Genomic DNA, 72,089 nt, shown 5'->3' with positions numbered 1-72,089 from the left:
GTTAAAAAAAAAAAAAAAAAAAAAAAAAAAAAAAAAAAAAAAAAAAAAAAATTTTTTTTTTTTTTTTTTTTTTTTTTTTTTTTTTTTTTTTTTTTTTTTTTTTTTTTTTTTTTTTTTTTTGACGTTGTAGTTTAAAGCCAGGCGTTTAGTCTTATGATCTCAGACTCGTCAGAATTTCTTGAAGCCCTCCAACTTGCAACTTTAGAATTTCTGGGGCCTCGCAACTTTAGAATTTCTTGGAGCTCGCAACTTTAGAATTTCTTGGAGCTCGCAACTTTAGAATTTCTTGGGACTTGCAACTTTAGAATTTGTTGAAGGTCTCAACCTTGGACAATATTGACTCAAGTTCAAACGTCAATAGCATCGTTAAAAAAAAAAAAAAAAAAAAAAAAAAAAAAAAAAAAAAAAAAAAAAAAAAAAAAAAAAAAAAAAAAAATTTTTTTTTTTTTTTTTTTTTTTTTTTTTTTTTTTTTTTTTTTTTTGATGTTGTAGTTTAAAGCCATGCGTTTAGTCTTATGATCTCAGACTCGTCAGAATTTCTTGAAGCCCTCCAACTTGCAACTTTAGAATTTCTGGGGCCTCGCAACTTTAGAATTTCTTGGGACTTGCAACTTTGGAATTTCTTGGGACTCGCAACTTTGGAATTTCTTGGGACTCGCAACTTTGGAATTTCTTGGGACTCGCAACTTTAGAATTTGTTGGAGGTCTCGACTTTAAAATTTCTTAAAACTCAACTTTAGAATGTGAAAAGCTGTTGGCTCTGTGATGCAAAACCTTATCACGGGTATAATGCGTAATATAAAGTTTATCCCTCGAAATGTTTTTGCAAACCATTTTCGGTAGCCACTATTCTACGCATCGCCCGTATTTCCACGGGATACAGTTGTACTGCCTATTTGTCATTACTCTAGTCATCAGTTTGAGTGCCTACATCATACATGACGTCCAAAATGAATGCACGCAGTCGTTTCATAAAAGAGTCCATACCCTCCGAGTTAAATATGCCACCTCTCAATGTGCCCGTCATGCATAAACCTATACTGGACAATTTTGATGCCCATGTGAATAATTTCATCTATTTTTTAAAGAATCGTGTCCGGTGTATACTCATTTACGATGGACCCGATGACGTGTATCAACACATTTTGAATCGAACCCTGTATGCGTGTTCTGTCAAGCATGTGCCGACGGGAAAAGTGTTGAAAAATGTCTTTCCAGTGATGCTGGGAACTCGATTGGATCTAGCGATTCGGCATGGCCAGCGCCGCGTATTTGAGGCCAGTGTGGACCCCCCTGCCACCACCCCTCCTTTCCAAGAGATGGACCTGGGACGAGGATTTTTCATCATCAGTGGATTTCTCAAGCATTTACCATACAGTTTTACCAACGATCCCTCTCGAACGCATCAAGTGTACAAAAAATCAATGCGAGTCTTTACCTATGATGCCCTGGATCGAGGCAAGGAATTGAGTTTCTACACGCATGATTCACCTACGGGTCGAAAACGTGGCTCCGTGGTGATTAAAAGCAACAAAGGTACGGAAGACACAGAAAACGTCGAGTCTTTTTTCGATTTTTGTCCCTATCCAACAGATCCAGCCACCTACATGTCGTATTTGTACAGCCACGAAGTGTTTGACATTGATTCGCTCACCAATAAAATTGTATTTAGCCCTGGGCATTTGTTTGTCAAATTGTTTATCAAATGCTTATACGGTCCATTGCAACCAGACAAAATCTGTTGGTCTCTCGTCAAAGCCAAGGCGGCCAAAGTCACCAAATGCATTGAAACGGGCAAATTGATGCGAGTCATTTCGCAAAAGACCAAGTTTCACAAGGAAGGAGGGACACCGGGCAAGAGCGGCCCGCAGGAATCCTATCGGGAAATTGGTGCCGACGGAGAAGTGTTTGTCGAAAAATCGGCAGAATGCTATCGTGAAGTCAACTCTCAGACGTATCCCCTGAATCCATTTTTTTCAAACATTATCGTTCGTCAAATTTCGAGTAAAGTCAAAGCCAATTCCATGCCGTCTTTTCACAACAGTTATGCTGGATTTTTATGCATTTTGGGTTGTTATGAGACGAAAAACGTGGGACGCACCACCATGATGGTGAGGGATACGGTCGTGTCGACCTGCGTGGATTTGGATCCAGTGTTTCACGTCACGAGCGCACCCTTTTGGAAAGAGTTGAATGTGGAGCCCTTAAAACACTCGCAGTATTGTGTGGTGGTGAACGAGGCGTGCATCCCCGTGACGCAAGCCTGTTTTACCAACCTCAATCTGCTGCACGTGAAACGTACGTTTGGACTGGTGGAATGCTACAAGACGGATTTCTTTATCCACATCCATTACAAAGCAGGAATCATTTTTAAGAAAATTCCGAGCAGCGACATTTGGGTCACGCCTCGCGACATCATGTACTGGATGTCACAATTGTTTGGATACACGACCCTGGAGGAGGTGGTGCGTCGCTTCCAATATCCCTTCATCACCAGTTATTTTGTGGACATAAATCCCTTTTTCATGTATACTGCTTTTCCCAAAGTCATTTTAGCATTCAATTCTTTGAAAAACGCCGTTTTGGCCACAGATTCGAAATGCGCTCATTATTTCATGGATACGTTGACCGTGTACGCCAAACAATTGACGCCGTACCACCAAAACGTGATGGAACCCCTGGAGGATGGGGTGTCGCCTCATTTCGTGTGTCGAGTCCCTCACATGATGGTATCCTACATGAGTTTTCTGGGATGCACGCAAGAAGATTGCATCGTACGTCGAGAGGATGTGAATGCTTTTGATTGTTGTCGATTTTTTACGATTCGTGTGAAATTGGAAACGGATGCAAGGGTCATCTTTCGACCGGTCCAGGGCGATGCCGTCGATTCGACGCTGTTGGGCTCACTGGTGCACGAGGGTCCCCTCCACTTGGAATCTTTTTCCATTCACGTCAAACTGGTGCGAGTGAATGACCGAGTCATCAACGTGCATTTTCATAAAAAACCCTTTCGAGTCATCAAGCATCACTTGACGAGCAACACGTTAAGCGTGTGTGTGGAACAAGAGCATCAAAGTAGTACGGGCGATAAATTGTGCAGTTTCCATGGCCAAAAAGGAGTCATGCGCGTTCAAAAACAATTTCCTTTGCTGGACGAGCGAATCACACCCGATTTACTGGTGAACGTCTATGGTTTCTTTCGAATGACACCCGGTCAAATCAAAGAGGGCATCGTGAGGGGGCAAGGCAGAGACGCTAGGGTGGTGCGAAACAGCGATGGGAAAATGTTACCTCATGCAAAACTGTTTTATGGAAAAACGTTTTATTTTCCGATTGCTTACTGGAGTTCAGAACATTTGTATGCGCCAGTCAAATGCACCCAAGACAAAATTTCAAATCAGTCAGTGAAAGGTCGTTCACGCCTGGGAGGGATGCGCTTAGGCACGATGGAACTCAACAATGGGTTGAGAGCCAACGGAATAGCATCCTGTTTTGAAGAAAAGTTTTTTGAACACGGGGATCGATCAAAAGTAGAAGGTTCGGTATCTATTCCAAAAGTGGTGGAATTGGTGCAGGAAGACGCTCGAATTTTCAAAAGCAATATAGATTACACGACGCGCCCGAGCGTCTTCATTCACAAAAAATGAAATGGTTGACTCGTGAATATTGTTTTTCAAAAAAATGTTAATCTCGATGATGAGCTCGATGAGTCTTGATGATCTCAGACTCGTCAGAAATTCTGGAAGCCCTCCAGCTCGCAACTTTAGAATTTCTTGGAACTCGCAACTTTAGAATTTCTTGGAACTCGCAACTTTAGAATTTGTGGGTCTCAACTTTAGAATTTGTGGGTCTCAACTTTAGAATTTCTTGAAGCTCTCAACCTTAGACTGTATCAGGTCAAGGTCTCGTCTCTAGCATCGTACGTACAACGTCAAAAAAAAAAAAAAAAAAAAAAAAAAAAAAAAAAAAAAAAAAAAAAAAAAAAAAAAAAAAAAAAAATTTTTTTTTTTTTTTTTTTTTTTTTTTTTTTTTTTTTTTTTTTTTTTTTTTTTTTTTTTTACATTGTATGTTAAAGCCACGCGACGAGTCTTGAGGATCTCAGCCCATCAGAATTTTTTGGAGCTGTAGGAACTCTAGAATTTTTTGAACTCGCAACTCTAGAGTTTTTTGGAGCTGTTGCAACTCTAGAATTTTTTGGAGCTGTCGCAACTCTAGAATTTCTTGAAGGTCTTAACATTAGACAATATTGGTTCAAGCTCAAACGTCTGTAACGTTGAGTCTCGATGAACTTTGCTCATCAGAATTTCTTGGAACCAACATTTTTTTTCGCATATCATTCAAAAAAATGATGATAGAGGATGAATGTTCAATTTGTTGTACTTCTCCATGCGAGTACTCGCTTCACAGGCCATGTCTAGATCTATGGTTGAAATTCCATCAGACTTGTCCCGTGCGCCGCAAAAAAATATCGAGAGATTTGTTGGAAACAATTGACTACAGGAGAATAACATTTAATATGTCTACGCAAAAACAAATTGAATTTTACAAGGAACAACTGAGCAATGCAAAAACTGAATTCAAAGAATGCGTTTCAAAAATCGAATGCTGCATTGAGAATGTGAAACATTTGCTTCACGAAGACGAGTCCCTATTTCCATCGATGAATGCATTGCGTAAACGGTTCATCTATGACCCATCCGGTTACCTTTTAAATTACAACCTTTTAAATATTGTAGCGCCACTTGTAACTCTCGAACATCAATCCGAGATTAATAAAATCAACATGCAGAAACATCCAGATGAATATGATGAAATTGGTTTTTACCAAGATTGTATACCTCCTAAACGAAAAATATTCAAAGGCATTGTTTCAAATATCCAACTTGATATTGAAAAAATTGTAACATTGAGTGAGGAAGACAACGTCATCAATCGTATGATAAGAGACGATTTTAAACAATTTACAGAATCATATGCTTTGACAGACGAGAGTCTGCGCCGAATTGAAGGAGCCATGGCAGACCTCAAGTATAGGAAGGATCAACGGATTAAAGAAAACAAAAGACTGAGAAATTTAGATGATTTCAGTTCATCAGACTTTTCTGAAGCTCTTGTAAACCTATTTGGAGAACCTATGAACACATAGATGAAAAAAAAAAAAAAAAAAAAAAAAAAAAAAAAAAAAAAAAAAAAAAAAAATTTTTTTTTTTTTTTTTTTTTTTTTTTTTTTTTTTTTTTTTTTTTTTTTTTTTTTTTTTTTTTTTTTTTTTTGAGGTTTGTGTTTAAAAGAGCCGACGAGATTTGCTATTCAAGCAGTGTGCTTGTCTTGTTGAAAACTATTGTCCAACCTCATCATCTGATTTTCAAAACATGGATGCTTCCACTCAACGATTGTTCCGATACAGACTGAAAGAACCGTTCGTTGGAATGGAACCAAAGACTTACAAAAATTTTGCTGTGCAATTTTTTCCAATTTGCAATTTTTATATTGAACCAGGGGATGACGTAAAAGTATCAACTCATGTCGAGATCAAAATACCACCAGGTACATATGGATGGTTGTATTCATTGATTCAGAATGTGAGAGTAGATGATGATGTGATCTCTCCCGGTTCTTGTGGACACCTCAACTTTCGTCTTATCAATAATGGATCCGATCGAGTATATATTAATGAAAAGGAACCCGTGGTTTGGTTGATCTTACAAAAATACATCCCACCAGTGTTGCAGAAAGTTGGAAAGTTGATACGGACGAGATCCTGTACAAAATTGAAATCGAAACTCAGACGACCAAAAAATAGCAGACAACGAAATTAATAAACAGAATTTCTAGAAGTCCTCCAACTCGCAACTTTAAAATTTCTCGGAGCTCGCAACTTTAGAATTTCTTGAAGCCCACCAACTCGCAACTTTAGAATTTCTCGGAACTCACAACTTTAGAATTTCTTGGGACTCACAGCTTTAGAATTTCTTGGAACTCACAACGTTAGATAATAATTACTCAAGTTCAAACGTCAACAGCTTCGTTTTCGTCAATAGTTTCGTAAAAAAAAAAAAAAAAAAAAAAAAAAAAAAAAAAAAAAAAAAAAAAAAAAAAAAAAAAAAAATTTTTTTTTTTTTTTTTTTTTTTTTTTTTTTAAAGCTAGACGTTTAGTCTTATGATCTCAGACTCATCAGAATTTCTTGAGGCCCCCCAATTTGCAAGTTTAGAATTTCTGGGGCCTCGCAACTTTAGAATTTCTCGGAGCTCGCAACTTTAGAATTTCTCGGAGCTCTCAACTTTAGAATTTCATGGAGCTCACAACTCTAGAATTTCATGGAGCTCGCAACTCTAGAATTTCATGGAGCTCGCAACTCTAGAATTTCATGGAGCTCGCAACTCTAGAATTTCATGGAGCTCGCAACTCTAGAATTTCATGAAGCTCACAACTCTAGAATTTCATGGAGCTCCCAACTTTAGAATTTCTCGGAACTCACAACTTTAGAATTTCTTGGAACTCACAGCTTTAGAATTTCTTGGAACTCACAACGTTAGATAATACTTACTCAAGTTCAAACGTCAATAGCCGCGTTAAAAAAAAAAAAAAAAAAAAAAAAAAAAAAAAAAAAAAAAAAAAAAAAAAAAAAAAAAAATTTTTTTTTTTTTTTTTTTTTTTTTTTTTTTTTTTTTTTTTTTTTTTTAACGAAGCTATTGACGTTTGAACTTGAGTAAGTATCTTGAGAATTTCATGGAGCTCGCAACTCTAGAATTTCATGGAGCTCGCAACTCTAGAATTTCATGGAGCTCGCAACTCTAGAATTTCATGGAGCTCCCAACTTTAGAATTTCATGGAGCTCCCAACTTTAGAATTTCATGGAGCTCCCAACTTTAGAATTTCATGGAGCTCCCAACTTTAGAATTTCATGGAGCTCACAACGTTAGATAATACTTACTCAAGTTCAAACGTCAATAGCTTCGTTAAAAAAAAAAAAAAAAAAAAAAAAAAAAAAAAAAAAAAAAAAAAAAAAAATTTTTTTTTTTTTTTTTTTTTTTTTTTTTTTTTTTTTTTTTTTTTTTTTTTTTTTTTTTTTTTTAAAGCTAGATGTTTAGGCTTATGATCTCAGACTCGTCAGAATTTCTTGAAGCCCTCCAACTTGCAAGTTTAGAATTTCTCGGAGCTCCCAACTTTAGAATTTCATGGAGCTCGCAACTTTAGAATTTCATGGAGCTCCCAACTTTAGAATTTCATGGAGCTCCCAACTTTAGAATTTCATGGAGCTCCCAACTTTAGAATTTCATGGAGCTCCCAACTTTAGAATTTCATGGAGCTCCCAACTTTAGAATTTCATGGAGCTCCCAACTTTAGAATTTCATGGAGCTCCCAACTTTAGAATTTCTTGGAGCTCACAACGTTAGATAATACTTACTCAAGTTCAAACGTAAATAGCTTCGTTAAAAAAAAAAAAAAAAAAAAAAAAAAAAAAAAAAAAAAAAAAAAAAAAAAAAAAAAAAAAATTTTTTTTTTTTTTTTTTTTTTTTTTTTTTTTTTTTTTTTTTTTTTTTTTTTTTTTTTTGACGTTGTATTTTAAAGTCGGGCGTCGAGTCTTGATAATTTCAGACTCGTCAAAATTTCTTGAAGCCCTCAACTTTCTTGAAGCCCTCAACTCGTCGCAACTTTAAAATTTGTTGAACGTCTCATCTTTAAAATTTCTTGAAGGTCTCAACCTGAGACACTATTGGTTCAAGCTCAAACATTGGTTACGTTGTTGAGTATTTAAAAGTCAAGTTGAACGCTGCTTAGATTCTTTTCATAATGTACTATCGACGATTTGTAAAAGAAATTGCAGAGGGAGCCCACGCACTTCTATCTATTACTACCGAACAATATATACGAATTCTCGACTTTTACGACAGTGATACTTTTATTCTTAAAGGCCAGGCTGCTGTCAACATTTTACGTTTTCACATTCCAGAGGTGGAGCAAATCAAATATGACGAAGACAATGATTTGTACTCTATGAAGGTGTTGGAATGGCCACATCATAAAAAAATGTGTTTGTTTTGTAAAAATCAGAATCCTTGTAAATGGAAATATTTAGATGATAAATACAACGAGCTCTTTGACTATCACATTGACACCTTTTCAATATTTAGTCCAACCACCGTGCTTGGTGGCGACAAGAGCCACTCGCTTGGGCATGGAAGCGATTAAACGATCAAAGTATTCGTCAGGCAACTCGTGAAACGCTTGCAGAATGTCGTCCCAGAGCTCATCCCGATTTCTGACACCCGTCTTCTTCTTCTCGATGCGCCTGACCAATTCACCCCACACATTTTCCACCGGATTCATGTCGGGTCCCTTGGGAGGCCAATCGTCCATCACTATAATGTTGCGATCCCTCAACCATTGTATAGTCATCCTACTGGTGTGAATGGACGACAAATCTTGCATAAAAATGAAATCATTTTCGCACACGTCATCCTCGATGGAGGGTAGAATCTGCGTCGTGTAATACTGGGCGTTCAACGTCCTTTGCTCCACCCTGAGCAAGCGTCTGAGATGTTTCCCAAAGGCCATCCACACACAAATGGTAAACCGCGGGGTACCCACCATCGCTGGATTGGAAGAATGTACCAGATATTTATCATCGTAACGATCACTTCCGTGCTTGGGTCTGTACACTCGCAAGGCTCCGCGGCTCGTGGATCTAAAAATCTTTTCGTCCGAGAAAACAACCCTCTCCCACAGATCCATAGTCCAATTGATGTGACGCAAAGCATAGACGAATCGCATTTGACGATGGTGAGGGGTCAAAAAGGGTTTTCGGGCTGGAATGCGACATTTTAATCCCTTCTCTTTTAAGCGATTGCGAACCGTATCTGCGCTACACGAGGGCACGATCGCTTTCTGCAAGTCTACGGCCGACAAAAACGGCTCTCTGGTAGAAGTGTCGTACAACGTTTGATCTTGTTGTGGATTTGTGACGCGTGGACGACCTGGCTTGGTGTCGGCTTTTTGACCTCTGCGTTGTATCCAGTAATGCACGGTAGAGGGGGACAATCCCAATTGACGAGCAATTTCTCTCTCTGAAAGATGGTCGTGTTCGTATAAATGCATAATCACATGACGGTACTCCATGCTTGTTTTCCAAACAAAGAGACAAGGAATGATGGAGCAGCAACGCATGTATTGCCCCAAATGCAAAAAATGCACACCGACCGAAACGATTGCCAGAGTCATTGCAAAAAATGCTCGAGCCATGCTGCGAGGAAAGTGTAGCCTTTGCCAAACCACAAAATCGACATTTGAAAAAACAAGACATGACATTTCTTGAAGAAATTCAATCGTATTTATGTCACGAGAAAGTACAGGTGGATCCGACGCCACAGCCGTCCCTCGTGTGCAGCATCTGCCACAACAGAGTTATTCCAGACGTGTACAAATGGATCAATGACCTCTCCCAAAACTCGTTGCTGGAAGGGTGCCGAATGGCTCAACTCTATGCGGAATGGACAGGTGACGTAAATATACCTGTATCCATTTACATTTCAAAGCTGGAGGGTATCCATGACAAGCGAATTGAAGGTCAATCCCTTCGACGCTTGAAAACGTCGGTCGACATTTTAAAAGCGTTGAATGCTCCTTTTACAAACATGACCACTCCGATGGAAGGACCCACGCCAGAAATGCAAAATTTCATTTCAGATTACATGAGTGTGTTGGCAGCGAACCAACAAGATTTGAAAACAACTGAGCAAACAGCTTTGAACCATTTACTGCAAAACATGCACACCGTGTTAAATTCAAAAGAATTTGAAAATAACCATTTCAAATTTTATTTTGAAAAATTGGTTCCCTACGTTAAAGAATGTTGCGCGGATTGGACACCTTTGCCTCCATTTGACGCTGACACAAACTTGGCGAATCAACTCTGGAAACAACTGCAGTATTCGCAGCAGATTCGCAAGACTTTTGGAAAATACAGTATTCCTTTCGACATATTTCACGTCTTGGCTGGTTGTTATGCATGTTGCACAGACATTGGTGTAGTGGCCAATTGGGCTCTCGATTTAATCGTAAGAATATGCAATGGAAAATACTTTTGGAAGGAGTTTCAAGAGTGTCCATTTGTAAGCCAATATCGCGCCATCATAACAAAATATTTTTCATTCAGGCGAAACACCCATCGTAATATGGAATTTTACTATTTGGTCAAGAGTATCCAGAGGGGCGACGGTATAGAGTGCCTCTCTGAAAATTTTCTAAAATATGGTCAATTGGAGGCATTTTTCAAAGAAAAACTTCAAGCAATACCCGATATGAAAGAAATGGCAAGCAGTCAACTTTTTCCAGCCACCTTGTTTGAATCACCAGCGGATCAAATGGCGTTTACTATTGCCTTGGCACATATCGTGAGCAATTTCGATAAAAATACCTGCCAACCAAGGAAAGGTACGTTTGCGAAAGCTAGAAAATTGTCAACTGTTGTCAAGACTCTGATGAAATCAGCTTCGGATTTTGATTCACAATATCCTCTTCCATGGACCATGGAAACGTTAAAATTGTTTATGATGTCTGATTCGAAAATTGAGCAAAGTTTACAAATGCTAGCAGAGATTGTGTTTACTCCAGACGAGGATGAAACGGAGACGTAAAAAAAAAAAAAAAAAAAAAAAAAAAAAAAAAAAAAAAAAAAAAAAAAAAAAAAAAATTTTTTTTTTTTTTTTTTTTTTTTTTTTTTTTTTTTTTTTTTTTTTTTTTTTTCCAAGTTGTATGTTTAAGCTCAAACTCATAGGACATCATCTAGACTATTGACTTGTTTGCCACACTCCAGACTCCTTTTAGAGTATACACACAAAACAAAATTTTTTAACGTTGTTATTTAAATACGCGATCCTCGCTTGATCTACTTGAATAAAGTGAATAGACATGACTCATAAATATTGTTCCGAGGAAGTCTTCTCCGTAAACACCGACTACCTCCGTGAGCAGTTTAACGACTGCCTAATAAGGACTTTTGACCCATGTATATGTGAGCTGGCATCCTTACAAACACTCAAGTACAAGCTGCTCATCAACTTGATGAATGAATGGGGGGTAACTCGTCAGGAGCTAAGTAACTTGTTTGAGACCCATACACCCGTTCATCACAGCATAGCGAAGGGCATTCTTGATCATGTACACTCACGCCAAAGAGATGAGTGGTCATATGTGTTTGCTCAAGACCTTGTGAGAAACGACAAACTCATAAAGGTATTGCAAAGTCTCTGCAAAAACAATTATTCAAATTTTGTAAGTGGATTGCTGGCGATAGATGGTTATGGATTACACAAGGTTTCAAGGAAATCCAAACCTGTTTTTGACATTAAAAAATACCTACACAACTTGAAATATAGTTTTGATGGTTCAAAAAGTATGTATGACCGAGAACCCGATGATGATTTGATACATCAGCACGCAACAGCCATACGAAAAGTTAGTGAAGAGCTAGTCAAGAAAATGAAAGCGATACCTGAAATTGGCAAATTTGTACATCAAGTAATGTACAAGCTCATCAAAGATACTGTTGAAATAGATATTCCAGATACTCGTATCGAGCCATATTTACCAGAAAAGGTTCTAAATAGTTGCGTAAAAGTGTACAAGGCATTAATGTCAAAGGAGCAGCTGGAAGAGTATTTGAAAAAGTATTTGAAGCTTAGCAAACCCGAGCCCAACAGTGAGGATGAAAGCAAAGCCGATGATGAAAGCGAGATTGAGGAAGAATATGAAAATCACGAAGTCGTAGAAATGGAAAATTGAAAAAAAAAAAAAAAAAAAAAAAAAAAAAAAAAAAAAAAAAAAAAAAATTTTTTTTTTTTTTTTTTTTTTTTTTTTTATGACTTGTATTTAAATTGAACCTGTTCACAAATTGTCATAGCTTATTCAATCAAGATGTCTGCAAGCAAGTTGTCTGTGAAATTCAGTCCAAACACAACCAGCTATTATCATTATGAAAAGATTGAACCAGAATGTACTCTAGATCATCTGCAAGAAGCTAGGGATCGAAAGCGGGGAGAGGCTCAATCTAAAATGACTCTCTCTCAAATGGATAAGGCTATGAATTTGTTTCAATCGTGTCGTGACAAAGACATAACAATCATTTTTGGAAATTTGGGAAGACATCCATTGATGTTGAATTACTTTTTGGATTTGGCGTTTACAGCTTCAGACACGATTGGTGTACTCACTCCTTGGGACAAAGTGTGCAATTATAACGTCCAAGAACCCGTTCCCGATTTAGATTTCTTGTTTGTAGTGGAACCCTATTTTGGAAAATTTGTTCAAAAGCCTCCAAATGTGAAACATGTGATTATTTTAACGAGTCATCTGATAATGTGGTTTCCAGAAAATTTTTCTCGAGTAGAGCAATTGCATGTGGGGTCTCTATACAGCAATATTTGCATCAAAAACTCCAAGACACTCACGAATCGTGCTTTGGTCACTCCATTACCATATATGGATGGAAGAGTAAATCAAGTACCCGTCAAGAAGGATATTCACTTGGATGTAACAAAATCAAAATGTGCTCACGATGCCTTTCTGAGACTGCTCACGGGACAAGAACTTTTTCGTAATCAAAGTGTTACGGTAGCTATTATACCAAAACACGAGAGATTGATACAACATTACATTAAAAATACCTTGCGACTTGCGGAAAAGTATAAAATCGCCATTAAAGACGATTATTTTAAAATATTTCAAGACTCACAACTCGTGTTGTACATTGAAAAACCACAATAATGGTATGTCTTGTATGTGGAGATGCTTTATGGCCAAGAAGTGAGGTGTGGTTATTGGATTGTGAACACGAATTTCATAAACGTTGTCTGGTACACTACAGATTTTGTCCGTTGTGCAACACTCGATTCAGCAGCCTCGATTCAAGTTGCTTAAGGTATTTTCCCAGACCAATAATACGTCGACCCCGCTGTGACTCTGGTTATGAGTCTAGTTAGGATAAAGACCACCGCGCTGGATTTGACAAAGACGATGATAGGAATTAAAATCTTTTGAAAATGAAGATGCATTGGATTTACTTATCAATTCCTGTACGCCATCCAGCTTTAAAAAAATACCAGATATCCAATCGAGAGAATACATATGGTCCCGACTCACCAACTGCTGTATAGCTTCATGGGGGATGCCATGTCCCAAGCACCAAGCTATAGAATTTGCAAAGTAATAAAGTGTATTGTCATTGTCTCTCACTACAATCAACTCATATATACGTTCATTTTGTGATGACGGGACGTACGCGTGTACCCAACTATGTTTAGTCATGTTCTTGATTAAAAAAAAAAAAAAAAAAAAAAAAAAAAAAAAAAAAAAAAAAAAAAAAAAAAATTTTTTTTTTTTTTTTTTTTTTTTTTTTTTTTTTTTTTTTTTTTTTTTTTTTTTTTTTTTTTTTTTTTTTTAACGTTACTTATTTAAGCTAGGCTTCGAATCTCGATCATCAGAATTTCTGAGGCTCTCACAACTTGTGAATATTGTCTATACTGCTGCCTACTGTATATTATTTATAGACTATGATCAACCATAAGCCTATTGACCTGTGTGCCGAATTTGCTTGGATACAGTATGGCCATGGCAAAAGATTACCTCTTGAAATATCCATTGCAAAGACATTTGATCCCGATCAAGTATATATTCTCCAAATGATTTTGCCAAATAATTTTATGGTTTCGATGACAGATTTAATACGTAACAAGGGATATTCAAGATGCAAGGAGCGATTTCATCATCAATGCACAAATGTAGCAGATGAAGTCAAACCGATAATTTATAAAATGCATGTTTGGAATTGGAGATTAGTTTTGAATCATGTCTTAATAGATGTATTGTTTGCAAACAAACAGAACGTGGGAGTCAGGTCAGAGAGGCAAAAAATGTTTTTCAAGAAAGTGTGTGGTTTACCAAACGTAACACGCATTAAAAGTAAACCAGAACGGATTTTCACTTGCCGTCATAAACACAATAAGCTATATGACTTTCCATGCACGTCAACAGAAGCTCGTACAATGGCAGTTCAACAATTTTGGGATCAAGAAATAATGAAGCTGAAGAATTATTTCAAACAAAATAGATTTGTGTTTGCACGTCCCATGACTATTGTTCCAGAAAACCATGTATGGATGCAACAGAGACAACAAAATCATTATTAAAAAAAAAAAAAAAAAAAAAAAAAAAAAAAAAAAAAAAAAAAAAAAAAAAAATTTTTTTTTTTTTTTTTTTTTTTTTTTTTTTTTTTTTTTTTTTAATTCTGTATTTAAGCTGTTGAGCTTTAATTTTCCCAAATCTTGTAGACATGGCCTATGTTCATGTACCATACCATTCGCTGCAGGAATTGATGGAAAAATTTCAATGTTTGAATTTGATACGAGACGCTGCACTTCCTGGTGCCGTAAATCGAAAACCAAATTTTGTAATGGTGGACCCTAAATATTATTATGGCACCTATGGAGGACTCATTTATGACAGTGTATTGGAAAAGATATCATTTAAAAATCAAATGTTGTTATCAAACTATGCTTTCAAGGATTCCATAGGATATGGTTTATCCATTATATGGTGGAATATTTTAAATCCCGAAGTATTAGGAAGTGTCGATGCTCTAGTGGCTCCCGACGGACGAAAAGCAGTTACACCACACATTTATGATCAGATGCAGATTAACAAGATACGAACAGCCAAACCTCCAAAGAGCAGTTATTATGGGAATAGAGCCTGGCGCATAAATGATACATCTTCATTAAATTCCGATTCTGAATAATTTGCATTTTCATTGGTTCGATAGCGATCGAGTTTGCTCTCCGTTACTTTGTTGTGTATGTTGTACCACAGTTTACGTTGTTCAGTCTTCTCGTCCATCAATTGCGGTTTCAATTCTTGGACGATATGCTTCAAATGCGCCATACATATTCCACACCGCAACATTCGATACATGGATTCTGCAATCTGCTCACGCCACATGTTTTTGGCCAATAGGACGTCTTCTGAATCATTGGGTCTACCGTCCATAGCTTCTGCCATCCAGTGCAACAATCGCCAAAATGACGATCCAAACTGACCAATGGTGAGAAAATTGAGTTTTGGAAAGAGTTGTTCAGCAGGCGTTATGGGTGCTGGGATGTGACACTGATTATTTAAAAACTCTCGCAGGGCCGATGCTTTGCCCTCCAGTAAATCCATAATCAACGTTTCAAATTTGTTGAGCAGTAAATCTGAATTCCATTTAACATTGTACAACAAGGTTAAAACTATAAAAATGTTTTCTTTTAAAATATTTTTCCAAGCCATGATGGCCATTTGGGACTCGGGCTTGGTAAACGTACGAATGTACATTTCTTCTTTCACAATCATTACCAAGCGCAATAAATACGTCGAGACGACCTGATGCAATCGTTCTTGGGGAGTGGCTTTACGAAATTTAAAAGTAAATTCCGAAACGTCCCAAGGAACCACAAAAGATTCCTCTTCCGTAACCAGTCGCATCGTCCGATGTAAAAATGGATCAGTTTCCTGCAAGGCGACTTGGTTCAGTTTGGTTTTATTAATGTGACCCCGGTAAGCATTTTTTAAACACAGAAACGTGTCATGCTTCATACTGATAATCTTCTTTCTTATCACGATTCAAATCATTGAAGCCAGGTAACGAGAAGATATAAAGAAAGATTAGTATGTGTTCTGTTATCATTTGCGAGAATTGCAGTACAGGAATAGCTACTTGGGTCTGTGACACTCCCAATACTTGCTACGTGACGATACATCGTCAAGGAACATGTCGCAGGTGCACAAGACGATGGGGTTAAGGATTACAGATTAAACACAACATAAAAAAACTTAGACACCCAACACGATATACTTTGAATGATTGAACAATTGAACAAGATGGTCCATCAAAAAAAAAAAAAAAAAAAAAAAAAAAAAAAAAAAAAAAAAAAAAAAAAAAAAAAAAAAAAAAAAAAAAATTTTTTTTTTTTTTTTTTTTTTTTTTTTTTTTTTTTTTTTTTTTTTTTTTTTTTTTTTTTTTAAAGCTTCTTTATATTCTGTGATGACTCGCTGGTACCATCATTACAACCTGCTGAACAACTGTGAATATTCTCTTGCTCTTGAATCCATGGAGGGAACCAATTTTTTCAATTTGGATAATGATGCATTTCCAATGTTTGAAACATTTGATATGAATACGCCTCTGATTGTTGATGCATATAAATGTAAATGCAATAAAGTTGTCAGATTCTTTGGATATTTCGCCGATGGGTCTTACGAAAAAAGTTTGGCTCGATACACATTGTCTGCTGTCGCTTTACCTATCCTCTCACCATTAGCGTTTGCGTGTGAAGTATCTGAAATTCTGTTCAACAGAGCTTTCAATACATCTTCAAAGATATATTCTTGGTCAACTGCAAAGTGTTTCCTACCGATGATTTGCCTGTTGCTTGGAGTTCATCGTCCAATTTGTCTTTTGAAAAACTTTTTGCCGACGTGCTTTTGGTGTGGTAAATTGAAAATGAATATCAGTGAAATCATTTCAGATCAAGTGGAAGTTGTCCAGAAAAGTGACGACCAACCTCTCGATAAGGACACGATAGAATGTGACGATCGAAATATGGAGCACGTCGAAATTTTCAAGGAAAGTAACGACCAATCTATTGATCAAGATCCTCTAAAAAATGATGATTGGAATGAGGATCGAGAGGAAACCTCGCGGGATAGCGATAACCAATTTGTTGATCAAGATCCCTTAGAAGCTTGTGATCGACATGTGGATCAAATTGAAATCTCACAGGATAGCAGCAATCAACAAATTGATCGAGAACCCGTAGAAACTGATGATCGACACAAGGATCAAGTTGAAAGCTCGCAGGAAAGCAGCAATCAACAAATTGATCAAGATCCAGTAGAAACTGATGATAGACACACGGATCAAGTTGAAACCTCGCAGGAAAGCGATGAAAAGCAAATTGATCCAAATGAACTCTTCCTGAACCAGATTAAATTGTCTTTGAATCGAAAATTATTTGTAGATGTTTTAATGCGTGAAATTAAAAATTTGCAAGCAGACATTTGGTTGGGAAAGACACCTGCACAAATTACAGAACGTTGGAAAGTAACCTTGGAAAAAATCAAACCAAACTTTGAATCAAAAGAATTTAATTTTAAGAAAACGTACAAGTTTTAACATGTTGCAAATTTTTACAACAATCATAAAAAAAAAAAAAAAAAAAAAAAAAAAAAAAAAAAAAAAAAAAAAAAAAAAAAAATTTTTTTTTTTTTTTTTTTTTTTTTTTTTTTTTTTTTTTTTTTTTTTACTGATGGATGTTTATAAGGTTTGTCAAGACCACACAGATTTACTAGTTCAACGACAGCAGAGGATTGTCAGCTGCAAAAGAACCAAAGTAATTTAACAATGATGGCCCTAAAGCACACGCCTTGTGAATCGGATGAGAAGCCTCCTGCTGCTTCGTGGAAGTTGTTGGCATGTTCTTATATACCAGACTCTGACAAGTCATGGACATCTCGGATTGTAGACCGATTCCTTTACAGGTTTGAATTTTCCGATGAGAAATTGTACCAAGACCTAAAAGATATAGCTGATGAGTACATCAAGACAGAATACACAGCATTTGAGTTGATGCCATTGATAACCGACATACCATTGAACACCGACATGTGTGAATGGAGCGATTCAGAAATCAATTTCCAAATACTTATGATAGCGATATCAATGCTTAAGCGAGACCAACCAATACAAATTACTCATATATTTGTATTTCTGCGCATTGTTCGTTTGACATTAGTAAATCGATACTGTTGCGATGTAGGGCCCTTTGATTGCGCTCGAAAGTTTTCAGACAGGTGTGAGCGATTCATTTCATACATGTATGATGATTGTATTGAAAAGCGAGGTGGATGGAAGCGTATCCTCGACAACATACAAAACATGTTATTAAGAAATAAATTGGATTCTTTAAACGTGAAAGACGCCAGTGAATCACCCGACGAGACAAACACTACACAGACTACAAGTTAAACTTTCAAAAAAAAAAAAAAAAAAAAAAAAAAAAAAAAAAAAAAAAAAAAAAAAAAATTTTTTTTTTTTTTTTTTTTTTTTTTTTTTTTTTTTTTTTTTTTTTTTTTTTTTTTTTTTTTATGATACGTTATAATCTCTGCGACCAACTCAATTCATACCAATGCCGTTTATGACTGCAGGTATTTGTGTGCATTCACCACAGCTGGTCTGGAACAAGTATTTGTTATCTCATTACCTGGCAAGTTTTTTTAAGCTGCACCATCCAAACATTTATCAATTTAAAATTTTTCCTGTGAGACATTGGGAATATCAAGGTTCTTTTATAAAGTGCAACGTGTTCATTTTGTACAATTATGGATTTGTACGTGCAAGAATTTCCCAGCACCTTTTTAAAAAACTCAAACGACGAAGGACTCGTTACATTGAAAACAGACAGCGTGCCCCCGCACTGCGCTCGCATTGAAAAAGGTTTGCGCTGCGCCTGCTCTTCAAAGGATGGAATCGTTGTCAGTGAGCAAAGCATCACAATCAACAATGACGCCCATTTATTGTGCGCATTTCCTTGTTACGCCTTACCAAACCGTTGCACTCTTGAAGAGCAAAAGACGATTGTGGCATGGTTGACTCGAGAGAAATTTTACAATTTTGGTCATCATTGCAAACGAATCGGGGATCAGAAAAGAAAATTTGAAAGATTTTTAATGCCCAATACCGTATTTTTGAAAAAATTAAACATTTCTTGTGAAAAGTGTTCAACATTTACATTAAGAGGTGAACCCGTGTTTTTCTTGAGTAAAAACGTTTTATCGGCTCAAAACAAGGGTCCCACGTTGGAAAGCGTTTTATGTCTAGATGCATCGACCCAGTAAATATGAATTACAGCATGCTGTTTTGTACGCAACGGAACACACTCGCGTGTACATGATGAAAAAATACCGAAAACGATATCCTCATTTGTTTCAACACGCTGAAATACATACTCGTCCCGCAACGCGTCAAGATTATTATATACCCGACTCATTGGCTCAGAAATGCATTGTGGTGGAAAATACTGCATTTACCGAAAAGGGTTGTTCGATATTGAGTTGTTTTCCATACAAATCCAATGGAATACCCTGTGAAAAAACGGATCCCGTCCAATGGATACCCATCGGAAGCAATCATCTCACCTTGGCGTGCCAGCCTAGTTGTTGGCGATCCCCCTCGACCGTCGATTCCGAATGGATCGACGGCCAATGTATGGTGGTCAATCCTTTGAAAAAACTGCTCGCCACATTTCCCGAAAAGGCATTTGGATTAGAATCCAAACATACTTTACACGAAGGGTTGGATTGGAAAAAGGGAAACATGTACTTGAATAAAGATTATTGTGCCGCCTATGGTTTGGAATTTGATGGAAACGACTGCTATTCGCCGACTGGACAAACCATTTTGGAATTTCTCTTGGGTAAAACAGTGTATCGAACCATTAAATCATCAGCCTTTACACCTCCCAAAAAGACATTACCCACCATTCCAAAAGACGTTGAATTTCCAAATGTGCCGGACGTGACAGATATTACAGAGGCATCGGCTGACGGATCAGAGATTGCCAAAGACATTGCCAAAGAAGTGGCATTTGATTTTGGATTAGACATTACCGTCTATGCCGTGGAAAAGATTTTGCGCAAAAAAGCGCCAAAACTCATTGCAAAAGCGGCTAGTAGCATTCCCATCAAGTCTGCCCTCACGCAAGTGGTATTGAACCAAACGGTATCTCTGTCTGTCCGAACATTGGCCACGTTAGGAAAAGTGTTGGGTGGTATAAGCAATGCTTTCGCCATATTCAGCATTTTTTCTCTCGTATTGGATGTCATCGACCCTTATAATTATGATTCGGTATTGACGGCAGACATGCTAACCAAGATCAACAAGCGGTTGGATTTTTTGTATTTCAAGAAGGAAAATGAAGCGATGCGCCTCATTACGCCTGAAGTGGTGTGGGATACAATATTGGCAGAGGAAGATGAATCGGATCGTTATGAATTTATGTCTGAAAAAATTTTAGAATATTTGACGGCTCTGCGTAAAAACACTATAAAATCTGCGCCGAAAAGAAAATTGTACAATTTTCAAACTCTAAAGGAAAAACAATATTTAAACTGGAGCTTACATGGTGCTTTTGCATTCATGTTGATTGTTTTTACATTGCTATGGATTGAATGGATACACGTATGGGCAGTGTGTTTATTTTTTGCATTGTTTTACTTTACATGAAAAGCTTTCAACATTATTTAAAAAAAAAAAAAAAAAAAAAAAAAAAAAAAAAAAAAAAATTTTTTTTTTTTTTTTTTTTTTTTTTTTTTTTTTTTTTTTTTTTTTTTTTTTTGTGAGGCTTTAATTAAGACAGCGACGCTCGACAACTCTGCTCACAAGAAAATTCATTGGAAAACACGCAACTTGCAAATGGTATCAACTGTATGGTAGCCAGCCACGTACAGTGGGTCGCTTCTTTATCGTAATGAGCGTTTTACGTGGTTTGGTATCTCTTTTTGTGGGATGCGTTCTCGAACAATGGCTCAACAAATAACGACACGATTTATTTGGAAGACGTTTCTGCTTAAAATTTCCATCCTCATTCTTAAAAGTTATTCTATGTGGCTTGTAATCGTACACCAATTCCGAATGGTCTTTTCCCCATTTCAAAAAACGTGAACCCACTGGACCCGTTGCAGACCGATCACTCGCAGCCGAACTCACAGATTGACTTCTGGCACGACTCCCGCATGGAGAAGGAGAGCGTGAAGATGCTCTGGAAGAGCTTGGAGATGACGATCCACAGGAAGAAGCCGCATACGGCATAACACTCCAATGAGTTGCGTTTGCCGTCTTTTTCTTGTTTTTTGATCCTTTCGGACGTCCTCGCTTCCCCGGTATCTTGGGAGGTTTTTTCTTGCCCGAGCCTTTTGGACGTCCCCGCTTCCCAGGTTTCTTGGGAGGTTTCTTCTTGCCCGAACCTTTTGGGCGGCCACGCTTACCCTTGGGACTGCACGTACTCAATGGAGGTGTAGGTGGGGCTAGCGCTACGATAGGACTCATGAATTCGCTCAAAGAGACATCGCTGTCACACGAATCAGTTTCATGTATTTTTACCATGTTTTCTTTTTACTTATTTTAATCGATAAATGCTGCCTACCCAGTATTCTAGATTGTGCTTGCTCGCAGCTTTGCAAACATCCTCGGGTTTTGAAAGGGCCAAATATTCCACACCCATAAATGAAGCGGTAGGCACGTTAAACTCCTTGTCAATACTACCCGATTTATAGAATGGTAACAGACCCAAGATATTTCGCAATTCGGTAACGTTTCCATTCTCAATTGTTTTGCAATAGAGCAAATCCAAACAATTTTGCCAAACCTGTTCGAACGCCATCATGCCTCTGCTCTGAGGAAAAGCAATGCACCACCTTTGAACAAGTGATTTATTTTGCAGCATGTAATCAAATGCATCCCAAAAAGCCAAATACATGGTGAGAGGTTGAGTGTATCGAGTCAAATCAATCAAAACGTACGATTCCGACGCTAATGTCTGTTGTGTCTTTCCTTGAATGGTTAAGGAATTGACAGCGTTGGGCTGAACCCGTTGAATGTCTTGCGTTTGGATGGATTTGTCTTGCAGCTTTAGCAATTCTTGGGTGTGTCTAATCAACAGTGGAGGAGACTCACCATGAAAGAAAGACACAAGAGTCCAAACCGTTTCGAGATTTCTTGAACAGTTGAAATGACTTGTAAACACTACCAAACGAGACGCTTTGGGTGGTTTCTCCAGTATTTGATCGGGTAAAGGCTCCAAGACGACCATTAAATCACAAAAGGTATCTAAACCTTGATTGGGAGTAATCACGCGAATACGGCCGTCTGGAGAGGATGGGCAATCGTAATAGGCAGACTGTATAGCTACATTGAGCTGAGGGTCTAAACTCAGAGCGTTAAACACTTTTTGGGGGTATCGACCCAAATTTCCAAACACAACCACGTGGTCATGTCTTAAAATAAATCGAAATAAATCTTCAATCGTATCCATCATTCCTTTCTTTATAATGATTGCTTTAAACAAGTATTTTTAATTTCATTGAAAAACAAGTCGCTCAAACCATGCTGGAAGTAAATACAAAATCATTGGTTGTAACTAAACACAGGTTGTTTTGTTCAGAGGATATAGTACTTGAACCTTTTCAATCCAAATATGTAATCATAAAAGAAAATCTGACTTTTTTGCCAGGTTTTGAACATGTGATAGCGCAGCCAAGTACACACCTAAGATTGCGCGTAAGAACCAGTGTGTTAGCTAAACTTTTTAAAGAATCAGATTATCACTATAGGCTTTTAGTGGTTTTGGTTAATTATTCAAATAAGGAAGAAAAATTTTCAAAAGGAGATTTTTTAGCTACACTGAATTTTGTACCAATGTTTGGAGATCGCAATCAAGAACACGGGTGTTTTGAGATTCCACCCGAACGAGCAGTAAGCCTTAGATTTGGTAATTTCCTACAAGGATAATAAACATAACGATTAATAAATTTGAAAAAAAAAAAAAAAAAAAAAAAAAAAAAAAAAAAAAAAAAAAAAAATTTTTTTTTTTTTTTTTTTTTTTTTTTTTTTTTTTTTTTTTTTTTTTTTTTTTCCATAACTTGGTTGAAGCTTCACACTCTATTCATTTTCTTCTCGGAGCGGTGAATGTTAATCACAAGTTTCGTCTGCCTGGAGCCATCTGCCAGATTCCACCACATAGTGCAAGTGCTACAATATACATTGCAGTCTGTAGGTACACAAATAGTTTTTGGTCACTCACAAATACTGAAGCAGTTTTTGTTTCTTCATTGTACGTCGAGTACGTTAGATATCCAAAGCACACCAGTCCTACAAAGGTTACAATAACCAACACCAACAGCAATATTGTTCTGAGGTCCATACTTTATTATCCCATTACGAGTATCAAGCCCAGCAAAACCATACACGCCAAATTTCCAACTGCTGGGTAATAGAAACCAGACTGATTCAAATTCCAAAATTCTTGGGCGTCTACACCTTTCTCTTTCATGACTTTAGTTTGATCTATGGTATATTTCTTGGCGTTGGATATTTGGTACATGACATATACTTGAACCACAACCGTTATAAGCAACAGTCCCAACACCGTCACCAAGATTATATTTCGGAGGCCAAATTTCATCTTGTTTTACAAAAAAACAAACAAGATATGGCTGTACATGGTCTCGTTCATACCGTAGGTGTGCTGCTCGGTCAACGATACGCACCTCTTGAACTATCATTTGTGGATGTAACTGGATACGAGAAGCATTTTCACATCAATTGTCCAATGTCTTATGCCTATTTGAAATCCATGTATCCTCACAACTATCCAGATGCCATCGTGACCACTGATCAAGCCACCCCCTATTCAGAAGTGCTTCATTTTTTACAAGAGCGTTATCATTTTTTGGAAAAAATGATACCTGGAGTCGTATTTGGTTGCAAGGGACTGACGTATCAAATGAACGTCTTGCGAGATGCCGAGATACCCAGAATTTTGAATATAGATACCTTGGGTGTACCTTCTTTGACAAAATTATCCGCCCAATACGCTGTAAATATACTCTGTCCTTTCCACAAGCACATTAGTAAGTGTTCTCTCGTGGCTCTCGTATTAATCCTGCGGTATATGTTGGAGCAAAATCTTGTTTTGCTTCTCAGCCAAGAGGAGCTTTTCGGACAAGTGAAAAGTGTCGATGACGGAACTCGTGTCGAGGGGAACGTTGGAACACGATTGCCACAAGTCATCCAGTCGAGCATAGGAGAGTAAACGTTGAAACACATCAATGACCCGTGGCGGTGGTGAGAGCAATGTCACTTCTGAAATGGAGTCGTGCACCACAGAAACGTTTTGTAAAAATTCAAACGCTTTGGAATGGTTCGAGTCCAAACAGGATGGATAATTTCCATCTAAAAATTGATTCAATGCTCTCAACACCAATTGTTGAATGGATTGGGAGAGTGCGTGGTCGGGTCGCAATTTCATAAAGCTTTCCAACGTGTTTTCCGATTGCCAATGCACGGCATTCACATATTCGTGGGACGGAACGATAAACGTGGAAAATGGATTCAAACGCTCGCCACGAGTTTCGCAAGTGAGTTGATACAACCGTTCGTTGCGTTTCAAGTCCAGATCCCGGGCTGCGGGCAAGGGTTGCAACTCTTGTGGAAGTCGGTTGCGAGATAAGTACTGTTGAACCAAATTTCCCCAAAATTCAGCAGATTCAAAGTGAAAGGGTCCCGAAGAACCTTCAAGAATGGCTTTGAGATTCAAATTGTCGTCTTTTACAGTATTTTGGCGAGGGCGAGACAAGAGACACATCAAATGATTAAAAAACGAGGTGACGGCCCTAGTACGAAATACTGGCAAAGCATCCGGATTCTTTTCGAGTGAATCCAGTAACAGATCTAAATCACCTTGTATTTGATAACGATAGTTTGTGAGCCCACCCCGATGAAGCATGTCTTCCCAATAAATTCCATCCTCTTCCAATAGAAAGATTAATTCGGCGAGTTCACAGGGTGGAGGGATTTCTTTTCCATGGTTGCACCCAAACAAGAGTTGTTTAAACCAATTTATCAACGAGGAATGTGACATCTTGATTCCAACGATGCAAATTCCAATGAAATGGATGAGCGCGAGCCGTGTAATATTCAAGAAAATTGCGCGCCATTAAGCAATGGAATGTATACATGGCGAAAAATAACATAATATATAGAATCAACATGATTTCAGATTCTTGGTTCACCAAATTGTTATTTCAAAAAAAAAAAAAAAAAAAAAAAAAAAAAAAAAAAAAAAAAAAAAAAAAAAAAAAAAAAAAAAAAAAAAAAAAAAAAAAAAAAAATTTTTTTTTTTTTTTTTTTTTTTTTTTTTTTTTTTTTTTTTTTTTTTTTTTTTTTTTTTTTTTTAATAAGTTTGTTTAAAAGCAGTCGTTGAGCTTTGTCGATTCAAAACTCCCGTCACACATACATTGAAACATGGCGCATTTAGATTTAGAAGCAGCAGTAATGCCAACACCGCCTGATGAATTGTCACCCGGAGTTGATTTGTATTCTCCAATGGATGTCGATATTGAGCGGACAAGCAACATTACCGAATCGGACAAGCAACCTTATATGGAATATTTCGATTCAGTTCTCAATCAAGTTCTCAATGATTTCGCTGAAGACAATCAAATTTTATATAATGGAGTAGATTATATTAGCCTAGATAAGACTCACTCGATGATATCAGATACTCAGAATTTTTCTGGAGTTCTTAATGAGGAAACTGAAATCTCAAAGCAAACGTATTAACCAAACGTATTAACCTTAAAAAAAAAAAAAAAAAAAAAAAAAAAAAAAAAAAAAAAAAAAAAAAAAAAAAAAAAAAAAAAAAATTTTTTTTTTTTTTTTTTTTTTTTTTTTTTTTTTTTTTTTTTTTTTTTTTTTTAAAAGCAGTCGTTGAGTCTTACCGGGTTCACAACTCCAATCACACATACATTGAAACATGGCTCATTTAGATTTGGAATTTTTCTTGTTGACTGAATCAGCTATAATGCCAACAACGTCTGACGAATCGTCCCCCGGAGTTGATTTGTATTCTCCAGTGGATGTCGATATTGAGCCAGGTGAACAAGTAATTATTGATACTGGTGTAATTTTTGCCATACTCGATTCGAAAATTGGATTATTGAAGGATAAGCGATCTGTGGTGACCAAACGAAAATTAAAAGTGGATAGTGGCGTTATTGATACTGCATACAGAGGAAGCGTTAAAGTTGCATTGCGAAATGTCGGGGATGAATCGGCGCATATCAAAACTGGCGAGCCCATTGCGCAAATGATTTTACTCTTTTGTCAAAGACCAATCTTACAAAGAGTAAAAAGGATTTCTACCGAAACAGAACGAGGTATAATTGGATTCGGCTATCATCATGAGAAATTGAGCAAACAACCTTATATGGAAGATTTTTCTTCCCATTTCGAAGGATATCAAAATTTGCATAATGGAGTAGATTATATAGCCTAGACAATATTCAATGATCTCAGCTCCTTAAAATTGTTCTGGAGACCTAAATGAAGAATCTAGATACTCCCCCTCTAAGTTAAGACAACGTAAAAAAAAAAAAAAAAAAAAAAAAAAAAAAAAAAAAAAAAAAAAAAAAAAAAAAAATTTTTTTTTTTTTTTTTTTTTTTTTTTTTTTTTTTTTTTTTTTTTTTTTTTTTTTTTTTTTTAAAACCTTTCTTTAAAAGCAGCAGCTGAGTTTTTCCAAATCATAAACTCCTACAACTTTTCCAAATCACACATAGATTAGAACATGGCTCATTTAAATTTAGATTTCCTCTTGCTGAATGAATCAGCAGTATTGCCAACTACGTCTGATGAATTGTCACCCGGTGTTGATTTGTATTCTCCAATGGATGTCGATATTGAGCCAGGTCAGCAAGTAATTATTGATACTTTTGTGGTTTTTTCTCTACCCAATTTCAAAATTGGATTGTTGAAAGATAAGTCATCTGTGGTGACCAAACGAAAATTAAAAGTGGATGCTGGTGTTATTGATACTGGATACAGAGGAAGCGTTAAAGTTGTTTTGCGAAATGTTGGTAATGAATCGGCGCACATCAAAACTGGCGAACCCATTGCGCAAATGATTTTATTGTGTAGCGAAAGGCCAAACCTACGAAGAGTGATGATGATATCTACCAAAGGATTTAAAACGGATTCAAATGAATATGTTTCTCATTACGAAAAATGTAACGAGCAAGAATACCAAGAATCGCTAGACGAGGTGGATGAATATGGAGATTAAGATTAGCTAGGACATTGTAAACATTATACTACAACACTTGCTCTCGCTCTAAGTTAGAACATTGTAAAAAAAAAAAAAAAAAAAAAAAAAAAAAAAAAAAAAAAAAAAAAAAAAAAAAAAAAAATTTTTTTTTTTTTTTTTTTTTTTTTTTTTTTTTTTTTTTTTTTTTTTTTTTTTTTTTTTTTTTTTTTTTTTCAATAAAAGGTAAACATTAAGCGTTGATGATCTCAGACTCGTCAGAAATTTTTGAGGCCTTCAACTCGCAACTTTAGAATTTCTTATTGACATTTTTATAGACAACATGGATGAGGAATCAAGCTCTTTAGATTGCACGACCAACTCAGGTTGGTCAGCAGACTCGGCAACAAGATCTTTTGGTTGCATGAATAGCAGGTCAGGTCGCAGGAACAGGACATTCAGCTGTGACTGGGGATACGACACTTCAGATTGCGGTACGGACTGGGGATACGACTCTTCAGGTTGCGGTACGGACTGTGGAGGGAAGGACTGTGGATGCTGTGGTGGTGAAACAGACTATGGAGAAAGCTTTTCAGATGGCAGTATAGACTCGAAAACATCTTCAGATGGCAGTATAGACTCGAAAACATCTTCAGATGGCAATATAGACTCGAAAACAAAATCTTCAGATGGCAATATAGACTCGAAAACAAAATCTTCAGATGGCAATATAGACTCGAAAACAAAATCTTCAGATGGCAATATAGACTCGAAAACAAAATCTTTTAATTGCATGTCAAACTTGGAAGTGTTACCAAGGAGGAGTAAACGGCTGCAGCAGAAACGCTGTGAAGAGTTTGCAAAGGCAAAATTGTGCTAAAGTCAAACGTCGAGTCTTGATCATCTCAGACTCGTCAGAAATTTTTGGAGCTGTCGCAACTATAGAATTTGTTGAAGGTCCCAACTTTAGAATTTGTTGAAGGTCCCAACTTTAGAATTTGTTAAAGGTCCCAACTTTAGAATATCTTCAAGGTCCATTTTCTTGAAGGTCCCAACTTTAGAATTTCTTGAAGCCCGACTCGCAACTTTAGAATTTCTTGGAACTCGTAATCTTATACAATGTTGGCTCAAGCTCAAACGTCAGTAACCTCGTAAAAAAAAAAAAAAAAAAAAAAAAAAAAAAAAAAAAAAAAAAAAAAAAAAAAAAAAAAAAAAAAAAAAAAAAATTTTTTTTTTTTTTTTTTTTTTTTTTTTTTTTTTTTTTTTTGAGGTTGTCTTTTAAAAGCGAGCCTCTCGCCAACACACGTTTTTGTATGATGGGCATCAACAACTTTTGTGCGTTAATCAACAAGCTGCACGAACCTGATCAAGAGCCACCCACTCAACCAAAGTATTTCGATTCCATTTTATATGATGTGCAATCCCTATTACATGTGGCCATCTCGTTGGCCTTGGAGACTGATGAAGAGAAATTATTTAAAGAAATGTGTCGTTTAGCGTGGCACAAATTGGTCACGCATTTAAATGAATTTCTGTATTATGGTTCTACAGACAAAATTACGTTGATACTTTCGTTTGATGGAGATGGCGTACCCATGAAATGGCCCACTCAACGTGCACGGAGAACCAGAAAGGATAACCATTCAATCGCTAGCGGAAAAGCCAAATACCGAGCCGCCTTGTTTGGAACCAACAAAATCTCTCTACAAATTCAGGATTTCTTCAAAGAGCGTTTGAAACACTTTGAGTTTTTCAAAGCGCGTGAGCTTCACGTCGTCCTCAGTGGATGCAACGTTCCCGGCGAGGGAGAGCATAAATTGTTTCACATGGCCGAAGCGCTACACTGCAAAAATCCAATCGTTGCGAGCGAAGACCAAGATGTATTTGTCATTGCTTTAATGCGTTTGAATCGCTACGAAACGATTCAAATTTATCGGTATGGTAAATACTACCCCTTCACACAACTCGTCCATGAATGGTTACCCTACTCTCCAAAACAGCTGGAAACGTGCTCTTTTTTGTTTGGAAATGATTTTATCCCCGCTCTGGTGGGCATTACTCCCATCAACGCACCTTATATAACGCAGGCTTTGATTTCCGACGAGGATCAAGATCCACCCTTTGCAATAGCTAGTTTTATTATAAAAATGAAAAAATATTTACGTTATCAGGAGGTGACGCACGGAGATTCAGATTTGATTGATTCGTTTTGGGTGACCTTTTTCTGGTTAAAGGATTATTACACAAAACACACATTTCCTCAAAAGTACATTCAAAATACAATTTTTGACAATTTTGATCGCAATCGTCTGTTGACGGCACTATCGACACCCCGATACTCTCTAGAGTCTTTTGAGCGAGCGCAAACACTCTACCAAAACACCGTCACAGTTCCAGCCTGCTACAAAGAAGCGGAGCGGGCCGTATTTACAAACGAGGTGGATTTCTTGCAAGGTCTATGGACCCAACCCAAAAATAGGTCGTGCATTTCCTTGCGGTTGAAAAAGTCCTCTACGAACGTGTAGGTGGATTCGACAGCACCAAGCGATAAGGGGTCCGTTTCGCGACAGTCGAGAATACATTGACCAGAATCCAACCCAATACCAATCCGAGAATCCAAAGCCATTGCTTCTTAAGAAACATGGGTCGAAAAGAACCAAATATACCGTCAGCAGCCTCCTTGTATTGCAAACGACGATCCAATTGAATTAAATCCATCACTGGCTCTGGAGCCATCACTACGTGAGAATTGTCATCAAAGACAATCATGCTCTGCTTCCAATCCACATTTTGCAACCATTTCGCTTCGAAACGTTCGGCATGGGGATACTGTTTATAAACGGGCAAGGATTGAACGTGTGACAGCAACTGTGCTGTGAAAATGACATTTTTTGGAAAGGTTAAAATCATTCGAGAGTGATAAAAGGTGTCATTGTAGGGTATCCAAGGTGTTTGATGTAAAATTGCGTTTAGACTCGACATATTCTTTGTTTTTTTAAATGAAACAATCAAGAAATGAATGAGGAAGATTATTCAGACTCGGACAAAAATTCAAACCCTAGTGGAGAGTTGCTAAACGATTGGGCCGATCCTTTTGTCAACAGTTTGCGTCAAATGGATGTGGACAGTGATACTGAATTGATTGTTCCAATTTGTCCCCAGGATGCCCCTGTTTCAAGTCCATATTCATCGGAGGTATTGTCTCCGATATTTGAAGAAATTGAATCAAATAAAGACGATATGGATGATCAAGCCTACATGGCTATTGGTGAGAAAATAACAGGTGAGGTGAAGAATGTAGCAGAGGGTATACAAATTACAACGCAAGATGGTCAAGTTAAAATCAACCATGACGGAAAAATGTTCCTATTTGGCCAGGACAGCCTTTGGCATACGAGTAATGAAGTTTGGGAAGCTTTTCGTCTAGCCAAGAAACGAACCTTAGAAGGCACTGAAAATGAAAATAATCAACTTCCAAATAAACGAATCCAAATTATTAAAAATGATACGATGAAAGGAGTAGAAGTACAATTTCCCGACTCTAAAGCTGCAATTTATTTGCGTTATCGACACTGGTTGTCTGTGGTACGGCGTTATGGAAATTATATAGAATTGGCTAATGGTAAAAAGGTTTTATTGGCAAACAGAGCGACGGGCGATTTGGAAAATAACAAATTCATCGAAAGTTTGCCTTATGATGATGTGACTAAACGGCGGTTGTCTGCGTTAACGTTTGAACTAATGACTGGAAAAGAACATCCAGACATGGGGGAAATTGGCTATTTCTCAGAGCCGACTAGACCTGGCACCTCTAAACCCTCTACCAGTAACGATAAGCCTAACGAAGAAGAAATGCATACGTAAAAAAAAAAAAAAAAAAAAAAAAAAAAAAAAAAAAAAAAAAAAAAAAAAAAAATGTTCCAGTGCTTTTACTGTTGAACAAGGAATCTCAATGACATGAATGATTTGGCATGAACAAGGTTTTTCTTTTAAAGGCATCAGAGTAAAAAAAAAAAAAAAAAAAAAAAAAAAAAAAAAAAAAAAAAAATTTTTTTTTTTTTTTTTTTTTTTTTTTTTTTTTTTTTTTTTTTTTTTTTTTTTTTTTTTTTACTCTGATGCCTTTAAAAGAAAAACCTTGTTCATGCCAAATCATTCATGTCATTGAGATTCCTTGTTCAACAGTAAAAGCACTGGATTTTTGCAAAAACGGTCAGACTGTCCCGATACTGTTTTGACAGTGTCTGGGTGAATTTGTATCGTATTTAAATCACCGTTACGAGGCATCAGCAACGATCCTTCTTCTCCCACCGAGTAGTAAAACGCAGCCGTGCCTGGTCTAGAAACGCACCATTCCAAACTTGCCTGCGGACCTTGTTGGTAGTTGAGTTTTAGAGAGTTTTTCAATCAGAGAGTTTCAGAGAGTTTTCAAAATGGATCTTTTGAATCGTCTTTAATCAAGATGGAATATTCTTACATTGTTAAACATACACTCGCAGTTCCTGCACTCGCCAAAGCCATTCAGGATCTCGAAACAGACAGCGGAGCGTTAAACCTCATAACACCTGATTGGGAAAATAAGCTAAATGAAAATGAGGCGTATAAACTTCATAAAGAAAACGGCGTTTTATTTTCCAAGGGTCATACCAGCAGTAATGAAAAGACATTTACTCGCAACATTATCAAACCATGTATGATGCATAAGGTTATTCTCGTGGGATGTTTTACATATGATAAAACAAAAGAATCGGAAGGACACACGTCTTTTGTGGCTCGCGACTGTTACCCATTACAAGTCATTGGAGATGCCATGAGAGAAAATCCAACTCAAAAATTACATGATGGTGCTCGATTATTTATGGATTACTGCGATCCAGCATTGTGTCACACGTGTTATGAAGCGCATTTGTCGAGAAACGTACCGTTAGACTTTGAACGAAATTGGTGTGTGACTAAATTGAGAGTTTTTAATGGTAAAGATTTAAAACACGCCTTCAAAAAACCTCTGGAAGCGAGTTTAACAAAGATGGGATCTTTTTTAGCCATTTGTCAAATTACTATTAGGAGCAGAACAACTTTTGGAGATGATAAATACAAAATTGGTGGGACAATCCAAAACATGATTGTATTTCAAGAATCTGCAATAAAACCATGCCCCAATATGGTGTTTTTGGATCCAATCACACCAGCTATTGAATTTCCATCAGAGGATGCACACATGGAAGAAGAAATACAAAACATTACGTAAAAAAAAAAAAAAAAAAAAAAAAAAAAAAAAAAAAAAAAAAAAAAAAAAAAAAAAAAAAAAAATTTTTTTTTTTTTTTTTTTTTTTTTTTTTTTTTTTTTTTTTTTTTTTTTTTTTTTTTTTTTTTTACTCTGATGCCTTTAAAAGAAAAATCTTGTTCATGCCAAATCATTCATGTCTTTGCGATTCCTTGTTCAACAGTAACAGCACTGGATTTTTGCAAAAACGGTCAGACTGTCCCGATACTGTTTTGACAGTGTCTGGGTGAATTTGTATCGTATTTAAATCACCGTTACGAGGCATCAGCAACGATCCTTCTTCTCCCACCGAGTAGTAAAACGCAGCCGTGCCTGGTCTAGAAACGCACCATTCCAAACTTGCCTGCGGACCTTGTCGTTGGTAGCGCGACCACAAAATACATTTTAACCATTTGTCTGGAGGGATCACCTTTTCCACACCGAGTGTCACCACTGATTTGATTGGAACCGACGGAACGCGTACAGCATCTTTGGCCACGTACAAAGCATACAAGTCCATCAAGTACGAAACTGCAACTCTTTCACAAGCTAGCATTAAATATTCTTCTCGTGTTTCAGAATCCATCAAGACGAGTGTCGCGCATTTCAAATTGCAATCGGGGCATCCATGACTGACCAATGGAACCACCCCGCTTATGGAGTCGGGTATCACAAACATGTTGAAACGCTCACTGAAAGCCAACAAGAGTTTCCTTTGTTGGTGGATGCATGGCTTAAAAAACCTAAAAATTTGAAAGTCATTGTGGCGGGTGGACCGGGCACTGGGAAATCCTATACCGTCATGACTTGTTTGGATTTTATCAAAATTCCTCAATTACGCATGGCTCCTACGGCAAGAGTGGCGAGTCGAATGAATGGAAGCACGATTCATTCCGCCATGAGATTAAATTGGGGCAAAGGATCCGTCTTGAACAACTTGGAGAAGGAATTGGTTGAGGAAGCTGATACAGAAGAGTGTTTAAAGAAAAGCGCTTGCCTCCTCGAGGAATTCAACTGTCCATTCGAGCCGAAAATTGTGGTGATTGATGAAGTGGGTATGGTTGCATTTTGGTTGGTGGAATGGATATTTGAGTACTTTTTTAAGCGCCCGGATCCCGTGTTGTGTATCATGATGGGTGACCCCAATCAACTGCGACCCGTAAGGTCTATACACAACATGTTTACGGCGGGTGTCAAATCTGAAACCAAACGCATCGATTTAATGCAAAGCAAGCGTTTTGAAAAAGAGTATGAGGAAATTATTGAAAATTTGAGGTCATTTGTAGACAAAGAGGATGAGACTGGACTCTTTACATTTCTAGTGACTCATTATCCAGTGGTGGAAAATATCGACACGACACTATTGGCGAAATGCACACGAGCTCTGGCCTACTTGAAATCCTCCGTAGAAACGTACAACAATTTTTATTTGACGCAGTTGATAAAAGGTCCACGACTGCGCTTGTGGCGAAAATCTAAAACCCATTCGGGTAACGCATATGTGGACGTAAAGTCAGGATGTCATGTTTTCCTTCTCCAAAATGGAGTTTCCACAGTTTCAAATGGTACGTCTCTGATATTTGAGCGCTTCAATGAAGAAAAGGATTGCATCGAATGTAAAAATGTCGCAGACAACAGCACGGTAATAATTCAAAGAAACTCCAAAGGAGATTTTCCAATTATGGTTGGGTATGCGGGTACTATACACAAGTTTCAAGGGGATACAATGGACGATGCCGCAATAGCCATCAACTTTAACGGAAGTCGTGATTTGAATTTGGTATATACGGCATTGAGCAGAGTCAGGAGCATGAATCAAATTGTCGCAGTAGAAATTTAAAAAGTGTTGAGACACAGTCTATCAAGAACGTATCTCAGACTCGTCAGAATTTCTTGAAGCCCTCCAACTCGCAACTTTAGAATTTCTTGGAACTTGCAACTTTAGATAATACTGGCTCAAGTTCAAACGTTCAAACGTCACATAGAACATTGTAAAAAAAAAAAAAAAAAAAAAAAAAAAAAAAAAAAAAAAAAAAAAAAAAAAAAAAAAAAAAAAAAAAAATTTTTTTTTTTTTTTTTTTTTTTTTTTTTTTTTTTTTTTTTTTTTTTTTTTTTTTTTTTTTTTTTTTTTTTAACGTTGTATGTGAAAGTCAAACGTCAAGCATTGTTGATCTCATACTCGTCAGAATTTCTTGAAGCCCTCCAGCTCGCAAGGCCCTCCAGCTTTTAGAATTTCCTGGAGCTCGCAACTTTAGAATTTCTTGGAGCCCTCCAACTTGCAACTGTGGAATTTCTTGAAGCCCTCCAACTCTTAACTTTAGAATTTGTTGAAGGTCCCAACTTTAAAATTTATTGAAGCTCTCAACCTTATACAATATTGACTCAAGCTCAAACGACTACAACCTCGTCAAAAAAAAAAAAAAAAAAAAAAAAAAAAAAAAAAAAAAAAAAAAAAAAAAAAAAAAAAAAAAAAAAAAAAAAAATTTTTTTTTTTTTTTTTTTTTTTTTTTTTTTTTTTTTTTTTTTTTTTAACGTTGTATGTGAAAGTCAAACGTCAAGCATTGTTGATCTCATACTCGTCAGAATTTCTTGAAGCCCTCCAGCTCGCAAGGCCCTCCAGCTTTTAGAATTTCCTGGAGCTCGCAACTTTAGAATTTCTTGGAGCCCTCCAACTTGCAACTGTGGAATTTCTCGAAGCCCTCCAACTTGCAACTGTAGAATTTCTTGAAGGCCTCCAACTCTTAACTTTAGAATTTGTTGAAGGTCCCAACTTTAAAATTTATTGAAGCTCTCAACCTTATACAATATTGACTCAACATATTGACTCAAGTTCAAACGTCTACAACCTCGTAAAAAAAAAAAAAAAAAAAAAAAAAAAAAAAAAAAAAAAAAAAAAAAAAAAAAAAAAATATTTTTTTTTTTTTTTTTTTTTTTTTTTTTTTTTTTTTTTTTTTTTTTTTTTTTTTTTTACGTTGTATGTTAAAGTCAGACGTTGAGCTCGTAACTTTGGAATTTCTTGGAGCTCGCAACTTTAGATGTTGTTGCATCGGGTCGATACTCTCAGCTCATCAAAATTTTCCAAAGCTCTCACAGCTTGTAAAATTTTAAATTCTCTCCAGTGACCATGCCAATTTAAACTTGACGCCGCTACATCCCCATCTAAAAACTTTTCAACGTTGTTTCAGTTTTAAATTGTAAAAATCATCTACGGCCTCTGCCACTGATCCAGCCAACTCGCAAATGTTTTATTTTAAAATATCTACTTCAAAATTCGCCTCTTCTCTTTCGAGTTCAGTCTCGGCAACTTCCGTTTTGCTTTCTGATGGCTTTGTTGAGATGGAAAGTAATAACGTTACGACGTAATCACTTATGGCTTTCATCTGCTGAGTCACCTGAGCCCGGATGGGATGATTTATTTTCAAGGTATCCTTTTCCTTTTCCAACATTTGTTTAATTGTATGCACTACACACCGCAATTCCAATTCAATTGCATCTTCATCCTGTTTCACACTGGCTTGATAGGCTTGGAATGCTCTCTTCAAATGTTCATCGTGAACCACAGGCTGTAACATGGGCGTGAGCACTTTTTCGTGAATGTAACGACACATGACCCCCGCAATCATATCCACCATTGAGTTTGTAGCTTTAACCTGTTTCACGCTTAAAAGGGATTGGATGATTGTATTTGCTGCCGTATACATGTACATGAAATCGTTTTCTGAACCAGTTTTGCGAACCGCTTCGATGACGGATTTTCCCATCGGGAGTTGATTCATCAATTTTTCCATATACGTTGTGAAATATTGCTTTTGGGCATTCATCAGTTGTTGACTAATATCGTCTCTTTCCGTCAAACCTGCTTCAAGATCAAGCAATACGTCCGAGGGTTTAATCTGTTTGGTGGGGGGTTCTTCGTCTTCTGATGACGCATCCTCTTCGTGCGCACGCTTCATCTTTGTTTAAAAGAATGGCTCGTTTTCTCGATCAGACTTTGTCTTTTCATACGCCTCGTGACCCGCTGTTACGGCTCGTCGGGTTACTTTACGATTTTTCAACGCCTCCACCAAAGGATCGTCCCATTTCGGCACATTGTCGGTGACTTGCGAGTATGTTTCCAATTTGTAATCTGGAGCCAGTTCCAGTGTCCAATCACCCCCCTCGTGCTTCAAAAGCAATCCATTGGAACGAGGCGATTCGGGCCATCCGGGAAGGGTTACGTGATGGGGATTGGAAACGATGGTTCCTCGGTATTTTTCAGGTACTCCGAGATCGTTTTTGCCGATATAACAGGCAGGAAATGCGTACATTAATTGATTTTTCCATACGAGGGGCGTCGACCCGGGTTGCCAGTGACGCGTGATCCACCGACACCACTCCATACGATTAGGTTGAAGGGACGATTCCATTTTTAATTTTCCAAACCAAGAGGATGACACGCGATAATTGTAAATTTTCGCTTTAAACGATTCCTTTTCCAAAAAAAACACTTGCATGTAATCGAAAGGAAATTCTTGTCCAATTTGCAAGGATCCATCGCGCACCTGGTCTCGGAGGGGAGCAATCACCTTTTTGGGATCCACGTTACTGTAGTGTAAAAACGTTACGGGATTATGATCCAACAAGTAAAAATAGGCATAGAGTTGCACGTCCATAGGTTCCTCCGGGGGGTTTTTAAACGCACTGACGCACGCATTGTAACCCTTGCCATAGGTGTAGTCGTCCAATTCCTCTATCCTGACTCCAAATTGACCGAGTGTGGGATCACACACACACCCAAAACCAGATTTGTAGCGAGCTTTTTTCAACGGTTTTCCTGTAATGGCGTCAAACGTGCAAGGTCTCTTGAAGCATTTTTTCTCATAGTGCCGACGTATGTAATTTTTGTCGAGCCCATCCGACTCGTTCAACTGGTGCCCGTTCAGCTCGTCGGGTTCACACGGATAATATTTCATGCGATCCACGACTGACATTTTTTGGCATTCGAAATTCTTCGTGGGTACAAAACCCTCTGCACAAATGCATTTTTGCAATTGTATACTGAAATATCCGTTGGGCCGACACGCCACATCGACGGTGCAGTTGCCTCCGAAATGGGTTTGGGTGACGAGATTTGGATTTAAACATATGCAGGCCGCAAACGACTTGCCACGATGCGAAACGAGCGTCCACGTGCCAGTTTCGGGATAACAGTCTTCGCCTCTCAACAGTTGAGGAACGCATAAGTTATTCACGCAAATGTCGTGTTTTTTACAGTCTGATGTGTGTGTGCATGTGTCGGGGGAAGAGGTTTCGGCGTGTTTTGGGAGGAGAGGCCACTTTGAAAAGGGAGTACGAGGCGTTTGCGAGGCGTAATAAATGACGATTACAGCATACAAAAATATTAGAATCCAAAAACGCATTGCTTTGTTAATAAATGTAAACCTTTTGATACGCTTTATCGCTGTAAAACAACCCAATGTTTGAATGGGCGGCATCCTGTAGGCGCAACCAAGTCAAGAGTTTACATTTGGTTTGTAAATTTCGCACAGACTTTAAATACTGATCCACACTATACATTTTTGTTTCATTGGGTTCTCTCCACAATACCTTGAATCATCTTCTCCACCACCACCATCAGTTCTTTATCGCAAGAATTGACAGTCTCGTAGGGTTTAACGTAAATACGCAAATCATAACCGTCGTCCATGTTGATGGTGACATTATCGTCCACCCCCATCAAGAGTATGTTTTGACTGTACCTTTTTCGATACATGTCGCGCACGTGCTCCGATGCCTTGAGATAATTGTAAAATTTTTTAGAATATTCGCACTCTGTTCGTCCAAAGAGTGTGTGGGCGCATTCGGCCACGTCCGGCAAATACGCATTCACCATGTCTTTCACGTAGGCGTCTTTGCCATGACTCCACAAGATAATGTCTGCTTGGATCAATTTTAAAAACTGCAATAACGTTTTCAATTTGGGGCGAGGGTGGAATTTTCTGGCACTGTGAAACCCCAGGGTCAAATCCATATCCAGTACGCAAACGTACTTTGGACTCATGTCGCTTTTTTCTCTGTAAACAAAGAACATGAGCTCAAAATGCACGATCCGAGCAGAAGATCGTATTCAAAGTATAATTCGGCACCTCACAAATTCAAATTTCACGGCGGCAGATTGCCCCATTCATCCTAGAAAACCTTGCATGTTGCTGTTGAATAATTTCAACGCGGAGCGATTTCACTGCTTGTACGCGAATCGATCCACCGTTTGGAAATCGTACACGATAGATCAATCTTGCGATATACCCGAACACTTTGACGAAATGATGAAAATGAAAGAATGGTTGGGGAGTCAATACGTGTTGCCGTTTTCAGGTCATCTTCGAGAATCATCCGGTTACACGATCGGCATGTTTCGACAAGCTATTGATTTGTATCCACCCAGTAAATTGCAGCGTGTTTCGTTCAAAGAGTGTGCCTACGCAACCATTGTATTGTTTTGTGCCGCCTGCCATCAATTGGGGGGCGCGGTACCAGATTTAAAACATTTTTTGTTTTTATACACGGAAAAGCATCCTGTTTTGTGTGATATGGGAAGTTATAACGTGGAGAATCGTATTCGGTTAAAAGGAAACGCACCTCACTTTAATGAGAAAAAATGGAGACGATTTATGGAAAAGAAAACCATACGAGATGTCATTCGATATCTCAAACTGGAATTTATGACCATGTTTAATCAAAAGAAAAAGAAGGGTCAACGATGCATTTTGAACGAGACTGAAGAGGTATTTGACACGGAAACGCATATGCTCTTGTGTCAAAGTAATCAAAAGAGCCTAATTCAAGTATTGCGAGACTTTGCACATTTGATGCCAGACGTTTACTTGAGAGAAAATATCATTTTGGAATGGGTCAAAAAACTTGGCTACAACGCAACGTAAAAAAAGCCCTCAACTCGTAACTTTGGAATTTCTTGGCTCAAGTTCAAACGTCAGAAGCATCGTCAAAAAAAAAAAAAAAAAAAAAAAAAAAAAAAAAAAAAAAAAAAAAAAAAAAAAAAAAAAAAAAATTTTTTTTTTTTTTTTTTTTTTTTTTTTTTTTTTTTTTTTTTTTTTTTTTTTTTTTTTTTTTTTTTTTTTTTACGTTGTAGTTTAAAGCCAGACGTTTAGTCTTATGATCTCAGACTCGTCAGAATTTCTTGAAGCCCTTCAACTTGCAACTTTAGAATTTCTGGGGCCTCGCAACTTTAGAATTTCTCGGAGCTCACAACTTTAGAATTTTTCGGAGCTCACAACTTTAGAATTTTTCGGAGCTCACAACTTTAGAATTTTTCGGAGCTCACAACTTTAGAATTTCTCGGAGCTCGCAACTCTAGAATTTCTCGGAGCTCACAACTCTAGAAGAATTTCTTGGAGCTCGTGACTTTAGATAATACTGGCTCAAGTTCAAACGTGAGTAGCATCGTTAAAAAAAAAAAAAAAAAAAAAAAAAAAAAAAAAAAAAAAAAAAAAAAAAAAAAAAAAAAAAAAAAAAAAAAAATTTTTTTTTTTTTTTTTTTTTTTTTTTTTTTTTTTTTTTTTTTTTTTTTTTTTTTTTTTTTTGACGTTGTAGTTTAAAGCCAGACGTTTAGTCTTATGATCTCAGACTCGTCAGAATTTCTTGAAGCCCTCCAACTTGCAACTTTAGAATTTCTCGGAGCTCACAACTTTAGAATTTTTCGGAGCTCACAACTTTAGAATTTTTCGGAGCTCACAACTTTAGAATTTTTCGGAGCTCACAACTTTAGAATTTTTCGGAGCTCACAACTTTAGAATTTTTCGGAGCTCACAACTTTAGAATTTTTCGGAGCTCACAACTTTAGAATTTCTCGGAGCTCGCAACTCTAGAATTTCTCGGAGCTCGCAACTCTAGAATTTCTCGGAGCTCGCAACTCTAGAATTTCTCGGAGCTCGCAACTCTAGAAGAATTTCTTGGAGCTCGCGACTTTAGATAATACTGGCTCAAGTTCAAACGTTAGTAGCATCGTTAAAAAAAAAAAAAAAAAAAAAAAAAAAAAAAAAAAAAAAAAAAAAAAAAATTTTTTTTTTTTTTTTTTTTTTTTTTTTTTTTTTTTTTTTTTTTTTTTTTTTTTTTTTGACGTTGTAGTTTAAAGCCAGACGTTTAGTCTTATGATCTCAGACTCGTCAGAATTTCTTGAAGCCCTCCAACTTGCAACTTTAGAATTTCTCGGAGCTCACAACTTTAGAATTTTTCGGAGCTCACAACTTTAGAATTTTTCGGAGCTCACAACTTTAGAATTTTTCGGAGCTCACAACTTTAGAATTTTTCGGAGCTCACAACTTTAGAATTTCTCGGAGCTCGCAACTCTAGAATTTTTCGGAGCTCACAACTCTAGAAGAATTTCTTGGAGCTCGTGACTTTAGATAATACTGGCTCAAGTTCAAACGTGAGTAGCATCGTTAAAAAAAAAAAAAAAAAAAAAAAAAAAAAAAAAAAAAAAAAAAAAAAAAAAAAAAAAAATTTTTTTTTTTTTTTTTTTTTTTTTTTTTTTTTTTTTTTTTTTTTTTTTTTTTTTTTACGTTGTAGTTTAAAGTCAGGTTTTAATCTTTGCTCGTCCAGCTCAAAACTTTTCCGGAGCAATGTGTTTGCACAGTTAATAAAGCCAACCATGGCAGAAGATTACAAGACGCTTGTACTGCATTTACTCTCCAAAAGGCAATATCCCATACTGAAGGATATCGTTGTCATGGATATCCATTACAAATTGCTGCCAGAAAATGCAGATTTTGACGTAGTACATGCATATGATAAACGATCGCATGACGCCATGTACACGTTGTCACAACATGCGGATCCATTTCGCTTTTCCTATCTCGTCGGTAACGAAAACATGTTTTATGTGCATGAGACGGATCATTTCGACACCACGTCCTTACCGCTACACTGTCAACGAGTCAAATTGAATCGCTATTATGTGGACGTGATCCAAAATCAAACGAGTGAAACCTTTGAAGAAGAGCTATACCATTTTATAACACTTTTAAATTTTGACATTCCAACCCTCTCTCCTTTGTTGGGTTTGGACACTATCACTTGCACTCGGATGTTACCTAAATTTATCAAGCTTTGGGTTTTCAAATACGATGCGCAAAATTTTCAAAAATGTCCAGTTTCCAAAGGACTCGAAACTTGTTTTGGTCCTCCCGAAACTACAGGTGTGATTCCCGTTCGTGTGCTGAGGGGTAAATTGTCCCCCTGCACCTCCCACGCAAAAATTTTATCGTTAAATAATGATTTTCCAACAAAGCTCAAACATCCGTATTTAATGCATTACAGCCCTCTGCACAAGACACTCTTTCCGTTGGTTTACAATCCGCTCGAAAACCCATTATTGGTATTTTAGACTAAACATGTAACGATCTCTCTCGCTACCATCCGGAGGGAATTTTTTGTATCTTCGTTTTGCATCGTAATGACGACACACCTTGTAAACGCCCGCGCAAACACTTTCTTTCGGCAGATTGACATTGGAGTTGTCACTCTCGTCGTTGGATGCATCGATGGAAAAGACAGACTCGTCATCAGACACCTCGGACATGACTGGAGATCCAACAAAAGCTTTCATTTTCAAATGTTTTCGATTACCCGGTTGGGGTCTGTAATACTTGCGAACATAGTTTGTGGCATCCGGATACGCCTTTTCCCACGCCTCCTCTGGAACCACCGTCGCTTTTTGGTCCACATAGTTTTTGTAGGCCGAAAAACTTCTAAAGAAGGGTTTCAATTTTGAAAGGGGTACCAAGCCATTTTTCCCCAGATGTTCAATGTGTGACAATGAAAAAACTTTTTTCATATCGTCCTTGTAATCTGCAAAATAGTCGAGCATTGACTCGTACGCGTAGAACGCTGGAATTTTGCGAGGAGGAAAGGGGGGAGGTTTTACATATTTACGAGGCTTTGCTTTCTTGGTAATCTTGTTTCCTTTTGCACGTGGCATCCTTTATTTGTAAACAATCTCCCCGTAGTGAAAGAGGTTAAAAAAGGGAGACTTTTGCATTTTGTCGTGATTATCGTAATGCGCGTGATGATAATTTTGAAAAGTTTCCCAGTGCGCTAAAAAGTGACACGTGTAGATAAACAGCATTTGCCACGTGGTGTTGTGTCTAAAGTATTCTGCTGGATTATGGCAAGTCTCATCCAACAAAGTAAAGTTTATGGTGCCTCGTGCCTCGTCGACCATGTTATTGTTTCGACACACATTATCACAATAACTGTTTAGCGTCGCATTAAATTCATAAAGATTGAAAACCACATGAAAACCTTTTCTCTCATCAGGCGTTTTACGTTTATTAGTTTCGGCGTACGACGTGAAAATTTCCTTTGGGCCATTGGGTTCGAAAAGATAATAAAATGTCAAATTATAATTTTCCAAGTCCTTGATGGGACGCCCAAATATGACATTGAGCATGGGAATCCACTCGGCCAACACCATATGAATTTGATGAAATTCTGTAGCAGAGTACTTATCCGCAATGTCCCGACATATGGTCCAAGCATCTTGCCACGTGCCGACGTGATTCGATGAGGTGCGACGACAACTTTGGGAATCGTGGTGATCAATCGATCGTTGCATCTTGATTTTTTTAAAAAAAGACAACTATGTGGGCCGCTTGGCTCCTTTTTTTAATCATCTGGATGTGTTTCTGGTGGATACCAGAGGATTTTAAAACAAAATCAAAAATTCAAGTACGTGAACCCATTTTCCAGCAAAATTGTACAGACAAACGCATGTTTTGCGTAGACGATTGTAGTTTCCTGTGCGTGGAAAAATCTACCCGATGCGTGGGGGGCGTGTGTGTAACAGATGGTCGAACACCCATTGAATGCAATGAAGAAAAAGGCGGTCGATTGATGTTGACAAATGACGACGTGGCGCGATGGATTTGCCTCTGTACCGATGAAACTTTTTGGTCGGGACCTGCATGTGATACACTCAATCCCGATGTGTGCGAACAAGGAGCATTTTTATACAATGGACGAGAGAGTTTTTTGTGTCTCTGCCCCAATCCATACAAAAGGTTCACCGTCAACGGAAAACCACATTGTTTAGAAAAGTTTATGAGTAATTTCTTTACAGAGCCAGAAGTAACAGAGATGGGACCTCACATGGTATAGTTTGAAATGCATCGTCGTGGATCTTTAGGTACACTCTAGCGTGGGTACTTGGACTCAACGCGCGACTTTACAATTTCTTGAAGCTCTCAACCTTTGACAATATTGGCCCAAGTTCAAACGTCAGCAACAACGTAAAAAAAAAAAAAAAAAAAAAAAAAAAAAAAAAAAAAAAAAAAAAAAAAAAAAAAAAAATTTTTTTTTTTTTTTTTTTTTTTTTTTTTTTTTTTTTTTTTTTTTTTTTTTTTTTTTTTTTACAATGTGAGCCATTTTAAATTTTCGTTGCAAATCCAATTTAAAAGCTTCGTGACAAAATCCTTCGAAAAGCATTCACACACAATGAAATGATCTCGCTTACAATCATACAACAAATTTTTAAAATCATCGGGTGGGTTCACAAAGATAACGCTCATGTAATCATCATCGTTAGTCTCCACGCTCAAAAATCCATCACTACCCACACATTGCTTCAGATTCACTTTGAGAATACCGGTCGTCTTGCAATTTAAAATCACGCTCTTTTCATTCATTTCCTTGAAACTGATTAAAGGACCAATGGCATTACATTTTTCACATTGTCCATTGCCGACAAAGATCGTTTTGAAAACATTATCCAAAACTTCACTCATAGCAATTTTAACAACCAACGTTGCAAAACTACCCACAATTTCAGCTAAATCGGCTTCGGCCAGGTCTACAATCCATTCGTGTTCCTTTTTTTCACCATGCTTCAACAGGAAGCTTTCAAATGCTTCATGGAGAGGAAGATTGTCGCAAACCATGTGAAATCTTCCATATTCTGTGTTACAATATACGTTTCCATACGTCCCGATCTTGACGTTGTAATTCAAGTAGGGTAGCCCCCAATATGCACCTAGCAATGTAATTTTCATGTTTTAAAAAAGCGCCTTTATTATGTAACGTTTTTTCATGGGACAAGCCAAATGGCGATGTTTGGACAAACGGTTTAAATTGACGGCGCTTATATATTTTTTTCTGCTCAAGTATTTTTTCGACTCTCGTCCATATGGTAATTCCATATTCGAAGACCGTCAGCTTGAAACTGGGTATAGCAGAAAACTGCAAAAATATATAAGCACTTCTCAGAACGAAAAAGTACTTGAGCGGGCAAATGTTTGATTTATCATAGGAAAATTTGGAAATTTGGAAAATGGGGAAAACGCAAAACATTTCCATTTTCGAGTCTGTAAATGTTATGTTTTGCTATTGAAAGATGAAAAAACTGATTAAAAAACTATACAACTTATTCAAAATTAATGTAAAAATCACATTTAAAAGCTATTAAAATAGGATTTTAAGTTTAAAAGTTTGATTATAAATTTTAACTTTTAAACGATTCATGGTACCAAAAGGATTGGTACCTTGAATCGTTTAAAAGTCTCAGCTAGACGGGGGGTACTTTTAAACTCAAAATTCGAAATCGGCATGTTTTTACAGTCTCAATTACATAATTTTTCTACCATTTTTCAATAATACATACTTAAAACAACAATTTTCAAGAAAATAAAATTGTAAAACATTAAAAAAGAATTCAAAAAAATTGTCAAATATTAAAAAAAGAATTCTTAAAAAAATAAATAATTCAGTCTTTTGAATAATAGGGTTAATATTCCACAGTATTAAATAATGCTAAAGTTTTAATTATAGCATAAGTTTTTTCAATTACCAATCAATTACATTTTTTTCAAAAAAAAAAAAAAAAAAAAAAAAAAAAAAAAAAAAAAATTTTTTTTTTTTTTTTTTTTTTTTTTTTTTTTTTTTTTTTTTTTTTTTTTTTTTTTTTTTTTTTTTTTTTCAATTACTGTTGTATGGGTCATAAAACAGTGATGTCCACTCTTCAATCTTTTCATAATTTTCTCCGGCACAATCCCACACAATCTCAGAGCGTGAAAAGGATCTAGTCCGTATGAAATTGTCAATTCTTCGCAGCAATATCTTACCAAATGGGTTTAAAGTAATATTGGCCCGTTTTAAAACCAATTTGACCACTGGTTCTTTTTCATCAATATGAATTTGTTCGCGTTCTTTATTTAATAAACGAAAAGTAAGGTTACAATATGAACCAGAAGGAATTATTTGATATACTTTCACCCCCGGAATTAACGAATATAACCAACCTCTGGCATCTCGTGGTATTTTGATCTCGATATCAGTAGACACTATTTCCTTGCTCTTTTCCCCAAGGGTGTAATTACCATTAGGAAAAATCTGTACGACATTTTCAAAAACTTTTGGCTCCGTCCCAAAGAATGGTTCTTTCACTTTGTATAGTATTATGCGTCGATCTTTTTCCATCATAATAAGATTAGGTGGAAATGTTGAAACGTCCAATACCGTTGTATGCAGCAAGGTTATATTTTTCAAGTCGTGGGAGCTCCAAAAAATTCTGATGAGCTGAGTTGCACTAGACCTGGCACTCGGTTTTAACCTACAACGTTTAAAAAAAAAAAAAAAAAAAAAAAAAAAAAAAAAAAAAAAAAAAAAAAAAAAAAAAAAAATTTTTTTTTCATATACAAGCAAGTATCAAAGCTTACAAATTGTTCTAAATGTATTATAACGATTGTAAACATTTTACGCTTGAAACAGACGGCGTGGAGGTTGTTGAAAATGTATTAACGGTTCAAGAGGTAACGCAACTCCAAGAGAAAATGTGGATTTGGTTACAAAATAAAACAAAATACTTGGATAAACCCATTGTCAAAAACGATATATCGACTTACAAATCTCTATTTGATCTCTATCCAAAACACGGTATGTTGTTTCAGCACTGGGACTTTGGACACAATCCTTTATCCTGGTACGTTCGTCAAAACCAAAATGTCTTTAATCAATTTAGTCGTATTTGGTGTACAAACCAATTGCTCACAAGCTTTGATGGAATCAGTATTTCCTTACCTTGTGAATATACGATGCGTGGTTGGACGCAGTACAAGGAATGGTTTCACACTGATCAAAACTTTCAACGAAATAATTTTGAATGTGTTCAAGGACTCGTGAATCTTTTTCCAGTTTACGAAGGTGACGCCACCTTGAGAATTCTCAGAAAAAGTCATTTATTGCACAAGGAATTTCAAAAAACGTTTAAAATTACACATTCATCAGATTTTTGTCGGTTGACACAAGATGAAAAACAATTTTACTTGGATCGTCTAGACAGTCCATCGGATATCTGCGTAAAGGCTCCCGCTGGCTCCCTCGTGTTGTGGGATAGTCGAACCATTCACCAAGGTATGGAACCACAACGTAATCGTAAACTACCAAACATCAGATGTGCTCTGTACATTTGTATGACACCTGCAAGACTGGCAAGTCAAACTCAAATTCAGAAAAGGATCAAATATTTCGAAGAACGACGAACCTGTAATCATTGGCCTCACAAGACGAAGGTTTTTAGCAAGCATCCTAGAACGTATGGTAATCCCCTTCCAAAAGTTGAAAATGATGACGACTTGGAAATTACAAATTTAATGAAACAGCTTGTTGGTTATGTTTAAGAGCATAAAAAAAAAAAAAAAAAAAAAAAAAAAAAAAAAAAAAAAAAAAAAAAAAAAAAAAAAAAAAAAATTTTTTTTTTTTTTTTTTTTTTTTTTTTTTTTTTTTTTTTTTTTTTTTTTTTTTAAAATCTAAAAAAAATTTGATAACGTGTTGCTCTTAAAAATCCTCTTCCAAAGAAAACTCGTGACTCTTTGAGAGCACTCCACACTTTTGATACTCTCCCACCCGCTTTTCAAAAAAATTGGTCTTTCCCTCCAAACTGATATTTTCCATAAAATCAAATGGATTTTCCTTTTTGTAAAACTTGTCACATCCCAAGTCCACCATCAAACGATCTGCTACAAACTCAATGTATTGATTCATCAATATGCAATTCATCCCAATGAGGCTGACTGGTAGAGCTTCTGTTAAAAATTTTTGCTCGATGGACACTGCATCTGTTATGATTTGCAAAATTTCTTCTTGTGTGGGTTTCTCTTGCAAATACTTGTTGAACAAGAGGCATGCAAAATCACAGTGCAATCCCTCGTCTCGACTGATGAGCTCGTTGCTAAAGGATAAACCAGGTAAAAGACCACGCTTTTTTATCCAAAAGATGGCTGCAAAGGACCCGGAGAAAAAAATTCCCTCCACGGCCGCAAATGCTACCAGACGATGGGCAAAGGAGGGATGCTGTATCCAGTTTAATGCCCAATCGGCTTTTGCTTTCACGCAGGGCATTTTTTCAATGGCGTGAAATAATGTATTTTTTTCTTTGGGATCCCGAACGAGTGTCTCAATCAATTCGCTGTACATTTCTGAATGAATATTTTCCATGGCAATTTGAAATCCGTAAAAACATCTGGCTTCCGTGATTTGTACTTCTGTCGCAAAGCGCTCCACCAAATTTTCCACGACGATACCATCGCTTGCCGCAAAAAAAGCCAACACATGTGAGAGGAAATGACGCTCATCAGGTTTTAAATTATCCCAATCTGCTAAATCTTTGGATAAATCCACCTCTCCTACTGTCCAAAAAGAGGCTTGAGCTTTTTTGTACATGTCCCAAATGTCTGGGTATTCTATCGGGAATGTCACGAAGCGATCCGGATTGGGTTCCAGTAGCGGTTCTACATACAAGAAAGGTTTGCGTGACTTTGGGACTAGTTTTAAAAGATTAGAAACAAAATCTTTATGTTTTCTAATGACTTCCGTTGCCACTGAAATGTTGAATTCGTTAAAATTTTCAGTATCCCAAAAATCCACGTCTCGATATTGATAGAAATTTGGATCCAAATCCTTCAGCACATCCAACTTTTTGCGCTCAGCCTCTTGAAAAAAATTGTTGTAGGTTTCGAGTGTATCGTATCGCTCCAATTCAAACTTGCGCCCTCTTTTTCTCATTCTTTTGTATCCCGCTTCAACAGCTTTCGGTGATCCAGCAATGGATGAACCATAATCCAAAATGAGTACGTGATCTACACCCAAATGCTTCAAACGCTTCCTGTAATATCTTTCCAAAGGTCTCCAATCCAATAGACCGTCTGAAAATTGAATACAAGATAGCAAGGGACACCTGGAAGTGATGATGGTCCAGTTGGATGCGCAGGTTTTTTGCAGGGTGGATACCTTTGCTTGCAGTCGAGCAGCAAAATTTTCCAAGACCAAGTAATTGCGTAACGTGTCATTGTTTGAGTCGTGAAAGAAATCTGGGTCAGTCTCTATCATGTCGACACAATCATCTATGTAACCATCAACCGTTGGATAAGAAAAAATTTTCATAACGGTAGTTTTGCCGATACCTACAAAGGAGGCTTGAATCTCTACAAGTATTTTGACCATGTCCGTCAGCAGTAATAATTTGATTCAAGCAAGAAGCCACATGTTAAATAATCCAAAAAAAAAAAAAAAAAAAAAAAAAAAAAAAAAAAAAAAAAAAAAAAAAAAAAAAAAAAAAAAAAAATTTTTTTTTTTTTTTTTTTTTTTTTTTTTTTTTTTTTTTTTTCAATTGAAGAAATAACTGTACTAAAATTTTTCTTGTCTTCTTGGAGCATTTGTTTCGTTGATTATTCTTGTTTTCCATTATTACCATATCTAAGGCTATTACCATATCTAAGGCTTATTGCGTGTTCGGATGGAATTTCAAAATAACAGCTATCGTTATTGCGATCTCCACTCATCTGTATAAACTCCAGTTCAGCTAATAAGTCACCTTTGGATATTTCTACCTTCTCCTTATCTGAATAATTAACTAAAACCACTAAAAGCCGACTATGACTGTCTAAAGGCCGAACATACTTGCTTGATTCATTAAAAATGTCAGCTAACACACGTACTGTTTGATCCAACCATAGTTCTGGACTTGGACGAGGTATCACAAAACTAAATCTTGGTAAGAATTCCACGTTTTCTTTTATGATTACGTATTTTGATTGTAAAGGTTCAAGTACTATATCCTCTGAGCAAAACAGCTTATGTTCGATTGCAACACGTGATTCTGTTACTAGATTCATCATGATATTTGAGCTATGATTCTTGATGATATTTGAAAGTGCGAAGCTTCAAGCAAGTCGCAGCAACTTAAGTAGTCACAAAAAAAAAAAAAAAAAAAAAAAAAAAAAAAAAAAAAAAAAAAAAAATTTTTTTTTTTTTTTTTTTTTTTTTTTTTTTTTTTTTTTTTTTTTTTTTTTTTTTTTTTTTTATACATTGTTACTACTCAATAATTTCATCAATTGCTCTCGTCCAACTTGTTGCCAATTTTCCTCACAAGACGCATAGACTTGACCCAACTCATTTAAAATTTCTGTCGTTACTTTTCTAACGTCGGTAAAATATTCCGCATTTCTATGTAAAAATGTTTCGGCCCACACTTTGACTCGATGTGTTTGCATCGCAATTTCATCGTTGAGCATGAGGCTCTGCAATTCCCGAGTGTACAGTTGCAACAATGCCAAAAAAACGACGCAGCCTGAATCCGTTCCACCCAAACTACTTAGTTCGGGTTTGTTATCCAACCATTTATACATTTCGCGTACAGATCGAGCGTGTGAGCGATAGTCGCGACGCATGCTATTTGGATGTATCATTGCCAACAAGTAAGTTTTCAAATCTTTTGATTCAAGTCCGTCAAACCCGTCTACTGCCAATAAACGATACATGTCACGGTTGCCCACGTCATGACTTGTTGTATTTTGACTTAACCACTGTTTGAACAATACGCACCAATCCGCTTCATCAGAGGGCAAGAGCTTTAAATTTTTTCTCTTTACGCCTTTTGAGAGTATCGACACCAATTCTTCGCGAACCAGTCCATCGTGAAAATCTTCCAAATCATTGTCAAGATGTAACCATTTAGCGACTTGCTTCAACACATCCCATCGATGTTTTCGAATCGTTTGCCGTCCCAGGAAACAGTGACGCGCCACTTCTTGGTGCAACAACCTCTTCAAAACGTTATGAGAGGAGCCAGTCTCGAAAAGTTTCTGGTGAAACTGTTTTAAATGGTTTGTGCTCTGGCCAAATTTTGTTGATAATCCAGGTTGGCGCAACAACCGTTTGTGTGTCATAGGTTTTTTGAAAGAGCTTTTGAACGATTCTGGATGAGACATCTTGGGCAATGCGTCCGAAATGATTCAATTCTCTTTGAACAAAAATATCTGCGTATTCCACTCGAACACAAAGTCTGGTAAATTGTTTAATAAACCACACCAATGGTTTGTTTCGTAAAGACAAATGGCGTTGCAAGTCTTGTTCAACGTTAAAGTTTTTGGTTGTCTTCATCAAAATGACGTATTTGCAAGCATCGGGAGACACGTCAGCTCTTGTATTTACTAGTTTTGCATTATGCCATTGATCAAATGATGTTTCCATGAAAAAAGACAATGATGCAGCGTAGTGGTAGAAGGTTTACTGTAGATCAAATCAATGACATTCGAAAAAGAGTAAAAACCTTGAGACACGTTGATGAAATGGCTCTATTGGTGTATTTATTGCTCGAAACTAAACTAAAAATGAACGATTTGCTGACGTGGTTCAACACGGATAAAACTAAACGTATGGAATTTTTGAAAATGCATCCAGAGTGTATGGCCGACTATGCTCGTGCACCCAGACTCTTTCCTAAAACACACCAAGGGTACTTGAAGCAATGGAGTAGAAAATGTCTCGAGTGGTACGGTGTTCAAAGGGCAACGTTTGAAATGTTGAAACGTTCAATATCGTTCTATACTGCAAGCTGATGAGTTGTCAGAGCTTTAGAAAATTTTCATGCGTTTAAAGTATCAAGACTCACCGCCTGCCTTTAACAGACAACTTAAAAAAAAAAAAAAAAAAAAAAAAAAAAAAAAAAAAAAAAAAAAAAAAAAAAAAATTTTTTTTTTTTTTTTTTTTTTTTTTTTTTTTTTTTTTTTTTTTTTTTTTTTTTTTTTTTTTTTTTTTACAAGGTTATTGACGTTTAAGCTTCAGCCAATATTTTATAAGGTTGAGAGAGCTTCAATAAATTCTAAAGTTGAGACCTTCAATAAATTTTAAAGTTGGGAGTTTTAAGAAATTCTAAAGTTGCGAGAAAAAGTTGCAAATTCTAAATTTGTGTGAAAAGATGACAACATGGATTTATAAACATTTTTTTATTTTTTTCACAAGCGTAATACAAAATTATTTTCATAATAATAATAATAATAATAATAATAATATATATTAAATGCGAGCATACTACAAAAATAAACACTCACATTCGATGTGGGATCGGGTCCATTCCCAAATGCAAAAATTTTGAAATGCCTTTCGTCACGGCAATCCACCTGTGACATTCTGCCCTCGAGCAATATACACACCTGCTCGAGTCTATGGTGGCATCTGGTTTCAATACCACCGCTTTTAGTTCCCTGACTGGATGAAAGGGGGGTAGCCTCGCCAATACTTCATCCCATTTTGATTTGGTGATGGCGTCTGTGTGGATCAAAAAACGGACCCGCATGTCGTAGAGTTTCTCCAACAGATGCTGAGGGTGCATGGGTCCATCCATGACGTCATATACGTAACCGTTGGTCAGGGTGTGTCCGTCTTTTCGAATGCACAGCACGGCAAAGGTCTGTGAATGCCGCCCTGTATAATGAGTCTTTCGCCTGCGTTCGTAGCCGTCTCGACGATAGTTATGACTCGTCTCCTCGAAGGCTGGCGGGGGAGAGTGAGAACGCACGTCGTTGATGGTGCTGGGCTTGGCAGGTGGGGCAGACGTTTTGACGGTCTTCGAGGCCTTAGAGTCCACTGGTGTCTGGCTCGAGGTGCTGGACTTGGCAGGTGGGGCAGACGTTTTGACAGTCCTCGGGTCCATGGGTGTCTGGCTCGAAGTGCTGGACTTGGCAGGTGGGGCAGACGTTATGACAGTCCTCGAGGCTTTAGAGTCCACGGGTGTCTGGCTCGAGGTGTTAGAGTCTACGGGTGGAACAGAGTGACTGCTTGAATTCTGGGGAGGTCTTGAGATGCCACTGGTGGGAAGCCTGGACCTGGAGATGGGCGATTTCAATCTTTTGGGTGGATTGGAGAGGCGAGGTGGAGAGGTGGAGATTCGCTTCAATCGGGATCTATATTCAGAGGCCGAGACCAAGGGTATTCTGGCAGGATGAGCACGAGAGGGGGCCACTTGGACGATGGAGCGTGGAGTGGGTTTCAGTGTGTTGGCAGGTGGTGAGGCCACAGGCATGGGTGGCGACATGGGTTCAAAGAGCTGAGGCTCAGGTGTGGGAGGCAACGGAGAAATCAGCTTCATCTGGCCAATATCCATAGAAGTGGGTGTCGGAGGTGATGGAGGAGGCGCCGACTGGAAATTCAATTCGGTCAAATCGTCTTCGTCAGAGGAGGAAGACGCCGAGTCAAAGTCCGAAGAGTCAGCCATGGTTAGAAGAGCAGAGAGAACTGGCAAAGGCAAAGCACTGGCTCTGAATGATCTGAAGGCTCAGAAGGCTCTACCTTATATACTGCTCAAGCAAGCAAAAAAAAAAAAAAAAAAAAAAAAAAAAAAAAAAAAAAAAAAAAAAAAAAAAAAAAAAAAAAAAAATTTTTTTTTTTTTTTTTTTTTTTTTTTTTTTTTTTTTTTTTTTTTTTTTTTTTTTTTTCCTAATTTAGAAAATATTTTTTTTTTTTTTTTTTTTTTTTTTTTTTTTTTTTTTTTTTTTTTTTTTTTTTTTAAACGTTGGATATTTAAGTCGAGCATCGAGTCGATACTCTCAGCGATCTCGACTTAATCGATCTCGACTTCATCGACATCGATCTCGACTTAAATATCCAACATTTTTTTTTTTTTTTTTTTTTTTTTTTTTTTTTTTTTTTTTTTTTTTTTTTTTTTTAAACGTTGGATATTTAAGTCGAGCATCGAGTCGATACTCTCAGCGATCTCGACTTAATCGATCTCGACTTCATCGACATCGATCTCGACTTAAATATCCAACATTTTTTTTTTTTTTTTTTTTTTTTTTTTTTTTTCCTAATTCAGAAAATATTTTTTTTTTTTTTTTTTTTTTTTTTTTTTTTTTTTTTTTTTTTTTTTTTTTTTTTTTTTCTACGTTGTTGTGTAACACGTAGCTCGTCTAAAGTGTTGAGAGGTTTTTTAATTTTTTCATCATTCAACTTTGCAAGTTGTGAGAGCTTCAAAAAAATCAGATTCTAAACATTTTGTTACATTACTCCAAACGAAATAAAGCAAAGATGAATCTTCCGAGGTACAGCACGTTGTATAGCAATTTTCATGGTTATACGGAAGCCAAAAATGAAGGAGATTTGATTGTGTTAAATTTTGCAGATGCGAAATTTGATCCTTGGTCCGTGTTGCATTTGTATCGATACGATACCATCTGTAGAAATACAACAAAACCTTTTGCTCAAGCACTCAAAGTGTTTTTCAATACAGAAGATCCCATCACTGTCGTGTGCCAAAATAATACTTGGAGCGCTCTCTTGGGTAATTCCAAGACCATTATGCCTATGCCCGAGGAATCTGCTACATTTCAAATGTATGCCACCCCTTACTTTGTAAGCGATCCCGCTCTTGTCGCCGAATACATGCGAGGAATATCTCATCAAGCGTCAGATATTATATTTTCTTACAAAAACTGCGTTGTCTATTTGGATAAGGAGGATTTACCGTATCCCGGTGGAAACTATTTTGGAAATTGCAGACCGTGTACAAATGCCATGTATCGCATTTGCATTTTGAGTAAGGAACCATCCCAACACGTATTGTCAGTTGCTGAAGAATGGCGCAGCAAACAGAATCTGGGTATTGAAACTCGATTGTATTTGACCAAAGATAAAATTACAGATGCAAAATTGATTCCCTTTCAAGTTGTTGAAAGACCTTATTTACCAGAAGAGAGGGCTGTCGGAACCGGGGCGATACAAAAACGCTTGTCCATAAACAGGCCCCACCTTATCATACAAGACATTTTAAATTCGTATCACCGTAATCATGTCGTCACTCTCCAAGGAAAACCTTCAGATGACGTTTTGCAGCGATTGGGCGTTATTGTGGAATGGCCATTTCGCATTACGTATGAGGGAACGCGAGCCCATTCACAGGAACCCAACGAATTTGTGGCGTTATCTGTAAATGGTCAATTGCCTAAACGTATTTTGTACGTCCGATATCCATATGACGTGTATACAGAATTTCATGAAGTTCCCACCACCGCGTGGACACCCATTTATTATGTCCCGACATTTTTAAAATTACCACCCAATACAGAAAAAGTGAGCGTAGACTCGACGGTGCTGGGATACGCGTACAATGGAGGATTTTTCTGTTTTAGCTTCCCGATTTTGGAGGGACGCCCTGCGTTAGAATCGCAACGAGGCATTCAATACATTTTTCAAACTGCGACACTCACGGATGAATTTCAAGTGATTGAATCGTTTCGATTTGATCACGCACACGCAGTCAACAAAGGTATTCAAAAGGGTGTAGCGTACCCATCGTGGTGCCTCACAAAATCCGACACTGTACTTCCTTCCAAAGTTCAAATGCCAAAGTTGGTGATGGAGTGGTTGAATTTGTTTCGGCACAGCAAAAGCAATTTTGTCGATGTCAAAATGGTTCCAATGGCGTTAACATTAGTTCAGCACAAAGTTTGCTTTCAAACAAAAATTACAACCCCTCATAAAAAGGAGGGCTACGTGTACATGTTGAGTGATGACGACATTGAGCTGCAGATGGGTCAAAACGAGACAAATTACATCAACAGTAATCGTGTATCTAGAGGAGATGAAAAGACTTTGGAGGAACAGAGTACATGTGTGATAAGTTGATTTTCAAGTCGAGCGAGTTTCAAGAAATTCTAAAGTTGAGGTCTTGACGAAATTCTAAAGTTGTGAGTTTAGAGAAATTCTAAAGTTGCGATTTGAGGGCTTGAAGAAATTGTGACGATTCTGAGATTATCAAGACTCAACGCGTGGCTTTAACAAACAACGTTAAAAAAAAAAAAAAAAAAAAAAAAAAAAAAAAAAAAAAAAAAAAAAAAAAAAAAACTTTTTTTTTTTTTTTTTTTTTTTTTTTTTTTTTTTTTTTTTTTTTTTTTTTTTTTTTTTTACAATGTTAATTTCTTATTTTTCAACAGACGATGAGGTGCAACAATTAGATGGGTATGATTCCTGGTTCCTTTCAGCAAAAAATCCACAGCCACCCAATTCAAATGAGGGTTGATTAGCAAAACCAAAAAGTATAACAATTCCAATCGAGTCACTTCATAGAGCATTGTATTTTCTCTCGCCCAGGTTTTGGCCAAGTCTTCAATGATTGTGACAATTTCATCCCTTCGTGAACATTGAATGGCCATTTCCCCATTAAATCGAATGTCTAATTTGACAAAAAGAGGTTGATTAATTAAAAAATACAAGTATCCGCAATCATTTTTGTTTTTCAAAAGATGTTCGATATACGTCTTGGCCATTTGCTGTACCGTAGGACATTTGACCAGCTCTAGTGTTATTCTTTTGGTAAATGGTTGCATTGTTTTACATGTTGGGATTTCTTTCTCAATGTCCATCCTGTGTCGTTTGCGCATGAGCTGAATCAATTGATCGTTTGGTAAATCCAATTGTCTCAGCTGTGGAATCATATCGCTCTTGTCTTTTTATAAATTTTCCACGCTATCCACAACACTATAAGCGCTGTCGTGATTCCCGCTGCCCAATAGAGTAACGGTACCAAATAAGCCACCCAATTCCAAGCCCCCAACGTTAAACCTTGAGCATAATGGGCCAACGCTTCTCCAATCGTGGGTCGACGGCATTCCATTTCTTGACCAGGCAAACAATTATAAAATTGACAATCGCATAATTTACAGCACGACTTTTCCTTGTCTTCGTCGAAATTTAAACAAGGATCACCTTGCACGGTTTGCGAGCAGAATGAAAGCTCATCCACTGGATCCGGTTGACAACAACTGAGGTCTTTCACTTTACACACAGAGTTTTCGGATTTTAAAAAACAACCCGAATTGGATTGAATGTAATCGTTGATGGCCGACACGCCAACACCCACCACAGTGGCAGCAGTGACCGCCACCAAACCTTTTTTGGTAAACACTTTGGAAATGACGCGACGCAGTGAATCATTCTTACTCACAAAAGATCGTAAGTGCTTTACATTTTTTACCGTCCCCCTAAACCCTTTGAAGCTTTTTCCTATTTTGGGGCGCTTAAACACCCATTTTTTCCAAGCGGCCATTGCTTGATTTTCAAAGTAAACAAAGTAAGGAAATGGAATCAACTGCTTGCCTTTTGAGTGGAGGAAATACCTTTTGCACTGGACGTAAGAACAGTCACTTGAACAACCTCTTGTGTGCCAAACATTTGAAAGAATATTACGGACTCGAAATATATGCGCATTGCATAGAAAAGCCTACTTCTTATAATTTTACGGGTTGGGTTTTGAAGCCATGCGATGGAATCATTTTTAAACGAAACGAAGTCATTATCCCCGTGCAAAGTTTCATCGATAAAACGTATCGAAATAAAAATGATGCAAATACGCCAGCGCTGACTAATAAGGAAAAAACGTATTCCATGAATCACGTATTGGACAAATTTATGCGAAGAGCAACTGACAAGACTCAAGTCGTTAAAGGTGATCGGAAAACATTCGAAATGCTTCGAAATTTATCCGAAGTATCTAAAAACGTAAACCTTAACCCTAACACAGCTTGTGAACTGGATCCAGTCAACATTGGTTATATCCGATCGAAAATGACAGTATCGGAAACGTTTATTGAAAATCATGCCAACAAGGAGCATATGAATGGAATTGTATTAACCACGGATAAACGAATGAGTCTCATGGAAGCACAAGATTTGTCTCTATGCCTTAAATACTTTCTCAGTAGATTTGAAACCTCCCAACACATTGTACAGGATTTAAATTCAAAAACGTTGGAGGTGGACAATACAAGCTACAGTTGTGCGTATATTGAAGGTATTGGTGTTGTGGCCAGCAATGATGTTGAGTGTAGTGCCCCGCTCGTCATTTTCGGATCTTCCAGAGGAGTTCACGAAGTAGGGGCAGCATCCGACTTGGGATTTTATGCGGAAAATGTTATCGTGTATCCCAAAGAAGTTGTAAACCAAAAAGTCTCGAAAAATATGATTAATCAACAAAATGCATTGCGTAGAACAATAATTGCTGGACGTGCCTATTAAATACATACTCGATTAAAAAAAAAAAAAAAAAAAAAAAAAAAAAAAAAAAAAAAAAAAAAAAAAAAGTTTTTTTTTTTTTTTTTTTTTTTTTTTTTTTTTTTTTTTTTTTTTTTTTTTAATATGTACGTTTAGCAATAGGCAGTTTTTTTAGTTGAAATCAATAACTTCTTCTTCCACGACAACGCACTCAGGTTTCTCCATTTTCATCATTTTGCACGAGTACACATCAATTATCCCGTCGTCATCATCGTTGTCCAAAGCTCTTTTCTGAGAAGCATCTGTTGGTACGTCAGGCTTAGGTTCCCAAAAAACGTCTCCCAAAAATACTTTCGATTCTTTTAAATTAGATTCTGGAAAGGCAATCATTTTCAACACGTTGCCACCTAGACGAACACATTCATCCTGGCTTTCCTTTAACGTATAAAAATATCGGATATTAAATTCCAATTTGAGAATAGCGATAAATGTTCCCTCAAACATTTGCGATATTTGAGTATCAAATCGATTCAGAACCCTACGCCCATCATAGATGGCTGTTTTCACGATACAACTATGAAAGTTGTTTAATTTTAAATGTGCGCCTTTACTAATCATTTCTTCTCTGGCATCATTGCAGTACTTGCAAAACATGCTGCATGCACCAAAATTTAATTTGCTCGTGTCTGAAAACTTTACATTTTCCACATCGCTGTTCATCGCTGCACTCAATACGTTCAAAATGGGACACTCTTTTAAATTAATGGCGAAATACTTGCTGTCACTGCGTTTTGAATCCTTGTCGTACGAACGATAGACAGAGCATTGTCCAACTAGAATCACTTTAACGGATTCGTTGTTCAAGTTTTGAACGCGAAATTGTTGGTTGTATGAAACTTTTGCAGGACCATAAAGAGATCTGGCATCGGTTTGTAATCTCTGGTAAAATGAGTCGTTTTCCAATACTTGCTTCCAGTCTTGTGTTGTGAGATTTAAGGCATCGCCTTCGGCAGCCAACTCCTTAATCTGCTCGGACAAGGTTTCATTTTTCAAAACTCGAGCGATGAGAGAACTGTAATCTTCCATGTCTTGATTTGGTTGGTTTTAGTTGTGAGTGAAAATTGTTTCGAGGCAACCGAGCTTTTAAACACGACATCGTTAAAAAAAAAAAAAAAAAAAAAAAAAAAAAAAAAAAAAAAAAAAAAAAATTTTTTTTTTTTTTTTTTTTTTTTTTTTTTTTTTTTTTTTTTTTTTTTTTTTTTTTTTTTTTTTTTTTTTTACAATGTTGTAAACGTTTGAGCTTGAGTCAATATTGCATGAGGTTGAGAGTTTCAATAATTTTTTTTAAAGTTGGGGCCTTCAACAAATTCTAAAGTGAGGGCTTCAAGAAATTCTACAGCTGCAAGTTGGAGGGCTCCAAGAAATTCTAAAGTTGCGAGCTCCAAGAAATTCAAAAGCTGGAGGGCCTTGCGAGCTGGAGGGCTTCAAGAAATTCTGACGAGTCTGAGATCAACAATACTTGACGTTTGACTTTTACATACAACGAAAAAAAAAAAAAAAAAAAAAAAAAAAAAAAAAAAAAAAAAAAAAAAAAAAAAAAAAAAAAAAAAAAAAATTTTTTTTTTTTTTTTTTTTTTTTTTTTTTTTTTTTTTTTTTTTACAATATTTGTATGTTTGAGCTCTCGAGCCAATATTGTCTAAGGTTGACAGCTCCCGGAAATTCTAAAGTTGAGACCTTCGACAAATTCTAAAGTTGAGACCTTCGACAAATTCTAAAGTTGAGACCTTTGACAAATTCTAAAGTAGGTCAGGTAACGGGTCTCGATAATCTCAACTCGTGAGAATTTATTTTTCATTTAAACAAACTCAATTTTTTTCTTCCAGGTCTTGATTTTTCCACGGGAGGAATTATCTTTTCAATCGTTGATCCTCCCCATTTTCTTTTATTCAATATACTATGTATTTGATCTTGTGTGTTTCCCGTCATACGATCAGTCCTCTCACGCAAGACACGACCATCCGATATAGAAACCTCGTAAATGTGGCCGTTTATCAATGCATCTTCTTCCAATGATTTGAACCGATGCTGAGGAATGTAAAAGTATCCATCGTTGTACATGACATCCAAAGAATGGTTTTCTTTTACTTTAAAAACATTATCGCTTTCCGTATCATGGATAATATAGCCGTCTGTATTGAAATCTGGTTCGGGTAACTGAAATGCTGAAAAATAATATTTTTGCGCGCGATACCCTTTAGGTAAAGAGATACTTGGCAAATACTCCAAAAAAATGTTTCTCTTGCACCAAGGTGCTACCAAATGTCCACGGACTTGATACACATCCAGCAAAATAATTGTGTGACCCAAGTTTTCTGCAGAAAATACAATTCCGTCATCAATTGTGATGCCCTTGCGGAGTTTTTGCAATCCACCTTCCCATTTTTCTACAATGCGATCCGAATAGCTATATACCATTCCAAACGTACCATCCCATTTATGAGCCACCAAATGGGTATCAGAGTAGATGAGATCAGGAATGCACGTCACTGGTTTTCGGGACATGTGTTCATCTAATGTGTAGGTTGGGTGTGGAAAACCGCGTAAATAATTATAGATTTTTTGATATTTTGTTAAACATGATAACAACTGCTCTCCGGGAATGGATTCAAGGGATTTTTTAAACACACCATACTCCCATTCAAATACTAACCGAAACATTCCATCGATTGCTTGAAACGTGTAAATTTGGGCACAATCATCCAATTTTAAAACACGTCGCGTTTCGATCCGAAACGGACATTGAAAATTGCCCACTGCATCCAGAAATGTCTTGTGATTCTCCATATTCCATTCTTCATATGGGATTTCCTTAGAATGTATCCATCTGAACCATAAACGATCGTGATAAACCATTTTTGTATTTAAAATTGTTTTGATTTCAAGAGCTCTGTCACGAAACCGAAAATGGGGTTTTATATAATAGACTGGGCGAGTCACGACAGAGCCAAGCCATTCAGACGCAATGTGATTTAAAATATAGTCGAGACTAGAACTGTTTTGAACGACCAATCGAAATTCGTATTCATGCATTGTATAATGCGTGGAATTGTTCTGAAAGATACAGCAGCCAATTCAATCGGTGCTGAATAACAAAATATATGCTTCCCAAGTACAAAATCAGAATGAATACTCCCCAATAAATATTTTTCCAAACGATATGAAGCACTGCTGGTATGGATACTGCTGGAACCGCAACGAGAACCAATACAATCTGGGCCAGTTGTTTTTCACTAGAACCAAATGATTCCTTTACACGATCTGCATCATCCGCGGCCAATATGTTTTCAATTCTCTGTGTTAGAGTAGTACTGGACATTTCTTGTTTCGTCTTTACCTTTTAACAAGGTTTAAAAAAAAAAAAAAAAAAAAAAAAAAAAAAAAAAAAAAGAAAAAAAAAAAAAAAAAAAAAAAAAAAAAAAAAAAAAAAAAAAAAAAAAAAAAAATTTTTTTTTTTTTTTTTTTTTTTTTTTTTTTTTTTTTTTTTTTTTTTTTTTTTTTTTTATCTGATTGTTGCCTGTTGCCTCACAACTCCAAATGGCGGTGGTTGCGTGCTGCGATTCATAAACATACGTATGCTCAGACCAAGACCTACAATCAATAATCCCATTATAATGAGTAGGGTCACCACCAACCAATTGTTTGTTGAAACTGTTGTTGTTGGTTTCACAGGAGGACCTCTTATGACGGGAGGGTTGTTTTGAGCTGGAGGGTTGTTTTGAGCAGGAGGGTTGTTTTGAGCAGGAGGGTTGTTTTGAGCAGGAGGGTTGTTTTGAGCAGGAGGGTTGTTTTGAGCAGGAGGGTTGTTTTGAACTGGAGGGTTGTTTTGAGCTGGAAGTTGTGCATTTTTAATAAAAGGTATTGTATTATATTTTTTCTTGGGTACCCTTGGACTACTAGTATGTTGGACCTTTGTTAAATAATCGACATATCCTTTGTGTTTGCGATATAATCTCCCAATGATATTAACTTCATTCACTTGGGGATTGATACCTGTATTTATATAGGGTTTGTTGTCGAAAGATGGGACGATCACGTACCCATCGTTCGTTTTGGGATATCCCAATGGAAAAAGTGTTTGGATAGTAGGACCCGGTGTCGAGAAATCCTTAATATATTCGTTATTGTATTCATCTACAGGATATCCGATAGCGTCTCCAAATACTCGAGCATACGTTTGGTTTAAAATGACTTCCTTTCTGTCCAAAGACAACTCATCTGTTTTGATCCGGGGGTAAATTTCCTTGCCGTCGGACCGTTTCGCGTATCGGTCAATGTCTTTACCATTCATACGTGTGACATCACTCTCTGTAGTTGGATCTGTAATGTAAAACTCGTTCCCGTCTTTGTCTTTTGGAAATATAACTTTTCCATGTTTGGTAAGGGCATAAATGTAGTTGCCATTTTTCAATCTTGCAAACGACATAATGGTTGGGTAAAACTCATCTCCGTTCGCCTTTCGGGCGTACACCTCGTCACCTCTTTTGTTTGTTGCTATGTTGTCCATGTAATATTCATCGCCGTTGCTGTTTTTTGGATAAACGGGTTTACCGTTGTGACACAAAGGGTAAATTATAAGACGATTTATATCCATAATCCATTCATTGTCGACCACAAATTGACACCCTTTTCTATATTTTGGATAAAATGGAGCTCCTGTGCTCATTGTGGCGTATTCGGGACGTTTATTATCCCTAAAGACATACTGATCACCGTTACGAAGTTTTGGATAAAATTCATTTCCCAAGCGATCGCGAGCATATTTAAACGATCCAGTACTCGTTTTGAGGAGTATTTCAGGCGTCGGGTAATATTCGTCATTGGAAGCAGTTTTCGCGTAATACGCTTCACCTCCGCGCTTGGCAAACACAGAATTCTCACTTGTCTCATCAATATCATCACTAGTGGGATAAAGCTCACGTCCGTCCAGGCTTTTTGTATAGCTTTCGTTGCCAAATGCATCCACGATAAAATATCTAATGTCGTTTTCGTGATCTTCGGACATGTCGGAATCCCCCATTTGAACGTCAGGCTGTGTGTACATTGTACTTGATTTATCAGATTAATGCAGAGTCGCGCCTGTAGGTTTCAAACCTTTATAATACCTTGGATACATGGCTACACCTTTTTCATCGACTGCATAATAACCGTTCAAATTGTCTTTAGCGGGTACTTCTTTCCAAACACGAAAAATGTAATACTCGCTTCCGTTGGCTTTTTTAGGATAAATCTCCTTTCCAGACAAATTGCGCGCATAGTAGTACTCATCGTTATTTTTAGGCGCTACTTCGAGATTATGAGAATCTTTGGCATAGATTGGATTTCCCAAGGCATCACGCGCATAGTGTTCCACACCATCGATTTCAAGGTAGGTTTCATCGTCATTTTCATCTCTAGGATACAAGGGTTGTTTGGATGTCAAGTCGAATGGATACACGATTAAATTGTCTTTGGTAAACAAATATTTCGGAGTTTCATCTGGGTTTTTTGGAATGTATTCAACTGTACGCAATATTCCATCGACCATAAGTTGATAGGTGGGATAACAGTCAAATTTTTCATTTGAAAGTAAAACTTGGACATAAAAAGGATTAGGGAAATAAATGCCTTTTTTATCGAGAGTCGCGTGACGCACAACCATCGGCATGATGGTTGATTCAAAATGTTCATCTGGTTCATGCGCCGTGTCCATCGGGGGCAGTGCAGGTGTATCTTTTGATGGATTCAAAGAATTTTCAATTTTGTTTGTGGGGACAGGTGTTTCTTCGAAAGGAGTTGCAGTGTCATCGGCTGGTGGTACGAATGAAGAATTTGCAGTATCACTGGCTGGTGGTTCGACGGAAGGATTTGCAGTGTCATCGGCTGGTGGTTCTTTAGAAGAATTTGCAGTATCACTGGCTGGTGGTTCGACGGAAGGATTTGCAGTGTCATCGGCTGGTGGTTCTTTAGAAGAATTTGCAGTATCACTGGCTGGTGGTTCGACGGAAGGATTTGCAGTGTCATCGGCTGGTGGTTCGAATGAAGAATTTGCAGTATCACTGGCTGGTGGTTCGACGGAAGGATTTGCAGTGTCATCGACTGGTGGATTTTCGGAAGGATTTGCAGTGTCATCGGCAGGTGGTTCTTTAGAAGAATTTGTAGTATCACTGGCTGGTGGTTCAACGGAAGGATTTGCTGGTGGGTTTTCGGAAGGATTTGCAGTGTTATCGGCAGGTGGTTCTTTAGAAGAATTTGCAGTATCACTGGCTGGTAAATCTTCAAAAGAATTTGCTGGTGGATTTTCGGAAGGATTTGCAGTGTCATTTGCCGGTAGTTCTTTGGAAGAATTTTCAGTTTCATCCATTGGTTCTTCCTCAGAAGTATTTGGCGCGTCATTTGCTAGTGGTTCTCCCGAAGAATTTGCAGTTTCATTTATTGGTGGTTCTTCAGAAGGGTTTCCAGCGTCATTAGCTGGTGGTTCTTCAGAAGGGTTTTCAGCGTCATTAGCTGGTGGTTCTTCAGAAGGGTTTTCAGTGTCGTCCATTGGATCTTCTCCATTTGAACGACGCTTTTTTGGAGCAGGAATCGCAAAAGTGGAATAATCATCGCTTTTTACTTCGAGTTCATCAGGTTCTATCGTGAGTGGTCTACGGCGATGTTTCGCATTGTCAAAAGCCATATCAGGATTCATCACCGGAATGATTGAATTTGGAACGTCATACCATACTTTACCTCCGACCATACCTATTTCGGAATCATTGGGGACAGCCTCAAGTCTCTCCAATCTAGCCTTTCGACGTCGCTTTAGAATGGGTTGACTTTGATCACGTCCAATATTCATACCTTTATTTATGTTTAAGAAAGATGATTGTGATACTGTTATGTGTGATTATGGTTTTTGTTGGCTGGAATCATCGGTTTTATAGAGCCTATATAAAACTTTCATGGTATACATTATACAAAAACGTTATGCCTAAAGAGTGGCGCTTGTATATGATTCAAGAAAAACCTCTGGGATGGATCGTTTAATCATCGGCACGTTGATGGCTACAGCTGCTTATACGACAGGCGTTATTACGTTATGCATGCTGATAACAAGAAAGTGGTATTTATTGCTATTTTTTATCATAAATATATTAATATTTATTTTTTTCTTCTTCAGCTACATCAAAAAGTGGTTGTTTTTGGAATGGTTTAGTGATGTATTTGATCTGTGTTATTGGTTTTGCAAAGCGAGACAATGGTGGCAGACTCCTTAACTCTCATGAGCTTAAGAAATTTTTTTTCGTAGACTGAATTAAGAAAATTTTGATGAGCTGAGATGATCTAAGACTCGACGCTAGTAAGTAGTGAGGGCTCCATAAATTTCGATGAGCTGAGATTATCGAGACTCAACGGCTGACTGAAATTATTCATGATACAACATTTGTAAGTTGTAAGGGCTTTGGAAAGTTTTGCTGAGCCTAGATATTGAAGACTCCACTGTCGCAAGTTGTGAAGGTTCCAAACAAGGCTATGGACGTTTGAGCTTGAGCCAATATTGTATAAGATTGAGAGCTTCAAGAAATTCTAAAGTTGCGAGTTGGAGGGCTTCAAGAAATTCTGACGAGACTGAGATCATCAAGACTCAACGTCTGACTTTAACCTACAACGTTAAAAAAAAAAAAAAAAAAAAAAAAAAAAAAAAAAAAAAAATTTTTTTTTTTTTTTTTTTTTTTTTTTTTTTTTTTTTTTTTTTTTTTTTTTTTTTTTTTTTTTTTTAACGAAGCTATTGACGTTTGAACTTGGACCAGTATTATCTAAAGTTGTGAGCTCCGAGAAATTCTAAAGTTGTGAGCTCCGAGAAATTCTAAAGTTGCGAGGCCCCAGAAATTCTAAAGTTGCGAGGCCCCAGAAATTCTAAAGTTGTGAGCTCCGAGAAATTCTAAAGTTGCGAGGCCCCAGAAATTCTAAAGTTGCGAGGCCCCAGAAATTCTAAAGTTGCGAGGCCCCAGAAATTCTAAAGTTGCGAGTTGGAGGGCTTCAAGAAATTCTGATAAGGCTGAGATCATCAAGACTCTACGTCTGACTTTAACATGCAACGTCAAAAAAAAAAAAAAAAAAAAAAAAAAAAAAAAAAAAAAAAAAAAAAAAAAATTTTTTTTTTTTTTTTTTTTTTTTTTTTTTTTTTTTTTTTTTTTTTTTTTTTTTTTTTTTTTTTTTTAACGAAGCTATTGACGTTTGAACTTGGACCAGTATTATCTAAAGTTGTGAGCTCCAAGAAATTCTAGAGTTGTGAGCTCCGAGAAATTCTAAAGTTGTGAGCTCCGAGAAATTCTAAAGTTGTGAGCTCCGAGAAATTCTAAAGTTGTGAGCTCCGAGAAATTCTAAAGTTGCAAGTTGGAGGGCTTCAAGAAATTCTGACGAGACTGAGATCATCAAGACTCAACGTCTGACTTTAACATGCAACGTCAAAAAAAAAAAAAAAAAAAAAAAAAAAAAAAAATTTTTTTTTTTTTTTTTTTTTTTTTTTTTTTTTTTTTTTTTTTTTTTTTTTTTTTTTTTTTAACGAAGCTATTGACGTTTGAACTTGGACCAGTATTATCTAAACTTGTGAGCTCCAAGAAATTCTAAAGTTGTGAGCTCCGAGAGATTCTAAAGTTGTGAGCTCCGAGAGATTCTAAAGTTGTGAGCTCCGAGAGATTCTAAAGTTGCGAGGCCCCTGAAATTCTAAAGTTGCGAGGCCCCAGAAATTCTAAAGTTGTGAGCTCCGAGAAATTCTAAAGTTGTGAGCTCCGAGAAATTCTAAAGTTGCGAGTTGGAGGGCTTCAAGAAATTCTGATAAGACTGAGATCATCAAGACTCAACGTCTGACTTTAACCTACAACGTCAAAAAAAAAAAAAAAAAAAAAAAAAAAAAAAAAAAAAAAAAAAAAAAAATTTTTTTTTTTTTTTTTTTTTTTTTTTTTTTTTTTTTTTTTTTTTTTTTTTTTTTTTTTTTTTTTTTTTTTTTTTTTTTTTTTTTTTTTTTTTTTTTACTTTGTCGTTTGAACTTCCATCAATTCATTACTGGCTGTTTCGACAAATCCATGTTCCATTGCTACACGGTCAATATACTCAACCGTTTTCTTGAAATTTTGTTCGAGCAAAGTTTCAAGATTTGGATAAACGTCATCGCCACGCTTAATCAATTGCATTATGTCAGTTTCATCATCAATTATAGTCTTTAAATCATATCGGACGTAGTAAAGCAAAAGTTGAAAAATTGCACTTGCTCTTGATTTAACATCTATTTCGCTTAAACGTTTCAATTTTTCTCGTATTTCGAGCAATAAATCCTGTGGAATTGAGGGAATGCGTTTCCATTTAAAGTGTGAATACAATGAAAACACGTTTTGATAAAATATTATAAACAATTGGGTCAATTGAGCCACGGTAATTTTGCTATTTTCAACAGCATCATATTTCTTTTGCAATCGTTCAAATTCCATTCTCCAATTTTCATTTTTTATTTCCTCATCTGCTTCCATGCGCTTGCGTTTTCCTTTTACCTCTGGCTTTAAATTTGAAAAGTTTTCATTTAAGTGAGTAATTTCTTTTCGTAAGTTTTTAACTTCCAACGTCAAGTTTGAATGTTCGCGTCGCAAATTAACATTATCCTTCTCTACTATTTTAATGTGTTCTTGTAGTTTGCTGGCACCAGGATACTGTACACTCGTATAAATTTTTAATTGTTCGTGGTTAAGTTCCTTTTCACTTTGTAGAGCTCTTATTTCCATGTTCTTTTTGTCGATGTTTTCGTTTAGCATATCGATATCCCGACGCAATTTTGAAACAGATTCGGAAACTGATCTCTCGTTTATTTTTTGCGTCAGTGTTTTTTCCGCGTCACGTAATTTTTGCAATTCCTCAAACATTGCTTTTTGCGCACTAGTGTTTTTCTCATTCGTTTCTTGGAGAGTAACGTTTTCTTGGGTCAATTTTTCGAGAGCGGTTTTACAATTGTCAAATTCAATGTCTTTTGCCTTTAAATACTTTTTGTCGTTTTCCCTTTCTTGGGTCAAATTTTTTATATCCTCATTCATTGTTTTGAGATTGTCATTACATTTTTTAATTTCATCGTTTTTCTTTTTTATTTGCCCCTTTAGCTTTTCGTTTTCTTGGGCCCAGTTTTGTGTTTTGTCATTTTTTGTTTTGAGATCGAAATTACATTTCTCAATTTCCTTGGTTTTCGCTTCTATTTGCTCTTGCAACTCTTTCAGTTTTTGGAGATGAGTATCGGTCAAATTCTGCAGTTGATCGCTTCCTTCTTTCTCGAGTTTTTGCTTTTCTCGTTTTAAAGTCTCATCGAATTGTGATTGCAATGATGCTACTGCTTGTGTCAACCCTTCCTTTTCTACAGTCAAAATATTTACAGTTTCAGTCAAACCCTGTATTTTCCGACCTTGTGCTTCAATGGTTGCCCAATGTTCAACAATTTTTTCTTGTTTTATTTCATTTTCCTCTTTTAATGCAGAGAGAGATTCAACTATGGAATCTTCACACACTTGCATTTTTTCCGTTTCCAATTCTTGCGATAGTTTGATGTTGTCTGCTTTCAAATTGCTTACAGTGGTATTCAATTGACTGATATTGTTTCTCAGCGACGCAATGTTATTATTAAGTTGTTCAATTTCATTACTACAGTCGTCATATTGTGTTTTCAATTCCTTTTCCTTGGCGTTTTTAGCGTTTTCGAGTTCAGTAATTTTATCCTTGTACGACTTTACTTTTTCTTCTATAGACTGTTTCAATGTATAGAGTTTAGACACCCATTCAGATATATTACTAGAAAATTGCGTGTCATAGACATTTTCCAAAGCATCTTTCAATACTTTTACATTAGACCTGTACAGAGTAAATTGTTTATTCAGATTGTCAAATTGTTTTTTCTTTTCCAACATTTTGGTTTGGATTTTGGCCCCCCACTCACTCATAGGGTTAGAAAAATCCTCGCTATGGACATGTTCCAAGACACCTCTCAATGTTTCTAAATGGGTTGTATAGTACTTTAATTCATTTTCAATTGATTCGTGTTGATTTTTTATTTCAAACATTTTGTTTTGGATATGATCACCCCATTGATTCAAGGTGTCAGGAAATGTGTCACCATAGACATTTTTCAAAACACCTTTCAATATTGCTAAATTGTCAATATAGAGATTTAATTCGTTATTCACTGATTGGCATCGATTGTTTAAATTTGTAACTTTTTCTCTGATTGGCGACTCCCATTGGTTCAGATCCTCAGGGAGTGTCTCGTGTAAAACGTCTTCCAAAACATTTTTCAACGTTTGTATGTCTTCATTCTGTTCTGGTACACTTTCGATGGCCAATTGGGCGGTACTCGGTAAGGCCTGTTGCACCGACGATTCATTTTCAATAAACATGGAATCAGAATTGGACTGAGCTTCTGGTGGTTCCTCAATCTGGGGTCTTTCAATCCATTGCAGTTGCAGGGTCTCCAAACGTGCCTGTAGATCCATGAAACGTGATTGAATATAATTTTGTAAATGGTCAGTTTGGTTCAGTGTGCCCATGCGTTCATGGATAGACGAAAGTGTCGCTTGTACGTCTTGCCGCAACGCACTATTGGTCGTTACTAAATTCATATTTTCATCCACCAAAGGTTTAAAAAGTAACATTAAATCTAGTCTAGGTTCAGTCTCCTCACTCGTTATCATGGGTATTTCGACTAGAAGCCGTTGCGCCATACTGTTTCTAACCCGGTGATATTGACCCATCATATCCGTTTGGAATTTTTTGTATCGTTCAATCAGCTCAATCAGTTGCTCTTGCCAATTCTCTCCGTATCCAATCTCTGCAAAATGCATTTTTAAATACTGAGTAATTTTGGAATCCTTATCGATGCGAGCCAGTTGAGTATTGCTTTCTGTGAGATGCTGTTGCAACTCGTCGATGCGATTGGACAAATGGACGACCGGTAAATTATTACCCAATCCCGTAGATACTTTTTGTAACAATTCTCTCGCCAGTCCCATAATATTTTGCTGGCTGCGACTAATTTCAGTTTCCAATTCAGTGTAGGCTACACCTGCTGTGACATAAGTTTTCAATTTTGTTTTGAGCGATTCGAAATGAGCCTCTACTTTAAACATGCCCAACATTTCAGTCATTTCTTCGTGTGTAATGATACGATTCATCAGTCCTTCGAGTTTTTGATACAGCGCGTCGCCAATGAGTTGCACGTTGAAAGTGGGCAACCTTGACATTAAATTGTCAAATTTTTCATCTTTATCCTTTTCAAGTTTCGACAACAAGAGATTCATTTTTTCCTCGTGTTCTTTGGATGTCGAAAACTCTTTCGACCATTCCTCTTTAAAATTGAACAACATCTCCTTGAGAGCAGTCTTCCATTCGCTCCTGTGGATATCCGTCAAACGCTCAGGCTCCATATTTTCTCGTAATTTTTTATTCTCCTCTCCAACACCGGCAATTTGATTCCGTAGACGCGAATTTTCCATTTCATGGTCTTTCAGTTTGGCTGTCATAGACTCGACCTCTTCTTTCATTTGATTCTCTAGCTCTGCATTTCTCTTTTCATAGCATTTCAGTTGGGCTTTCATAGACTTGACCTCGTCTTGTAATGACTCGAGTTGATTTTCAATATTCAGCTTCTCCCCTTCCAATGCGTCGACTCTGTCTTTGAAATGATTCTTGGACGCTTTCAAATTTTTTATAGTTTCGTCCCAGTTTGACGTTTCGACAGACACCTGGCATACGCGTGGCTCCTCGGATGTGTCCACGTGACACATCTGAAGCAAAAAATCCAAAAAACTCTTGCTGTGTCGATACAGTTCGGGATGGCGTTCCACCAAAGGTTGACTCATGACGAATGCCTCGGAAATGTCACGGGACACATTCCTTTTCAACGTTTGCACGTGCTGCAAATGCACCAAGTCGTTCGGATTCCTTTGGGATTGTAAAATCGCCGCCACTAATGATTTAAAGACCATCTTGTTTCAACGGATCCATTTAAAAGTTGATACACTTGCAACAAATCGTTTTTAATGTGTCTATGCGGTTCTGTTTTTTGAATCGACAACCAATCCAATAAGGCCATCAAGATCCTTTTGTAACGTTCCAAATTGCTCTCGTAAAACTGACATCCAAACGTCCGCCAAGTAAGGATATCTTTAAAGAGTGGAAACCAGTTGCGGCACAGGGTTAATTTGGAAGTGGGTACAAAACAGCAAGCCTTATTATTCGCGTCCAAGTACCATTCTTTGGTGTAGCTAATAATCATCAAAGATACGTATTCTACTTTACCGTTTATCAATCGAAAGGCAATTCCCACGGGGTGCTCATTGCCGAAAGTGATTTGACACGTGTAAAAGTCTGGTGGCGGGAGATGCGGAAGAGGTACAAAGTGTTCCGTGCGTTCTGCAATTTGAAACAATCTTTTTCCAAAGAGTGCGCAGGGATCGCGACCATGATGTCTTACCGTGTCCCTTTGAACCATCGCGAAAGCCAGGGCATACCACGTACTTATAACGTTGATATCTCTTGTATTGCGTTTAAAATGCCTCATCAGTGCCGCTGTATTTATGTCAAACATACATTTGGATGTGTGTAAAACGCAACACTCTAAGAATGTCTTTAATGCTTCAAAGGCCTTTGTCTTTCTCGCACGCTTCCAAATTTTTTTAAATGGATTCCTTGTGGTCACAATGTACAGGGTTTCTCTGTCAAACACTGAAAATATTACGGATGATCGTGGGAAAAACGACAAGAGAATGCTGTGCTCTGTAGGTGTAGCGTTTGAGTTTGCAGGCATGACAAACATCAGAGGGGTTCCAACATATCGTACTTGGAGTGGACGATTGCTTGCCTCGACCAACATGCAAGTACTGCGAGGAATGTCTATAGGATTGCAGTCCCCTCCAAAGTGTTTCAAGACAATAACTGGATTCGTGAAGCGCACGGCGAGAAAAGTAAAACTTTTGTGTTGATTGCCACTCACGCACAAAACGTCAGACAGCACTTCATGACTGATATCATATTGAGCCAATTCTGGGCCAGCAGGCAACACTATAATGGCATTTGGAGGATTGGAGGCCTCTGATGATTCAGTGGATGCGTTTTGTCTCTCGTTGGAAGAGGCGACGGGTGGTTGGGTGTCCATCGAATCGAGTGGCAATTCTCGAGACACTGGTTCGGATTGTAAATTTTCCACATCGGGAGAGATGATGCGTGGTAACTCGTCGTGGGCTGGATCAGACTCTACCGCTTCAGCGTTTAAAACAGATAAATTCTCGTGCGTTGGATCAGGTGATTCGACAGACTCTGCTTCCATGGATAACTCGTCATGCGATGGATCAGACTGTACCGCTTCAGCGTTTGAAACAGGTAAATCTTCATGCGTTGGATCAGGTGGCTCCGCTTCCATATCTAGAGGAGGTAAATCCTCATACAAGGCATCAGGTGATTCGGCTCGCCCCGCTTCCATATCTAGAGGTGGTAAATCTTCATACACTGCATCATATGATTCGACTCGTTCCGCTTCCACCAAAAAATCTTCATTCTCAAAAATAATCTCTTCATCAATGAACACAACGCC

The 72,089-nt window shown here is 37.1% G+C and overlaps 5 protein-coding genes across 5 annotated transcripts; 3 read left to right on the top strand and 2 right to left on the bottom strand.

Moving 5' to 3' along the window:
- Positions 1 to 25,621: 25,621 nt before the first annotated feature.
- LOC147807428 (uncharacterized) lies at positions 25,622 to 26,143 on the top strand. Its single transcript, XM_087166542.1, has one exon. The coding sequence runs from the start codon at positions 25,622 to 25,624 to the stop codon at positions 26,141 to 26,143; it is 522 nt and encodes a 173-aa protein (XP_087022668.1).
- A 289-nt stretch (positions 26,144 to 26,432) lies between these two features.
- Positions 26,433 to 26,927, top strand: LOC147807427 (uncharacterized). Its single transcript, XM_087166541.1, has one exon. It carries the CDS (start codon positions 26,433 to 26,435, stop codon positions 26,925 to 26,927), a length of 495 nt encoding a protein of 164 aa, XP_087022667.1.
- An 18,936-nt stretch (positions 26,928 to 45,863) lies between these two features.
- On the top strand, positions 45,864 to 46,811 carry LOC147807426 (uncharacterized). Its single transcript, XM_087166540.1, has one exon. It carries the CDS (start codon positions 45,864 to 45,866, stop codon positions 46,809 to 46,811), a length of 948 nt encoding a protein of 315 aa, XP_087022666.1.
- A 157-nt stretch (positions 46,812 to 46,968) lies between these two features.
- LOC147807425 (ribonucleoside-diphosphate reductase subunit M2 B-like) lies at positions 46,969 to 48,750 on the bottom strand. Its single transcript, XM_087165268.1, has one exon. The coding sequence runs from the start codon at positions 48,631 to 48,633 to the stop codon at positions 46,969 to 46,971; it is 1,665 nt and encodes a 554-aa protein (XP_087021394.1). The 5' UTR covers positions 48,634 to 48,750.
- A 2,717-nt stretch (positions 48,751 to 51,467) lies between these two features.
- On the bottom strand, positions 51,468 to 52,771 carry LOC147807424 (uncharacterized). Its single transcript, XM_087166602.1, has one exon. The coding sequence runs from the start codon at positions 52,682 to 52,684 to the stop codon at positions 51,518 to 51,520; it is 1,167 nt and encodes a 388-aa protein (XP_087022728.1). The 5' UTR covers positions 52,685 to 52,771; the 3' UTR covers positions 51,468 to 51,517.
- Between the last annotated feature and the right edge of the window lie 19,318 nt (positions 52,772 to 72,089).

This window comes from Parasteatoda tepidariorum, chromosome 6, assembly GCF_982258835.1.
Source record: "Parasteatoda tepidariorum strain Cologne lab strain chromosome 6, Ptep-v5.0, whole genome shotgun sequence".
NCBI lineage: Eukaryota > Metazoa > Arthropoda > Arachnida > Araneae > Theridiidae > Parasteatoda > Parasteatoda tepidariorum.
Note: the sequence above shows the minus strand (reverse complement) of the source record. Positions and strands in the feature narration are given on the sequence as shown.

Bases quoted from the DNA above. Each gene is read 5' to 3' on its own strand.
- LOC147807426 (XM_087166540.1), top strand. From the start codon at position 45,864: ATGTATTATAACGATTGTAAACATTTTACGCTTGAAACAGACGGCGTG.
- LOC147807425 (XM_087165268.1), bottom strand. From the start codon at position 48,633: ATGGTCAAAATACTTGTAGAGATTCAAGCCTCCTTTGTAGGTATCGGC.
- LOC147807428 (XM_087166542.1), top strand. From the start codon at position 25,622: ATGGCTCATTTAGATTTGGAATTTTTCTTGTTGACTGAATCAGCTATA.
- LOC147807427 (XM_087166541.1), top strand. From the start codon at position 26,433: ATGGCTCATTTAAATTTAGATTTCCTCTTGCTGAATGAATCAGCAGTA.
- LOC147807424 (XM_087166602.1), bottom strand. From the start codon at position 52,684: ATGGCTGACTCTTCGGACTTTGACTCGGCGTCTTCCTCCTCTGACGAA.